The 72,089-nt window shown below is 40.2% G+C and overlaps 1 protein-coding gene across 1 annotated transcript; it reads left to right on the top strand.

The window, feature by feature from the left end:
• The first annotated feature begins 12,002 nt into the window (after window positions 1-12,002).
• Window positions 12,003-55,440, top strand: DBX2 (developing brain homeobox 2). Its single transcript, XM_067696280.1, has 4 exons — window positions 12,003-12,402; window positions 27,435-27,530; window positions 44,512-44,699; window positions 50,545-55,440. The coding sequence occupies exons 1-4, from the start codon at window positions 12,003-12,005 to the stop codon at window positions 50,875-50,877; spliced, it is 1,017 nt and encodes a 338-aa protein (XP_067552381.1). The 3' UTR covers window positions 50,878-55,440.
• The last annotated feature ends 16,649 nt before the right edge of the window (window positions 55,441-72,089 follow it).

Genomic DNA, 72,089 nt, shown 5'->3' with positions numbered 1-72,089 from the left:
CTAGAAGGTAAACTTGAAGGTAAAAAGTGAAAGACATGCTAGAGAAGAATCTCTGATGTTAAGAATGTGTTTTGCTTTGCCAGCTGGGAGAGACTTGAGCATGTTTAAATACAGATAGGGAAGACCCAAAGAGAGGGACATATTAATTGGATATCCAAGATGTCTCATTCACATGTTTATTGCCTTTATGTGTCTTAGTGTCTGTCTGTCTATCTCTGATACTCCCCCTGTCAGCCCCTCTCTCTTTAAGTGGCACCTCATTTTCCAGAGCCTCTTCATGTGGTTTGGGCTTGTCTCAGCATGATGGTCTTTGGATAGACGCACTTCTATGGTGACTTGCTTCCAAGAAGCAGGAAGCAGAAGTTTCCAGCCAGTTAAAGGCTACACTCAGCCCGACTGTCCATGAGCAACATCTGAGGTGATTGTTAAGGTTCTGATGCTAATTCTGAATCAGAAAGTGTTGAGTGGTGCCTGACATCTGATTTTCAGCAAGCTCTACACAGGTGACGCTTTTGCATATCCAGGCTTTGAAATTACAGGGTTAGGAAGCTACAGGAGAAACACTGATTGCTCCAGCTGGTTCATCAGCATCAACCCTCCCCTACCCTTCCTGGTCAAACCTCCCTTTCCTTTTAAAGATCACTCTCCTTCATTTTAGTGCCATATTTCTTAAAGGAGAAAAACCCCTTCCCGTCTGAGTGATTTAAAATCACCAAATCAAACTAATTCAAAGTTGAACGTGGATTTCACCTGTCAAGTATCCTCTTATTAAGGAGACTTTATTTATGAGAAGCATTTTTAAGTGGTCAACTTCTCCTCTGAATCTCAATTTTCTGTAAAGAAGCATCCCCTCTATTCTATTATTTCACCACTCTCTCACAATCAGACTGGCCCTGGTTTCACTTCTCTATGGACTCACCTTGATTCTATGGTTCATTTACTCCTTTTAAATACAGTCGTTGCCTCTACTCCTCCTCATTGTACATGTCAGCAAAACCGCAAACTACCCATTTTCTCCTATGCAAACTTGAGCAGCTGAAAGGTACTACAGAAAATCAAACCATCAGGATGACTGACATTAAAAACATGAACACAGAGCTCGATCACGCCAGGCAATCTTAAAATGTGTTCCCTGTAAGTTTACTTCCCTACTTTCCAAAAAATAGTGTCCTATTGCATATCTACACCTCCATCCTCAAATCTCCTATACCAGTCTGCACCATCTCATACTTTTCTGAATATATGAAGGCCATCCAGGAACTCCTTTATCTTTCCATCAACAAACTGCTCGCATTGATATCTCTTCCCATGTTCTTCTGTGCAGTTACAACAGAGGATGCCCTCCTCCTCCCATCAGAGAAACATCCTTGCACGAGTAATCTGGATTCCATCACTTCTGTTCTTAAGGACAGTCCTTCAGTTTTTCTTCCCCCTTGCATCAAGAATTTCTCTTTTTCTACTGAACTATTCCTATCGGTATACAAGCATGCTCAAGAATCGCCTACCTTCTTTTCTTTTCTTAGCCCCTCCTTACTTCATGTACCTTTCTAGCAACTACTTCATTTTTAGACTCCTTCTAGCAAAAATTCTTGAAAGTGGCCTTTATAAAGTCTCCACTTAACTCTCCTGCAATTCACTCTTCGTATCATCTCCTTACACTTAATACTTTTCCATTCTTATCTTTCTAACCCTTTAAGCAACATTGACTACAGTTGACCACTTCTGCATTCTGGAACCACTCTCCTTTCTCAGCCTCTGTGTGTAACACCACATTCTCCCAGCAGGGGGCAGCTTCTAAGATGACTCCCAATGATCCCCTCTCCTGGTAGTAATGCCCTTGTGTGATCCCCTCACCTTGAGCATGGGGTAAACCCAGCAACTTGCTTCTATATGAATAGAATATGGCAAAAGTGATGGGTGATACTTCTGAGATTGGATTACAAAAGACTCCGGCTTCCATCTTGCCCACTCCCCCTTGCTTGCTCTTTTTTATTTCGATGGAAACCAGCTACCATGTTGTGAACTTCCCTATGGAAAGGCCCACATGGTACAAAAACTAAAAGAGGTCTCTGGACAACAGGCAGGGAAGAACTGAATCCTGCCAGCTACCACCAGGTGAGCCTGGAAGCAGATCCTCCCCAGTGGAGCCTTGTGGTGACTTAGTCCCAGCCAACACCTCAATGGCAGCCTGTGAATGACCCTGGGCCAAGGACTCAGTTAAGCTGAGCCCAGATTCCTGATCCACTGACCCTATGAGAAAATAAATATTTGTTGTTTTAAGCTGCTAAATTTTAGGGTAACTTGTTACACAGTCATAGATAACTAATACACGGGAGTTTCCCTCAGAGGTCAGCAAACTACAGCAATGGGCCAAATCTAGCCCACTGCTTGCTTTTGTCCTGCCTGTGAGCTAAGGATTGTTCTCACCTTTTTAAATGGTTGAAAATGAATAAAAAGGATAATAAAATTTCATTAATATAAAAGTTATATGAAATTCCAGTGTGTCATAAATAAAGCTTTATTGGAACATAGCCACATACATTCCTTTCTGTATTGTCTATGGTTGCTTTTGTACTGCAACTGCAGAGTTAAGTAGTTGTGGCAGAGGCCTTATGACTTGCAAAGCCTAAACTATTTACTATCTGACCCTTTACAGAAGAAATTTTGCATTCTTTTTCCATCTTCTTTGCTGGCTCTGCCTCCTCTGTTCTATCTCTAGATGATGTAGTCTGTCTCCGTCTCTCTTTCTATACACACATATATATAAAACGTTATGCACGTTCTAACATATAATACCATTATGTACAATATTACACATATCAGATGTTATATAGGTTTCTTTCTATTTGATCTTTGTGCTTCTATATCTAATAAGCTTCTCAAACTTAACGTGTCAAACACAGAAGCCCTCTGCTGCCAGCTACCTCCAAAACCTGATTTTCCTCTATTCTTCCACATCTCAGCTGATGATACTATCATCTACCCAGGTGATCTACCCAGACATTGAGTGAGCCTGGATTTCTCCCTATTGCTCACCCCGTACAAACAATCCATCAGTAAGATCTATATATTCTATTTCCAAAATATACTATTTTGGAATATATTCATTCTGTCTCAATTCGTTCCCTAAACACAGCATCCATTTCATTTTTTCTTATCATTTATCAACAGCATATAATTATTTTACTTGCTTAATAATGTATTTTCTATCTCTTTAACTAGAGTTTAAACTCCCTGAGGAGAGACCATCTCTGTCTTACTTACTACAGTATCCCCAGTACCTTGCCCACTGTATGTACTAGAGCAGTTGATAAGTATTTTTGAATAAATAAACTGTGAGATGCTTGGTAGTAGCTATAGCTCAAAAGGGCATTAATTCACCTTTAAAAAGCTGTATTTATTTTTTGGTTAACTGTAACTACATTTAGTAGAAGCAAGCAAATATCTTCAACTCAAAAAAAAAAAGGGTGATGAGGGGAGAAGTTTGTTCCTCTATTTTTAACTGGAGTAGTTTACTAAACAACATATCTTTAGAGAATAAACAGTTATGTTATTTTAATGACTGAAGAAGACTATGGTTTATATAGAAACATTTAAGATACAGTTTAAAATGTCTAAAACTCTGATATCAGTGATCTGTACTATACAAAAATATCACTAGAAATTATTCAATGCTATCTCAAATTAATAGCTATATTAGGCAAAGTAAGAAAAAAATCCAGATAATTAATGGAAATAAATGAAGAAAAAAATTGCATAGGTATCTAACTAAATAATTTAATGGCATTACTGTGAGGCTTTGTTAGTACTCAGGCAAACCAAAGATAATTCCTTCTATGATCAAGCGAGTTTACTGTTTTCGATCATCGTATTTTCCTTTGATTTTATAACCCAGTAGTATTATATGTATGTTCTGATTTCTAATTAATGCAGAATATTATATGATTAGGATACTGTAGCGCACTTTATAACTGTTCACACATGCACAGTGTCCCTCCTTATGGGAAGATTTTATTCCTCACCCTATTGAACTCAAGCATGGCCACGTGACTTGCTTTGGCCAGTGAAATGTGAGCAGAAGTGACGTGTGCCCTCTTTGGGCAGAAATTTTAAGAGTTAGTATGTGCTTTGATATACTTTCTTTTCCTTCTACCAAAAGGCCAGAAATACTTCAGATAGAGGCTACTCCATCAGCTTGAAGCCAGGAATAAATTCTATGTGGAGGAGAGTTATGGCCCTCAGAGATGGACATAAACCTTTACTGCTTTAAGCCATTACAATTTTGGAGTCATGTGTTACCTATCTTTGAACATTACATACATTTGGAACGAGTAAACCCTTACATTGAGAGAGTGTTGCCTAGGAGAAGGCCATTTGAATTAGTAAGAAGTCAGAGTTGTAGAATATTTTAAAGAAATCAAAACTTATTACTTCCAAATCTAACAAGAACCTAATCAGAGTACTAATTAGTAGTTATGCTCTATTAAAAAGGTGAGACTTTGGCAGAATCTATCTAATTAAACAACGTAATCTGTAATGCAATATTGCAATGGAAGAAGAAATGAAAGATGCTGGTGTGTCATTCAGTTAAGTGGTGTGCTATTTCACAAGTTCATCGCTGAATGACTGGTCAAAGTGTGTAGGCTAAATGAAGAACGTGTAGCTAGAGCAGAAGTGTTGGATTGGGGCTTGGGGTGATTACTAGATGGAATGATGGAGAGAGTGAAATATATGTAGTAACTTGAAAAACAGGGAGGGTATTGGAATGCCACTGCAGAATTACACCCCATAATTTAAATGGTTGACTTTCAAGCAATGCTTACTTTAGAAGCTTTGTAATGTTATTCTAGTTTTCAAATAAATCAAAGCTGTGAAACTCAACAGAGGACTGGGGGACTAGAAAAAACTCTAGGGATTAATTTTTGTTTATTGGCCTAAAATACTTGTTGTATTTTACATGAAACAAAGTCTCACCAGAGAAAGGACACCCTGAAGCAAGGCGATTAACACATCTAAATTTGGTTAAGAGAGCCTGGATTCAGACCTTAGAGTGGAGCTTCACAAGGGATTAGCTTCTCCGTGTGTACTTCATAATTTTGGCAGTAAATGCAAACAACTTAATGTTCATCAGAAGGGACTACTTTGGTGTAAACATTGGGGAACATGACAAAATTCACGATGCAATGTGTATCCTTCCTTTTGTCCAAAGCGGTAATTCAGGGCCAACCAGAAAGCTTTGCAGGATTTCAATATGAATGAGAGGCACCTGTGACTCTGAGGACATTGAGCTAATGAGAAACGGCTGAAAAGGCTGCTGTTCAGCAGCACCCAGGGTAATTTCCTCAAAATCTTTCAGTGGTTCTCACATTTCACTTGGGGCCAAGCAGTACAAGGGGAGACGTGGTTAGAAATGATCAATGAGCAAGGAATGCCAGAGAAACTGAATGGCCTGGAAAGAAACTGGGAAGTCTCCCAGTTACAGAAGAAAGTCAGTAAAATAGAGCTTGAAGGTTGAATGCAGGGCACGGAGATGAACAATGCCCGAGGCATGGCAAAAGGATACACCAATGCCAACAGAGCCAGCCAGGAAAGACATGTGCAGGAAAAGTAGGACAATCGGAGCATGAGTCCTGCCAGGTCAACACTGAAAACATATTTCAGAGGTGAGCCAGAGTTTTAGAATGTATTTCAGAGACCCGAGAGTATATGGGATGAGATGGGGTCGAGGGAGTGGGAGAATGTTTGGGAAAGAAGAGAATTGTACAGAAATCAACTGAGTAATGGTTATTGACGTGGTTGAATATGCCTAACTCTTAACATATTCCTGTATTTTTTTTTTAATTTTTTTCCTCTAATTCAAGGATTAGGAATGTAATCTGCCTCAGGCTCTGAGTCGTGAGTGTGTGTTGGGCTATGGAGAGAATCTACACAGTTAGCAGTTAATGGGAAATATTTGTTTCTCCCTGAGTAACCCTGCACCAGCCAGACTTAAAGGTTACTAAAAGGGATACAAAAGGTTCCTGAATCTTCTCCTTTAAATTGAGGGCAGAGCCTAGCTCCTCACAATTGCGTCTCCTTTTAAAAGATGTCTGATTGTTGGAGCAGGTGCTCAGAGGCTGCCAACGAGAGGTCAGCAGTTCATCCTGGACTTCATCCAGTGTCTGTATTACCAGGGCTATGAGAAGGCTTCTCTCCCCACGAAGCACAGAGACTCTCCTGCTCAAAAGGAAGAATTCTGCTGATCATGGAGGGGTGGGAAGAGCTTCTTCAGACTCCATTACAGAGGTCCAGGTCTTAATGGAACTATTGTTAAGCATGCGAGTTTAAAATAAAAAAAGATATACTTTGTTGTATCTGTTTACCACTTAAAGGATTTGAGGAGACACACTAAATGGATACACATATAACAGAGACATTAAAATAAACATAAAAGATGTAAAGTGAGCTAAGGAGAGGATGGGGATGAGGGAAAGGCAGGCTAAGGGAGTTACTGCCATTGAACTCTAAAATTAGCTCAACTTCTTGGCATTCAAAACACATCAGGAAACACAATGGCTATATAGTTCTCACGGTCTGATAAAACTAAGCATACTGGTTCCTTACGGAGAGACAAGACTTCCTCAGACTCTAAATTCACAGATACCTTCTAGATAGCTCTCAAATTCTCCTGCTTCACCCCATCATCATTGCCACAAACCCAGCCCAAACTCCTGGGACCTCTTACCTGGATTACTTTAATGGTCTCCAATCCCAGTTTTCTCCAAATCTTAGCCTAGCCTCCGTACCACAGAAGTGGTCGTTTAAAATGCATATAGGAGATCGCATCTCAATGCAGAGACTTATTGAGATACAACTGACAGACATTATATTAGTTTTAGGTATGCAACACAACCATTTGATGTTGCAAAATGATGACCACAATAAGATTAGTTAACATCCATCAACACACATAGTTACAATTTTTTTTCTTATGCACATCTCATTGCTTTAATGACAAAGTCCAAAATCCTGAGTTCTGCATACAAGGCACAATCTGGCCCCAGCCTACTTCTCCAGCTTAATGACAATATAGGTCTCGGCCTACACTTTTCCCTACAGGCTCTCTCCCCTCCTCTCCTTCTCTCCCCCTCCCACCCTTCTTTACTAGCTAACTCGCACTCATTATTTTATACCGGGCTATCCCATAGGTTTTACCCATCTGACCCTGAAGTCATTTAAGTTTGTCATGATGCTTTTTTTTTTTTTGGACTGGATCTTAGCATAGGCCAAGGTGGTTCTTTAAGGAATGAAAACTCTATATAGCAAAATGGGCTGAGCCTCTTTCTGCATTCTCAACTATTAGGTTCTTTTTCATAAATATCAGTAGCTTCTAACAACTGGTTAAGCAAATTAAGGGATATAGAGCCATTCCCATAACCCCACTACCACTAGGTGTGGAAGCAAGTGTCAGACTGAATTCTATGATGCACTTAAACATTTATGTGCAAGTGGGTACAGAGACAGTCATATAATAGATTTTGGAAGCTCAATAATGTCCAGCTCTTGGCCCTTTCAAGGTCACATCCTCTAAGAGAGATCTGCTTGAGGAAATGTGACAGTGTTCTAGTCCTGGGATGCTGCTAACCCTAGTTGGGTTTAGGAAATGAGTTCTCTAAGTCAGTGGCTGAGCGCAGGCCTGGTTCAGAATTAAGCCTTGGGCTCCATTCTGGAGGTTAAAGGCTTTCACATAAAGGTGGAATGCTTCCCTCCATATCTTAAACACCACTTATTGATCTCCTGAAAAATAATTTGTAATGTTCATTGAACTAACTAAAGAAGTCTGGTGTTAACTGAAGATAAAGATAACTCTTGGGAAAGGCAGTCTTTATCATCCCCCACTTGGCTGCGTAAGAATGGGCCTGGGGCCTGGAACACTGCTTTACCAGGAAAGAAAGAGCCCACCCAGCCTGTGCTGGGCTCATCGCCTCTCTTGGTTCCATCAAACAGCCCCACCTCTTTTGAACCTTCAGCCTCCTGTCTGTAGCACCTCTTTTTTTCTCATCATATAGATATATTCATCTCTTCTTTTAACCCATGACTCCCTTTAGCTTTTCCCTCATGTTTCTTCAATCTCTACTTTCCTATCTTCTGTTGACCTTCAATCATCCACAGACTGATTTCTGCCTCTCTTGCTCCCCATGAAAAGCCTCTTGCCCTAGTCACTTAGAATCAAGTTATTTTTTTGGTCTGAAGCATTTACAGAGTTGCATATTAACTAAGGTAAGTGAGGATATGCTATGGAAATCAACTCTTTGAATTTTAATGGCATTAGCTCATAAAGGTTTACTTTTTGCTTATGTCATAATTTACTCATGGAAATATTCATGGTCACTGGCCTTCCAGGGTGATGCAGGGACTTAGGCTCCTTTCACCTTGTGGCTCCACCATGCCCTGCGGACCTCGGGTCCTCAGCTGGACCTCTGATCTGGCGGCTGAAGAGCAAAGAGTGCAGAGGGCTGTGTGGATTGTTAGCAGGGGACAGCCCTGGAGGAGAAATAGATCACTTCCCCTCTTACTCCATCGGCCATACACAGCCTGCAGGGGAGGCTGGGAGATGCACTGTGGCTTTTGTCCAGCTGGAAGAAGAAACTGCTGAGCATACAGCAGGTCTTCACCAAAGCTTGCCATTCACAGTTTTCTGAAACTGTCTCTCCCTTGTCTACCATTTTCTCCTGGTTTCTGTCTTCAAATCTTGACTGATTGTTTTTTCAGTGTCCTTCACAGCTCCTCTTTCTTTTTTCCATCCCTCCATGTCGGTATCCCCCAGCATCTATCTCCTGACTCACTTCCCTTTTCACTACATTATTCTCCCTCGAAGATTTCATAAACAACCAGAACATCTATCTCCATCCTTTTGTTCATACCCCCATGTAAAACTACTCCTCCTCTTACAAGTTCCCATCTTGATAAGTGGGCATCTGCTCAGTCACTGAACCAGAAAGCCAGAGAAGTGATATTCTTCTATATTCTTCCCTTATCCTCTATAGCTGAGGTTTCTCAGCCACCACACTACTGACATTTCAGGCTGGGAGCTGTCCTGTGCATTACAAGATGTTTAATCCAGCATCCCTGGATTCCAGCTACTAGGTGTTAGTAGCTAACCCCTGCCCCCCGCCAAGTTGTGACAACCAATAGTTGTGACATTCCCAAATGTCCCCTGGGGAGGGAGGGGGTCACCCTCCCACTGAGACCTGCATTATCCAGTCTTATTGATTCAATCATTACAATATTTATCTCGTCCATTCCATTTTCTTACCATTAACTTTATTAAATTCCACATCATCTTGTCTGGATTTCTCCAGTTGCCTCTTATCTGTCTGTGGCAAGTTGGCTGACCCAACAGTTTCTTTGCTCAAATCTTCACTGTCACCTTCCACTAAAAAAAAAGGAATACTTGTTTTTCAGCCCCTCTTCGGACGGCCAGGCAACACCATTTAGCCTGGCAAATCAGGTTTGTGGAGAGGGTGACAGTTGAACTTAAAGGTTCCAAGGCTTTGGAATCATCCAGTTTAAATTGTATCTCAGCCTTATCGCTCTGGTAGTTGTGCAGCTTTAGGAAAGTTACTTAAATTTCTCTGGGCCCCGTGGTAACACTGGGATAACAATAGCACCAACCTTATAAGATTATTGTGGAGACAAACAAGTTAAAATGTGTAAAGTGCTTAGTGCTATACCTGTCTAAATGTAAACACTGGATAAATGGTGGCTATGATACAGGAATGGCAGCGATGATGTAATCGCTCTATTCCTTGCTAATCTCAAAGGTTACTACTTCACATTCTATCCTCAACCACAGTCCACTTTTTAGGACTCAGTTTAGGGGAGGCTTCTGGAAGTTTTCTCACACTTTTCTCTCCAAATTACAAGATGTTACTTGTTTTTCTCCCTCACTAGGCTGTGAACTTCAAGGCAACGACAAGATCTTTCTTTATATATTCCCAGGACCACCACAAGTGCTCAATATACATGAAATGCTCTGTAAAGGCATGTTGATTAAATCAATAAGTGAATGAATATTAGTAACATGCACCAGCCTTGCCAGAAACTTCTCTCCCATTTGGCAGCAGCGGGAAAGGGTGGACCTTTAAAAATCTTTGGACATACCAAGTGTAAAGGAAACACAAATCAAGCAGGTGAATTTTCAAGAGGAAATTTATCTCACAAGCCTGGCAACTCCAGCCAGCTTTTAAGTAAATGGAAGCTAGGGGCAAAATTATTCTTAGGGTAAAGAGTAAAACTATACATGTGACCCCAAACTTTGCAGACATCCTTTAAAAACTGTACTCTAAATAAATGCATCGAAATTTGCACAGGAGAGTGGTAGTGGGAAGTGTGAACTGACAGAGAAGTCACAGTGTAAACACTCCATTGACATAGACAGTCATGAGCAAAATGAGGCTGCTGGGACTTCCCTGGTGGCACAGTGGTTAAGAATCTGCCTGCCAATGCAGGGGACACGGGTTCCAGCCCTGGTCCGCGAAGATCCCACATGCCCCGGAGCAACTAAGCCCACGCGCCACAACTACCGAGCCTGCCCTTTAGAACCTGTGAGCCACGACTACTGAGCCCGCGTCCCACAACTACTGAAGCCCACACGCCTAGAGCCTGTGCTCCACAACAAGAGAAGCCACCGCAATGAGAAGCCTGCGCACCACAATGAAGCACAGCCCCCGCTCACCACAACTAGAGAAAGCCCGCGCGGAGCAACCAAGACCCAACGCAGCCATAAATAAATAACTTTAAAATAAATAAATTTTAAAAGTGAGGTTGCCTTGTGGTTAACTAGAACTTTTAATGACACACATGCTTTTTTTCACCTGTCCAGTCTCTATTTGGCAGACTGTCAATAAATTGAAAATACCCACAATTCTAGGGAAAAAAAGAAAAAAGAGCAACTATAATTCTAAGGAGCTCAGTGTTCACACCCGGGTCTCTGAGGAGGCCCCAGCCACCTTTGGTTTGGTGGTGGCTTTCTTCCCGGGTTTTGGACTCAAGCATCTGTTGTTTGCCATTTAACCAACTCCAACCAAGATCCCCTTTTCTAGATCAAAATTTATTAGATCACCTCTTCTTGAGTCTTCCTAAGTCAAATCTTACTAAAAAGTCACTGGAAATGAATTGCTGGAACCTGAGAAATTTCTTAAAAGGTCTTCAAGAAAAACATTTCTTTTCCTCTTAAAAACAAACAGGGGCCACATTTAATACGCGAACAACCCCATTCTTGAAAAGGTACCTTTTCGTCTGTACCACCACAAGTCTCAGTAACACGTGTGGCTTTCTCTGATGACTACAGCCCTTCGAGACACTGGTGACTCCCATTCTCCTCCCCTGGATGCCCTGAAGTGACACCAACACGGGACAGCCAGGGGTCGCCCAACAGGTGGTCCGCCGAGCGCTCTCCAGGTGAGAGCGCCGCCCGCGCTCAGGGCGCACCGCGAGGGCGTCCACGCGTCCTGGCCCCCCGGGGCAGCGCTGGCTCCCTAGAGAGGGCCGGGGCCTGGCTGCTGGGAGGGGGCGAGCGCCCGGTTCCCGTCGCCTCCACTCCCGTCTCCTCCGGCTACGCGTCCCCTCCCCTTGCCAAAGCTCGGACTCTCGGGGTTGCCCTTATTGTTGGCCGCGTCTGTCACTTTGTGGGCCGGGTGACATGAATGGATGGGCTGGACACACCTTCCAGCCTTCTAGAAAAAAAAAAGTCTGAATCTGCATAGAGGGCGGGAGGGACTCCCCCGGCGCCCCCAGAGCCAACGCCGCGGGCAGGGGAAACGCACAGCTCCCCCCTCCCACACTCACTCCTCCCCTCCTTTAAAAAACCGCCCAGCCCAGAAAATAATATCTCTCCCTACCCGCCAGCGTCCGCGGTGCTCTCGCCTCCTTTCCCGGCTGAGCGCGCTCCAGCGTTGCGGGAGGCGGCGCGCGGGGCGCGGGTCCGGAAGCGGGCGCGCAGCGGTCCGGGGCGCCGCACCATGCTCCCGAGCGCCGTGGCGGCCCATGCCGGCGCCTACTGGGACGTGGTGGCTTCCTCCGCGCTGCTGAACTTCCCCGCCGCGCCGGGCTTCGGCAACCTGGGCAAGAGTTTCCTGATCGAGAACTTGCTGCGGGCTGGGGGCGCCCCGCCGCACAGGCTACCACCGCCCCCGCCCCACGGCCCGGCAGCAGCTCTCGCCGCGGGCGCTCAGGTCCGGCCCCTGCCCGCCAGCCCGGTTCCGCTCAAGCTGTGCCCCGCGGCAGAACCAGTCAGCCCCAGCGGGGCGCTCTACGGCACGCGGTGGGCGTTTCAAGTGCTCAGCCCCTCGGCGGACGGCGCCAGGCTGCCGAGCCGGGCTCCGGCGGACCGAGACTGTGCCTTCCAGCCATCAACCCCAGGTGAGTCCGCTCTCCCTCCCCAGCTGCGCGCGGCGCTTCTTGGCCTAAGGATCCCGAGACCTGGGCGCGCCTGCCCTAGTGCGCAGGAATCCGCCCGGGCCTAGACCTTTCGAGAGCATCTAGAGATTCAGTGGAGATGCCGCCTCGGGGGTGAGGAGGGTACCACCACTAACTGTGATTTTCCTCCCCTTCGCGTACCACCAGCTTCCTCTCCGTCCCATCTTTCTACAAGTGGTAGGGCTGCCTTGAATTTAAGGCCTTTTTTGAAGAAACTCTGGAGGCACCTCCTGGCATTAGCCGAAAGGGCAGCCCCGGTCCTGAGATCTCTGGGTTCGCAGGACCAGTTTCACGGGGTTTCCCAAGTTCAGCGTCTCCACCCGCCCGCTCCTGTCCCAGAGGCCGCGCGACACCCTTTCCCTGGAAAGTTCTTGGCTTGGAGAGCCTCGCTCGGCCCGCTTTGGGGGCTTTTGCCTCTTCAAACCGTTGCGACGGTCGAGGCGGTTGCAGAACGCGCGCAGAGATCTTTGGAAAAAGAGTTGCGCAAAGTTTTGGCTTTCTTCACTCTTACATTTTGGATCACTGAGACGCAAGAAAATCGAGGCTGGCTTTTTCTTAGTGCTGAGCTGGAACAGCGTAATTGGCACCTGGAGTAGGAAGTTCGCCAAAAAATGAGAATTTACCAAAAGAAGGGCAGTTTTGGTTTGCTTGTTTTAATTCCCGAATAAAACCTAAGTGTCGTGACTGGGAAGAGGATGCGGACAGTTTAGTCAATATATTAGCTAAAGCTCACGGGAGGGGCTGCCGAAATTGGCAGCGAGAAAGGGAAAGCCTCTTAGAGACTCAAAAACTGAGATCCAGTGGATTAATTTTTTTTTTTTTTTTGGCTTGCGTCCTTTGACGATCTTAACTCATTCTTTAAATCCCGGTGGGTTTGTCCAGAATGACTAATAGACGCTTTTTCAGCAGATTTCATTGTCCCACCAAACTGCCGAATCAAATTTATTGCTAATGGCTTTATAGAATTGAACATGTTTAGAACCTGTCCTGGTCTTTCAGTTTGAAATGGTTACTAACAGAATGGGACAAATATAATTATATTAGCACCGGTCTCATTCACATAGTGTAAAACCTAAATTCTAGGCAGCCTTTTCGCACCCTGGGAGAGGAACAAGTACAGTTAAGACAAAGTTTATGTGCCTTGGAAATTTGAGCCACTCTGTTCTTTTTGAAGTATTAGGAAAATTAGAAACGTGTAAAGCAGGTTCGTGTAGACAAGAGCTGGTAAATAATGACTCATTAAAATAACATTTTCAAGAAGATTTGGTGATTTGTATAACTTTTGGTGGTTTGCCATTGTGTTCATAGAAGCTGTTTTTCAAGAATTCTTAAGTTGCTCTTGATCATGACTGGCTCCTCAAAAAAGTTAATTTTAACCTTTGTAGATTTTACAGGTTAAATTTAAGTAAACCAAATGCGAATCAAATGCAGACATTTCAATAACTGAAAAATAATTTTGTATACCTATTCATTTTCATTCAAGATGTTACAATTATTGGGTAAAGGGTTTCCTAACTACGTTATTTTTATTTTCAAGAACATACTCATTCTTGTACACTTATTAAAGTATCAAAATGCAAAAATGCTTTTTGGAATAATTGAGAGTATAAGAAGTTAAATTTCACTTTGAAGTATTTTCATATAGCTTAAGCCTATATTTTTCCTAATTTTTTTTCAGTCCTTATTGAAGATTTGATGTTTTCCTAGGTTAATTTTTATTTGAACAAATAACTTTTTATTTCAAAAAACTCATTCTTGTGAAGAGTGCATTTAATTTTTGAAACTCAAAAAATATCTTAAGATTAGAACCCCATAAAATTGTGCCCACAAATATGCTGCTTAAAAACATTTTAAAAAAATTTTGACAGAGAATATAGCTTTCTGAACCGTGCTCCAGTTTTATTTAAATGACAGATTCTTGCCCTACCAAATGTGGAAATTCTTTTGTACTGTGTAGAATTATGAAGTTATAATGAGTGCTGACAATGTTAGCTATCACCTGAAAATTAGATGAGGATGAAATAGTGATTGATGTTCTGTAAAGAGTAGAAAGGAGATTTAGAAAAGCTACTGTTTTCAGAACGATAAAATACTTCTTTCTGAAACATCAGTGAACAACCAGTTCTCATCCTTTAGACACTAACTTAGGAGTGGATCACAAAATGTGATTTTTAATGATTTCGGTGTATTTGACTACTCATTTTTTTCTCAACTTAATTTGTTGAGTGCACCAGTCTAGATGTTGAATAAGAAAACCCCGGAGTTCTTTTTAAGGGCATTGGTGAAAGACAGCACCATTTAACTAGAGGATTTATGCCACTGCATGCATTTCGGCTTCATTATTTTTGTTACCCACTATTAATTATACCATATAGTTCATTCATTCAGCAAATGCTTACTGACTGTCTCCCATGTGTTCAGACTGTTCCAGGCCATTGGGATAATCAGTGAACAAAACAGATGACTGTCTCTGCCCCTGTGAAGCTTATAGTCCATGTTCTGTCCTACTTTATGGTTTACCAAGCATTTTCATAATTGTTAGCTGCTTTAATTCTCATAATAGGCCAATTTTTTCCTACAAAGATTATTCCACTTCCTAATTTTGTTTTTGTCTGAAGTATCAGTTTAAACATCTGTGGTCTTGTGAAAGAGAAGAAAATTGCCCCAAATCTCCATATTCCTTGGATTAGTCTTTCACTGGATGTGAGAAAACTAATGAGGGCTTATGGGATAACCAATTGCATGTATCACAATAATAAATCAGGCAGGGATCTTATATCTGAGCCCATAAGGAAAGAAATTGGCCTTCCCCTTCATCTTGTTACGTGTCTGAAAGGTGGTGACAGTAACACAGGTTTACAGATTATGGATGAAAGTTTAGCTTTTGACAGAGAATATAGCTTTTGACAGAGAATATAGTACTTCATCCCTGAAAACTGGCAAGCCTTTAAGTATTTAGAGCAAGCAAAGGAACATTCCATAGCTGTATGTTGTCAAGTTGTATATATAGAGTAGTTTAAAAACTTAAAAAATCAGAGGGCAGTCTTCGAAGTTTGAAAGGGGCATGTTTAGTGTAATAACAGGTAGTTGAGTAGATTCACCTCCAGGGGTTGTATGTGAAAAAAAGAATTTTGGATATTATAGTTTATTAATGAAACGAGGTTTTTCAAGTAAATCCTAATCATCAGAGATCCTCCCCCAGAAGTTCATTAATGTCATTACTTGGTGGCTATTGTGCTAGATTTAAATATCCATGTTTTTGTATATTAAAGAGGGTCCTGAAATGTAAAAAGCTGAAAATTTAAAATTTCTCTTAGTTATGTCACCAGTTTTCTTCAAAGTAAGTGGAACAAATAGCCTTGCTTTTCAGTAACATTTGTTAAGTTAAACATTTTAGAAAGTGTTTGAAATGAAGATAATATCCTGAATGTAATTTAGTGATTATTAAATCTACTCCTAGGGCTGCATATAAAAGGCTTAGAAAGCAAATGTTTATTCTGAAACGTTGAATTGAACTGTTCTTTTTTTAAAGTAATTTTGTCGAGTAGGTTGTACTATGTAGTACAGAAATGGAACCACATCCATAGTATTTTTTTCTGGTACCCCTGTAGGGCTGTTAATTAATGTGTCACGTGCACTCTGAGTGTCTTGTCCACCTCACAGTGCCAGTTACTCTTGACCTATTAATCCTTGACTCCGTCTTAAACTACTTGCACTTACGTTTTTTTTCCCAACTGGTAGCTTTATCCGCTTTCACTGAGATACCTGAAAGTGTGACATAAAATAGCTTCTCTTACATCTTAGGCACTTTGGAGAGGGAGAAGAAGATGAATCTGTGCTCCAGGTGGGGATTCCAGTCCAGCTGAAGACTGCGATTTGATTTATGAAGCCGGAGTTTGTCATTTATTTTTGCTGACGCTATGCTCTAGGTTTGTTTTGTCAAATTAAAGTCACAGGATCTTGACTATTGATGATACTGACCCAGAACCAGGACAAAGGGAATGGGGGATCCAGAAAAGGATAATGATGGGACCCATGCTGGTAGTTCCTTGCTCAGGCTATCGCCCCAAACATCCTTTGGTGGAATTTGTAGATAATACCAAACAATATTCTTACTACACCTGTACTTTTTTTTTTTTTTTTTTTTTTTTTGCTGTACGCGGGCCTCTCACTGTTGTGGCCTCTCCCGTTGCGGAGCACAGGCTCCGGACGCGCAGGCTCAGCGGCCGTGGCTCACGGGCCCAGCCGCTCCGGGGCATGTGGGATCTTCCCGGACTGGGGCATGAACCCGTGTCTCCTGCATCGGCAGGCGGACTCTCAACCACTGCGCCACCAGGGAAGCCCTACACCTGTACTTTTAAAAATAATCTGCTCAACATATCTTTGGATTTATATGAAGATATTAATAACTTTTACATAGTTCCTGAGGAATCAGCTCTGAACAAATTGTTATAGGGTCCCCAAGTTCATAAACTTCAGGTTCAGGAAGTTCTTGCAGTGACGAGAACCAGTAGGATTAAGAGACAGTCCTTTTACTTCTGGTTCAGATTGAGAAAACCACACTCCCTCCAAAATAATGTCTGAGTTGGAATTACAAAAGGGTAGCAATTTATGTGCATTTTACTTGCCTCTCACTTTAGCACCTATCCCTCTCCCAATCCCTAAAATATGCTTCTCTACTTTGCTTTAACAGCAAGAAATTTCAATCTGTTAACATGTATTGAAGCTTTATTGCTGAGGTTTAATAATCAAATAGGAGTAAATACAGTAGGCAAGTAGGAACATTTTAGAATTTCTCCCTTAACTCTTACTCACTTTAGGGATTTGAGGATTATTTTAAGAGGCACAGTGGTTTGAATGCCCAGAAAATTGCGTACGGATTTATGCAGAAGTAAATGTAGGTTCCAGAGGGTTCAGGGTCGTGTCAGGAAGCCAAAGGATGTCATATGTTGTGGGCAACTTAAAATAATTGGCAACGGTGATTTTTAGCTACTTTTGTTTGCCATCAATGTGGCTCAGTTGTGGGACCCAATGCTGTGCATTAGAGTCCGTTATATTCCTTTTGGAGTGTGCCTCCTCCATCCTGTTCTTGTGCCCACCAGAAAAAGTCTCTTTTTGCTATAAGAAAACATCTTACGGTTAGTTTTGCTGCTGAACAATGATAGAGATGGTATCAAGTTGAAAGTAAGGGAAGCAACATAAATAATAGCTGTGTTCATAAAATACTTTTAGCTTCATTGCTATGAAAGTTTTTACAGAAGCAAAAATGTTATCGTCTTTCAAATATTTAAACAAATGTGTGTTTGGTTTTTTTTTTTTGAGTCATAAATTTCTTAATTCTCAAACTCTAAGAGTTAACAAATCAGCCATTGGATCATGTTGTGAGACTGGTTTATAATGTGTCTGATTCCTGAGGCAGATCTTATTTGTTTGGTATCCTGCTTATTTCGATTTAGTTTTTAACTTCTATAATTTGAAGTCATAATGTAAGGTTTTTGTTGGATTCATAAAAAAAGTCACTGATAAGTTACCATTTATTTCATATCTCTATGTAACCTTGCTTTATAAGGTTTTTCTGAAGTCTTATAAGGCATTAATCAATAGGATTATCAAATATTTTGCATAAGAAATGTGTTTTTATGTTAGAGTTGGGGGGTAAATACCTTATTTTCTCCTCAACCTACTTTCCACCACACTATTTCTCTTGCTGACATCTCCCGTAATTTTAGAATCCATTTTATACCTTGTGGGAAGGCTTGATTTGTAGCTCTTAAAACAGTGTTTGTCCACTTAATCTTGGGTTAACAGAGGCCCTAAATAAAGTTTTTTACCTTAATTACTGTCATTTTTCTTTCCACAGTGAAGGTACACAATTTTTAAGTCAAATTAAAAATTAAAAACAATTTTTTAAAATTTAAAATTAAAAAAAAATTTTTTAATTAAAAACAATTTTTAATCACTTTGTTTTCATTCAAATGCACCTGGAGTCTGTCAGGAATAAAAAGGGAAACTGTAGAAAGAAACAATATGATTTTTATCCAGGAATGCTTGTTAGAATCCTTCTTTAAAGACTTCATTAGATCATGCTTCCATTTTAAACTTTCTTAGTAAGAATTTGGATTTTTGCCTTAACGTATAATATGCTTACCAGACCCTTGTATATTTTATTCCAAAAATATTTTATTTTACTTTCAGTAATGTTTCCACTTTTAATGAAATCTCTCCCTTTCATTCTTTTTAGCCTCCAGTCAATACTTGACTTGGCAATGCTGAGTGATTCATCACTTTATATAAAGTTACCATAACTGATTTTATCTTTAATAACGTTATTATTTTGTCAGCCAGCTATTAGTTGGGAGTATTTCAGGGGCACACTCTTTTTGTAAGTTATATGGACAGTAAACTTAAGGCACTAAAATTCTCTAAAGTCAAAGATCAGGAAGCCTCTATAAGTTTTTAGACTTTTGTTTCAGAATCAAACAAAGCATGGGGAAAAGGAAAGGAAAAAAACATCAGGTCTTTTTCTATATATTGCTGAATATTTAATTGCCTTCTTGTTTATAGGTATTCCAAAGATGAACTAGGTTTTTCCCTTTTCTTTCACGTGTTCAGGCACCACGCCTGCCATAACAGCCTTGATTTCATTAGTTCTAAGTGGCCGTCAGAAACAGAATATACAATATCTACCAGTTCTCTTGAGAAGTCTCAAAATTCCTTGTTCCTTAAAGATTTAAATCCCTAATACTTTCAAAATTAAAATATGTGGAGGAATTATTCTTTGAGAAGATTTATGTACGTTAAAAGAGAATAAAAACCGTGACTGCTGGTGAATTTTTTTAATAGACTAACCTAGGACTGGATTGAGTTTAGGTGTGTTGAACCTACCCTAGAGTTAGATTGGGTCTGAAACCAAAAGACAGATTCTTCAAAGCGGGAACAAAGTCATTTCTGTTTGTCTACGTATTTTCTATAGGTGCTTTCACACTGCACATTGAACAGCTGCAACAGAGACCACATGGCCTGCGAAGCCTAATGTATTTACTATCTGGGCCTTTACAGTAAAAGTTTGCCAAAACCTTTTCCAAAGCATAAATGGCAAATTGAGTCAATTTTAAAAGAATGTGTAGTTTTCTGAGCTGGTTTTAGCAGTAATTCTTTAATTTTAAAGTCTAGATTCACATCTAAGGTCTTTAAATTACTGATTATATAATCCCAAGCAATTCATGTAACTGCATTGAGCCTCATTTCAAAATGACCACAGATGTTAGGCTCACCATTTGACTTTCAACCACATACCTCAAGAGCCCATTGACAACATACAGGGAAAGATGTGAAAGACAGCTTTCCACCCTTCCACCATAAGTAAAATACATACTGGAAAAGGGGTATTGCTGCGAAGAAACCATCTCACAACTTAGAGGCTTAAAGGAACAATTTATTATTTTCTCTCACGGTTTCGTGGACCGGCAGGGCGCAGCTGGGTGGTTCTCACTTGGAATCTCATTGCAGTTAGAGGTCAGCTGGGGCTGCCATCATCTGAGGGCTCAGCTGGGCTGGATGTCCAAGATGGATGTCTATTGACTCACTTGGCTGACAGGGACGCTGGCTGATGGGGTGCTCAACTAGAGCTGTTCCGGCATTCACACTTGGATTTTCCAAGGGCCTGGAGCTTCTTATACCATGGCACCTGGGTTCTGAAAGGCAGAGTTCTAAGAGCAACATTCCCGGAAACCCAGGCAATAGCTGTAAGTCTTCTTACAACCTAGCCTTGGAAGTTCCAGAATGTCACTTCTTCCATATCCCTTGGTCAAGCAAGGCAGCAAGACTATCCCAAATACAAGAGAAGGGGAAATAGAGATGGCTGTCAATGGGAGGAGTGCCAAATAATTTGCAACCATTTAAAGTGTGCCAGGAATTAATCACATATGGTGGTAGAGCTGGGAACTCAAGGAGCCTTTATTGAGGATTTTAGAGGTTTGAGAGCTACAGGTACTGTTCTGCCATGGTATTCTCTTCTGTGACACTGACTTTATAATAAAAAGAGCAAGGGATTTCCTCAAATTTTGCTCATTTTTTGGAAGCTGTCTGATGAAGACTCCTTGAAGGGAGAGGCAGCTGTCTAATGAAGACTCCTTGAAGGGAAAGGCACTAATTTTGATAATTGCAATGAACTAGAACCCCACAGCTTGAGGAAAAGCCAGACCCCACCCCCTTGTTGGTGTCGTGAGGACAGAAGAGAAGATGCTAGTGGGAGTGTCCAAACAACTGGTCGTTACCTCTTGCCACGCAGCATGTGACCACAGTAGAATCCTTCCATTTAGCCCCTGTATATTCCACTACAGCCCATCCACTACTGCCAGGTGATTTTTTTTAATGTAGCTTTCATCATATCATCAAGCTATTTAGGAAAACCTTAATTATCCCCATTTGACTATCAGATCAAATAAAAATATTCAGTTTGTCCTTCAAGACCTTCATTCCATCAATTGCATTTAGCTCCTCCAGCCACCTTCTTTTTTTTCTCAGTTATATATATATTCTTTTTCAGATTCCTTTCCCTTATAGGTTATTGCAAAATACTGAGTATAGTTCCCTGTGCTATACCGTAGGTCTTTGTTGGTTATCTATTTTATATATAGTAGTGTGTATCTGTTAATCCTAGCCTTCTAATTTATCCTTCCCCACCGCTATCCCTTTTGGTAACCATAAGTTTGTTTTGTGTGTCTGTGAGTCTGTTTCTGTTTTGTAAGTAAGTTCGTTTGTATCTTATTTTTTTTAGATTCCACATATAAGTGGTATCATATGATACTTGTCTTTCTCTGTCTGGCTTATTTCACTTAGTATGATAATCTCTAGGTTCAGCCATGTTGCTGCGGATGGCATTATTTCATTCTTCGCTGAGTAATATTCCATCGTGTGTGTGTGTGTGTGTGTGTGTGTGTGTGTGTGTATACACACACACATATACGTATACACCACATCTTCTTTATCCATTCATCTGTCGATGGACATTTCGGTTGCTTCTGTGTCTTGGCTATTGTAAATAGTGCTGCTGTGAACATTGGGGTGTCCAACTACATTCTTTTTTTTTTAAACATCTTTATTGGGGTATGATTGCTTTACAATGGTGTGTTAGTTTCTGCTTTATAACAAAGTGAATCAGTTATACACATACATATGTTCCCATATGTCTTCCCGCTTGTGTCTTCCCTCCCACCCTCCCTATCCCACCCCTCCAGGCGGTCACAAAGCACCAAGCCGATCTCCCTGTGCCATGCGGCTGCTTCCCAACTACATTCTTAATGTTCACATCTTTGGCCTTGGGCCAGCAGTCAGGCTGGTCTCCTTAACCTGCCCTGGGTGTCACCATCATCCTTGCCTTCTTTCCTTTTGTTCATGCCACCTTTCCTTCCTGGAATGCCTTTCTCTTCTTTTGCCATTCAAATACTTTCCAAATCAAGTTTCCAGATCAAGATGCTTTTCCTGCTTAAAGCCTTCTTTGACAAAGCCTTCCTAACAATAATAACTCTTTTCTTTGTTCTTGATAGTATATTTTAGTGGAAATGTGGACCATGCTGCTTCTTTTTATATGCTGTCTTACAATCGATCCCAAATTATATAATAATGGTAGGAATAAAGGCTAACATTTATTGAGTGCCTGCTGCACGTCAGGCATTTTTTTGTGTTCTTTTCAGTGGCCTCATCCTGATTATACATTATAATCACGAGTGCAACTTTTGAAAAATAATGGTATACTAGGGGGCCCACTCCTCGCCAGCATGATTTAACCCAATTGGTGTGGGGCCTGGGCATCTGTATCTTTGAAAAGCACTCCAGATAATTCTGAGGTGTATTCAGGGTTGAGAAACATTGGCTAGGGGAACACACAGTACTATGTTTTTTAGATCTCATGGCCTTGGAAAATGCCTCAGATTTTATAGGACAAAACTGAATTTGGGGCTTCCCTGGTGGTGCAGTGGTTGAGAGTCCGCCTGCCGATGCAGGGGACACGGGTTCGTGCCCCGGTCCGGGAAGATCCCACATGCTGCGGAGCGGCTGGGCCCGTGAGCCATGGCTGCTAAGCCTGCGCATCCGGAGCCTGTGCTCCGCAGCGGGAGAGGCCACAGCAGTGAGAGGCCCGCGTACCAAAAAAAAAAAAAAAAAAAAAACTGAATTTGGCATATGAAGATATTTGTATTTCATTTATTTGATTAGCAGATTCAGACCTGTAAGGTACGGAACATTTAAAGGTAGAAATTCTTCCAGGGAGGGAAGCCATCCTTTTTTAATCTGTGTCATCCCAGCACACGGTGCATAATGTGGCCCTTGATAGATATGCAATAAGTATTATTTGCGTGGAATTAAAAGGACAGAATCAAACAAGTAGACTCTGCATTTGCTTTATCTTCTCGTGAACTGTACTAGAACATTAAGACCTTTGTTTTGCTGTCTCTGAAATACTCAAGGCAAAAATAAATGCAGACTTCTCTTGTTTTCTGATGAGCAGAAAGGTAAAGGATGACTTAACTTGCTTAGCCTTGTGATGGAAGGCAAGTTTGCACGTGAATCACATAAATGAATTCCGTCCAGGTTGGGTGATAAAATAAATCACACCTTATTCATAAGTGTTATTTCTTAGGTCTTACTACTCAAGACAGATGGTTGTCATTCTTTAGAGTCTTTTGCGGGGGGTGGGGTGGGTCCACTCTATTCTTTATAGTCAGTTCAATTGTGTAGTATTTCAAGGTCAGGGGTTTAGATTTCTTTATTCCCGGTGCCATGTGCCCAGCACTTGAAGGAGGTCATTAAAACCATCCTTTTGAAATTATTTAATTCTCTGTTATTCTTTCCCAGAGGTATTTTTTGACCTTTTGGTTGCCTTTGTAAGACACCTTGGAACGTTTTCTCATTTCTCCTTGTCCTTCTAAAATATGCTGCCCAGTCGGCATAGCATCGCGGTAGCTCCTGAAATTTATTTGAAGGTTTTATCAGTGGTCTTTAGGATCTGTCCTTTGAAACGTCAGCACAGATCAGTCAATACCACAGTTTGCTATGACAATAAAAAGAATGTGGTTTCACCCCATGTAGATACACTCTGTTCTCCATGGGTAAAGAAAAATGAAAATAATAAAAAACAATTTAAAATGTTTTGCTTGCTTTCTAGACAACAGAATTTTGAAAATAATTTTTCTGTATCTAGGCTTGTAACCACCCTTGACTGTGGGATGCTTTTGTCAGAGAACCGTGTAGTTAAGTTAAAAAGAAAACAAACCAGGCCAGTTCACCATTAAGTTGCCTCTAAGTTCCCATCTTAATTAAACATTCAAAATAATTAATAGGTAGTTTGATTCTGTGTCTTCAAATAAGTCAGAACATCTGATTAAGAAATGAAAAGTTCATGAAGTTTTCTGTGAATAAGTGATTTTAGCCATTTGGATTCAGACAGTCTTGTTCCGGAAATTTTAAGTCATTTGTTTGTAAGAGATTCCCACAGAACCCAGAAGGCAGATTTGTTGGCAGGATACAAAATTTGGAGTATCCTGAAGTGTTGTGCTGAGGGAACCTAACATCACGCTATAGAACCTGACAGTGTGCATTTTTGCCATAGGGAAAGCCATTCGTTTTTCTCTTATGGAAAGCTGGGGAGATGTGGAGATGTCCATTTTCTGGGTTCCATCTCTTACTGGATAACTGGCAGTCTGTGTGCATGACATCCTTATCCCTCATGGCTAATAACTACATACTGTGCTAAAATATCTGTGTTTCCCTGGTCTTTTAAAAAATGTGCTGAGACCAGTCATCATCACATTCCAGATGCTTGCCCATTTGAGGTTGAATATTAATGAATGAAATAGCAAGTGTTAAATGCATAGCCAGTCCAGTGCCTGTGTATAGGAGGTATTCCGTAAATAGTATGATCATAAATATTGTTCAGTACGCCTAAAATGAATTGTTTCTCTCATGATAAATGATAAAGTGACTGCATCTAAATGATACTGATTGGCTTTGAAATGCATATCATCTGCTTGAAATTGCCTTGTTTTCTGCCCTTTTCAGAGCTTCTTCAAGGTAGTTCTTAAGTGGTTTACAAAAGTTTTAATGCATCTGTTAACTCGTCCCTTTGTTTTTATCACACTTGAGTTTCTGTTTTTGCTCACCACTTTAAAAACCATGTGGTTTACAAACACTTAAAAGTGTTACACATGGTTTTAACGCACTACATTGTTTTAAATGGCTATTTCCTCACACCATTCAACATCCCTGCAGTCACATGCTCAGCTGGATTAGCATTTGACTTATGTCCAAGTAGGAGCAATAAAAAAATGGAGCACTTAATTGGAATTTCACAGTGATTTCTACATAAACCAGCTTCAACAAGGTGTATTATGTATGGAAATTAGGAATTGACTAATCTGTGTAAATATATGTGTGTCAGTGAGGTGATTTTAAAAGGTGAAGAAATGCTACACGGTGGAACTTTAAGCCTGGTCATGTCACATGTAGTTCTTTAGCCACTAGAGTAGCTACTGTAGACAGACTGTCATTTTGATTACAGCTTTACTATATTCAGATAGGATAATATAGAGCACTGTAACAAACTGTTCTATTAAAACCTTTTCTGGTTAAATTTACCACTAAGGTCCTATGTCTCAGAACCTCATTTATCATCACAAATGAATTTAATTGAACACTTGTCTCAAATGAACCATCCATTTTTTAAAAAATTCTTTATTTTTTCATTTTAGGGCCATAGGGTTAGACTGAGAAACGTTTTGGCTAGACGAGTACAATTTGTAATTTGTCCACGTCCTGCATTGTTATTTTTATAGTATCACTAATGTGCTTATTTTCTACACGAGATATTGAGCAAAAACATTTCTTTTGTGTGTATATTTCCAACTGTCATGATAAATGCTTCCACACATGTATGTAAAGGCAACATGGCTCAGCCTTTTTCTTTTACCTCAGTTTCAAAAATGCCAAACAGCACAATAGCCATAACTTAATTATCTACAGTGTTTAGTTTGGAGGTGAAATAAGTTAGTTAACAGAAATACTTGAGAATAGACATAATGAGGTAACTTTTATACAGGGAAATGTATTTCCACATTTCAAAGTGCTTCATAAACTCATAGAAACATTAGAAAATGTAACTCTGCCTAAATAATGCCGTACTCTTATAATTTAAGATGTCAAATTCAAATAAAGTGATTTATCATTTCTATGATGGTTTTTCAGTCAGTATTAGAACAACTTATGATAACAATGAAAATTTTTTTAAAGTTTCATAGAACTTACTGAGCACCAAAGTGGGTCTCCTTTTCATACTTTGCTTAGTTGCCATATTTTCAAGGTAGCATTAAGACATTTTATTATTTGAAAATCCAGATGTTTAAAAACTAAAAACACTGACATTGACAACTTTCCATCATATTATAGAAAAGACCCTGCATTATGATTAATTTGCAATTCAAAGACATTAAGGACCATGGGACCATAAAATTCTTATATATACTTATTTTGAAATATCCTTCAAAGATACTGGTAAAATAAACACATACTTATCATTTGGTTAAAATATGAGTCTGAAATTACTGTGTTCTTGAAAAAGACATGTATTTGTAGCAAAATAATATTCACTGTATATGATTAAGAAAAGAAAAAAGTTTCCATTGAAAATGAAGGGAGAGTAGTAAAAATATTTATTTTCAAGTCATGTTCTAGATTTCAAGGTCATCTGTTGTGGAAGATAACTATGTTTCAGGGTGTGTCAGGGGAGCAGGGAAGAGGTTAATTCCTGATTTCCTATTTCTTAGTTTTAAGATCATTCATTTATTGAACATTTTTTGACTATTTAGAATGTGCCATGCACTCTGCTGGGTATGTGATGGTAAAAGCAAGTTGCCCACCTAAAGAAATATCACCCATATTTATATTGTATTAAACCCCACTGTACTAAAGGACATGTTGTATCTAAGGTACTAAACCAAAGCCTGGCATATAGTAAGTGCTCAATAAAGAAGAGCCATTAATATTCTGTGACATCCTTTATAGCTATTTTTCATCTACTGAGGAACAGAGTGTAAAATTTCTTTATTTACAAAAGTAATGATAACTATTCCGTGTATATGAATTAAAAATGTTCTGAATAGAATAGTTTAATAAAATGAGAAGAGCAGAATTATATGGCAACTCCCTATACTATAAACACAAATGCTTTCAGGTTGATATCTCTTGAGAGTAAATGTTGTTACTATTCTCAAATACTTTGAGTCATGTAAAAGTGATCAGAAAGACCACTTTTTGTTATGGAATTGCTCAGTAAATTAACTGTTATCAACTTTGGAATCTAGCTATCTATATATTTCAAAGAACCTTCTGAAAATAAGCAGTAGAGTAATACCATCTCTTAAAAGAGTAAACTGGAGTGTGTAACATCCAGATTGTTTCTTGGTAAGTATTATATCCAGAGCCGTGCTGTTCAATGTGAAAGCCTCTAGACACATGAGTCTATTTAAATTTAAAAAGAACTTAAAGTAAGAATTCAGTTACACAGACATACTAGCCACATTTCAAGTGCTTAGTGGCATATGTGACAAGTGGATACATATTGGACAGTGCAAGTAGAGGACATGTCCATCATCACAGAGAGTTCTCCTGGGCAGTGTTGCTCGAGGTTGTATTAGATAAAGGACTATTTGATATTTACTACTTATAACCACACAGAAAACGAATGACTCTAAGTTTGGTTTTGATAATTTGATTGTTTACACCACAGCTTCCAAATCTTGATTAAATTATTTAGCAAGCTCTTTGACAGGTAAAGCCTGCTTTAAAATGACTTTAATTCCAGTAAAAGTTTAACGAAAGCCTCAGAAGATGTAGTGCTTTACTCCATGACTTCGGGGAAATTGGAATTTTGAATACTGTCTAAGAGATATGGCTAATCAGTGTGATCAACGCTTTCTCTGCAGCGCCTTCCAAGCCTTTTTTTCTGAGCGCCCCGCCGTTCTACTCGTCGTGCTGCGGTGGGTCCTGTCGGCGCCCTGCCTCCCCCACTGCTTTTCCAAGTAAGTTTTTATACTTCATCAGCAATGCCTCAGTTACTCTGTAAACCAAAGCAGCAGGATTTAATGTGCTCTGGAAAACTAATTGGTAATGCAATGGCAAGGAGATAATTCCTCACTAAAAATCACAGCGATCCTATTCAGGAGGTTTCCAGAGATTTATCGGACCTCAGCACACTGAGCGATTGTGAGTGGCTTCTAATGGCATTGAAACCCAGGGCTGACACACCAAGGAAAACAACTTATTTTCCATTTGATGTAAAAGATCTCAGAGGGACCCATTTGGCTCTTTCTGAAACGTGTAGCAATGCTCATTTAAAGAAGAAGAAAGGAAGGAAAGAAAGCTAAGAAATTGTGTAAAATTACCATTCAACTGAAAATGTGACACAGAAAGTCACTAGGTATCCATGGAAAATAATAAAAAATTGTCAAGATTGTAGAAGGAGATAAATACCTTGTCTTAAGATCTTTGAGAAAACCAACCAGGGTTGTAGGAAACGTTTTCAAGAGAACTTTTCAAACATTACACAATTGTAATAGTGTGCAGGGTAGAGGGAGAATGACAACTTTCAAAAACTTGAAGAGCACACACACACACTCACACGCACAAAGAAAAAAATGTCTAACTGAAAATAAAAAGAAATAAAATTCACCTGATCTTGAGATTTCTAGGTCAGCTAAGAATCTGTAGACAGAGGATTTGAGTTTATGATAAAGAAGTCCAGAGGAGGGGTGCATTTATCTCAGCTGCCCAAGAGAAAACATTGATTCAGATTAACAGCTCTGTCAGGTGAAAAGTGAAATAGGGTTAGAGTCAGGTGGAAGTCCAGAGCTGTATCACGGTTGAATTCAGATTCCCTGTTGCCTCTCTGCATGTGTTTTATGAATGTTTCAGGAGAGCAGTTGCTCAACAGAATGATTCCTGACAAGTGAGGCAGCAAATGCTGGCCGTTTAATGAGCTGCAAGCTTCTGAGCATCTCTTTAGGGGGCTGATATTTTCCCACAGAGCACTTTACATGGCCGGGACCCGGCCACAATGGGTGACAGACCCGTGACCAATCGTCACTTTCACTTGACTCATCCACACGCGACCTCACCACGATTTTTCACTGTGCAGATGAACTTTCGGAACCATTTCACAGGGAAAAGGCTCGGGCAAGGGTCAGTTGCCCTTTTGTATGGTCATAAAACAAGGCTCTGTGTGTCAGTCTTTTCTCCTGTCTCACATTCCAAGTGAATTTCTGGACACCATTTAAAGCACTTGGCTGAAAAATAAAGCGGTGAATGAAACTGACTTTTATAGACTCATTCTAGCTCATCTTCCCATATAACCCTGTCCACCTGAAAAAGGATTTAGTGGATGAGCTGAGTGTATACAGGACTTGCTGAATACATAGGGCCCATTGTCCACTGTGGGGATTGTTTATTAACCAGGACTGATACACTATTTTGGAAGTGACCTATTAATTGTCCATTTAACTAGAAGGTATTGATTCAAATAGAAAAATAGAAACCATGACTAAACCTTTTTCTCGCTCCTTCAAGGTGGTCTCCTGTGAGGATAATTGAAAACTGTTGTACAGATTAAGGAGACATTTATCACCATATATTAGAGTATCAGGAAAGGATGCCTGGAGTAGAGACTTAAACCCCAAATATCTGATACCACAGCATGGTGGCATCTCTGTGGAATTAAATCTTCAGTGTGGTATTCCAGGGGTGGTGATTGAAAGAGGTCCAACCCCTAGTTTCAGTGTTTTCACCCTGGTATAATACTGGTCTTCTACTTTAGAAACTCTCTGGAAATATAGACAGGTAAGGGGCAATGTACCAAAATATTGCATGTAACAGGTGGACATTCATGTATGCGTGAATGTGTGTGTGTATTCATTTTATAGTACTGTTTTAATGAGTTCCTAAGCCATAAAAGCATACTAATGCCCAGGCCAGTTTACTAAATAGAGCACATAAAAGTAGGTCCAAAGTCATTTTCTAGATAACCTCATCTTCCTGACTGCTTGAAAAAAATCACCCTAAGCATGTCTCATTTTTCTCCATCTGCTTCTCAGCCCTTCCCACTTTATGCCTTTGTGTAGCTGTTGTAAATTGTGGTGTCTATCTCTGGAGGCTTACAAAGCCCTGTGTTTATCTTTTTCATTTAATAAAACGTACAAGGGGAAAATCAGCACAGTTCAGACTGAGGATGAGAATGCACTTGGTTTGTCTCCATTTCTAAGTTGGCATTTTAAAACAGCATAGAAGGGTGGAGTCAACATGGCGTACTAGGAGGATGCGGAATTCGCGTCTCGGCACAACTAGGGCACCTACCAGGCACCGGTGGGGAACCTCGGAAACCTAAGGGAATGGGAGGAGGCCCCAGTGACCGGGTAGGACATGGGTCATTGGGGGAAGGAAGGGGGAGGAAAAGTGGAGGCGGGATGGGACTGGCACCCCTGAGGGGCGGCTGGGTGAGGGGAAGGGATCCCACACCCGAAGGGGGAAATTGGGGAACCATTGGGAGGGCAGAGGATCAAAAGGGAGTATGGCCAGGTTTCTCCTGCCCACTTGGGCCCCCAGGAACCTGCTGAGATCCCGGGCCTGATCCTCTGCCCACCAAGGCCCCCTCCAGCCGTGCAGGTCCTGAGGGAGCGGGAGGGAGGGAAGGGGGAGCAAAAGTAAAGGCCAGACCTCCAGGACCAGCACCCCGAGGGGTGGCTGGGGGAGGGGAGGAGTGCCTAAACCCAGTGGGACTGACCCACGGTTACGGGTCCAGCAGTGGTGACAGGGGAGAACCTGGGGGAGATGGGGGTGGGGGGCGTGGAGGAACGCAGCCAGTGCTTTCCCTGTCCACTTAGGCACCGGAAAGCCTGTTGGGCTCCCGGGCCTAATCCTCTGCCCTTGGACCCTCGCTCCTGCCATGCAGAACCCAAGCCCCACCCATACACCCTCACTCAGGGCGCTACTTCCAAACTCCAGAACTACACACTCCAGAGTCCCTCCGTTTGACGTGCTCCCTCTCCTATTCCACGCAGGTCCTAAGCAGAGGCCCCACCCCATGCTCAAACGTAGCCCCCCCACCCACCTAGGTCCCGTCCCACCCTAAACCCCGCCCCTGCCTAAGTTCCACCCCTGCCTAAATTCTGCCCCCATAGTCAAGGCTAATTTTTTTTTTCTTTTTTCCTCTTTTAGATTGGGATTGTTTTACCTTATTGATTCATTGTGGTTGATTCTTTTATATTTTTATTTTTTCAATTCTTTTATTTTTCCAATTTTATTTTATTCTTTATACTTTGTTATTGTTCTCTCCTTTTGGCTTGTTTCCCCTCCCCCCCTTTTTTTTCCTTTTCTTTTTTCTGGTGTGGTTTTATTTTACTTTGTTGCAGTTGTTCCAATTATAGTTTTATTTTTCCTAATGTATTTTTTATCATTCTAATTTTATTTTGTTTTTTATTCTTTGATATTGTACTGCTCTTTCCTTTCTTTCTTTCTTTCTTTTTTTTTTTTTTACTGCACTATGAAGCTTGTGGGATCTTGGTTCCCAGACCAGAGGTTGGGCCCGAGCTCCTGTGCAGGGAGCTCAGAGTCCAAACTGCTGGACTAACAGAGAACCTCAGACCCCAGGGAATATTAATCGGAGTGAGGACTCCCGGAGGTCCTCATCTAAGCTCCAAAACCCAGCTCTATCCAACTGCCTGCAAACTCCATTGCTGGATGTCTCAGTCCAAACAACCAGTAAGACAGGAATACAGTACCATCCATCAAAAAAAAAAAAAAAAAAGAAACAACAAAAAATTACATTACAGACGAAGGAGCAAGGTAAAAACCTACAAGACCAAATAAATGAAGATGAAATAGGCAACCTACCTGAGAAAGAATTCAGAGTAATGATAGTAAAGATGATCCAAAATCTCAGAAACAGAATGGAGAAAATACAAAAAAACATTTAACAAAGATCTAGAAGACCTAAAGAGCAAACAAACAGTTATGACTAACACAATTACTGAAATTAAAAATACTTTAGAAGGAATCAATAGCAGAATAACTGAGGCAGAAGAACAGATAAATAAGCTGGAAGATAAAATGGTGGAAATAACTGTCAGGGAGCAGAATAAAGAAAAAATAATGAAAAGAATTGAGGGTCGTCTCATAGACCTCTGGGACAACATTAAACGCATGAACATTCAAATTATAGGGGTCCCAGAAGAAGAGAAAAAGAAAGGGTCTGAGAAAATATTTGAAGAGATATAGTCGAAAACAACCCTAACATGGGAAAGGAACTAGTCAATCAAGTCCAGGAAGTGCAGAGAGTACCATACAGGATAAACCCAAAGAGAAACACACCAAGACACATATTATTCAAACTATCAAAAATTAAATACAAAGAAAAAATATTAAAAGCAACAAATAACATACAAGGGAATCCCCATAAGGTTAACAGCTGATCTTTCAGCAGAAACTGTAAGCCAGAAGGGAGTGGCAGGACATATTTAAAGTGATGAAAGGGAAAAACCTACAACCAAGATTACTCTACCCAGCAAGGATCTCATTCAGATTTGATGGAGAAATTAAAACCTCTACAGACAAGCAAAAATTAAGAGAATTCAGCACCACCAAACCAGCTTTACAACAAATGCAAAGGAACTTCTCTAGGCAGGAAACACGAGAGAAGTAAAAGACCTACAAAAACAAACCCAAAGTAATTAAGAAAATGGTAATAGGAGCATATATACGATAATTACCTTAAATGTAAATGGATTAAATGCTCCAACTAAAAGACATAGACTGGCTGAATGGATACAAAAACAAGATGCATATATATGCTGTCTAGAAGAGACCCACTTCAGACCTAGGGACATATACAGATGGAAAGTGAGGGGATGGAAAAAGATATTCCATGCAAATGGAAATCAAAAGAAAGCTGGAGTAGCAATACTCATATCAGACAAAATAGACTTTAAAATAAAGACTATTACAAGAGACAAAGAAGGACACTACATAATGATCAAGGGATCAATCCAAGAAGATATAACAATTGTAAATATTTATGCACCCAATATAGGAGCACCTCAATACATAAGACTAATTCTAACAGGCATAAAAGGGGAAATTGGCAGTAACACAGTCATAGCAGGGGACTTTAACACCCCAATGGACAGATCATCCAAAGTGAAAATAAATAAGGAAAAACAAGCTTTAAATGACACATTAAACAAGATGGATTTAATTGATATTTATAGGACATTCCATCCAAAAACAACAGAATACACTTTCTTCTCAAGTGCTCATGGAACACTCTCCAGGATAGACCATATCTTGGGTCACAAATCAAGCCTTGGTAAATTTAAGAAAATTGAAATCATATCAAGTATCTTTTCCAACCACAACACTATGAGACTAAATATCAGTTACAGGAAAGAAACTAAAAAATACAAACACATGGAGGCTAAACAATATGCTACTAAATAACGAAGTGATCACTGAAGAAATCAAACAGGAAATCAAAAAATACCTAGAAACAAATGACAGTGAAAACACGATGACCCAAAACCTATAGGATGCAACAAAAGCAGTTCTAAGAGGGAAGTTTATAGCAATACAATCCTACTTCAGGAAACAAGAAAAATTTCAAATGAACAAACTAACCTTACATCTAAAGCAATTAAAGAAAGAAGAACAAAAAAAACCCAAAGTTAGCAGAAGGAAAGAAATCCTAAAGATCAGATCAGAAATAAATGAAAAAGAAATACAAAAGATCAATAAAACTGAAAGCTGGTTCTTTGAGAAGATAAACAAAATTGATAAACCATTAGCCAGACTCATCAAGAAAAAAAAAGAAGACTCAAATCAGCAGAATTAGAAATGAAAAAGAAGTAACAGCTGACACTGCAGAAATACAAATGATCATGAGAGATTACTAGAAGCTACTATATGCCAGTAAAATGCACAACCTGGAAGAAATGGACAAATTCGTAGAAAAGCACAACCTTCCGAAACTGAACCAGAAAGAAATAGAAAATATAAACAGACCAATCACAAGCACTGAAATTGAGACTGTGATTAAAAATCTTCCAAAAAACAAAAGCCCAGGACCAGATGGATTCACAGGTGAATTCTATCAAACATTTAGAGAAGAGTTAACACCTATCCTTCTCAAACTCTTCCAAAATATAGCAGAGGGAGGAACACTCCCAGACTCATTCTATGAGGCCACCATCACCCTGAGACCAAAACCAGACAAAGATGTCACAAACAAAGAAAACTATAGGCCAATATCTCTGATGAGCATAGATGCAAAAATCCTCAACAAAATGCTAACGAACAGAATCCAACAGCACATTAAAGGATCATACACCATGATCAAGTGGGCTTTATTCCAGAGATGCAAGGATTCTTCAATATATGCAAATCAGTCAATGTGATACACCATATTAACAAATTGAACAATAAAAATCATATGATAATCTCAATAGATGCAGAAGAGGCTTTCGACAAAATTCAACACCCATTTATGATAACCCTCCAGAAAGCAGGCATAGAGGGAACCTACCTCAACATAATAAAGGCCATATATGACAAACACACAGCCAACATTGTTCTCAATGGTGAAAAACTGAAACCATTTCCTCTAAGATCAGGAACAAGACAAGGTTGCCCACTTTCATCAGTATTATTCAACATAGTTTTGGAAGTTTTAGCCACTGCAATCAAAGAAGAAGAAAAAATATAAGGAATCCAAATGAGAAAAGAAGAAGTAAACCTGTCACTGTTTGTAGATGACATGATACTATACATAGAGAATCCTAAAGATACTACCAGAAAACTACGAGAGCTAATCAATGAATGTGGGAGAGTAGCAGGATACAAAATTAAAGCAGAGAAATCTCTTGCATTCCTGTACACTAATGATGAAAAATCTGATAGAGAAATTAAGGAAACACTCCGATTTACCATTGCAACAAAAAGAATAAAATACCTAGGAATAAACCTACCTAGGGAGAGAAAAGACCTGTATGCAGAAAACTATAAGACACTAATGGAAGGAATTAAAGATTATACAAACAGATGGAGAGATATACCATGTTCTGGGATTGGAAGAATCAACATTGTGAAAATGACTATACTACCCAAAGCAATCCACAGATTCAGTGCAATCCTTATCAAACTACCAAGGCAGTTTTCACAGAACTAGAACAAAAAATTATACAATTTGTATGGAAACACAAAAGGCCCCGAATAGCCAAAGCAATCTTGAGAAAGAAAAATGGAGCTGGAGGAATCAGGCTCCTGGACTTCAGACTATACTACAAAGCTACAGTAATCTAGACAGTGTGGTACTAGCACAAAAACAGAAATATAGATCAATGGAACAGGGTAGATAGCCCAGAGATAAACCCACACACATATGGTCACTTTATCTTTGATAAAGGAGGCAAAAGTATACAATGGAGAAAAGATCGCCTCTTCAATAAGTGGTGCAGGGGAAACTGGACACCTACATGTAAAAGAGTGAAATTAGAACACTTCCTAACACCATACACAAAAGTAAACTCAAAATGGATTAAAGACCTAAATGTAAGGCAGACACGATAAAACTCTTAGAGGAAATCATAGGCAGAGCACTCTATGACATAAATCACAGCAAGATCCTTTTTGACCCACCTGCTAGAGAAATGGAAATAAAAACAAAAATAAACGGGATTTAATGAAACGTAAAAGCTTTTGCATAGCAAAGGTAATCATAAACAACATGAAAAGACACCCCTCAGAATGGTAGAAAATACTTGCAAGCGAAGCAACCGACAAAGGATTAATCTCCAAAATATACAAGCAGCTCAACATCAAAAAAACAAACAACCCAATCCAAAAATGGGCAGAAGACCTAAATAGACACTTCTCCAAAGAAGATATACAGATTGCCAACAAACACATGAAAAGCTGCTCAACATCACAAGTCATTAGAGGAATGCAAAGCAAAACTACAATGAGGTATCACTTCACACTGTCAGAATGGCCATCATCAAAAAACCTACAAACAATACTGGAGAGGGTGTGGAGAAAAGGGAACCCTCTTGTACTGTTGGTGGGAATGTAAATTGATACAGCCACTATGGAGAACAGTATGGAGGTTCCTTAAAAAACTAAAAATAGAATTACCCTACAACACAGCAATCCCACTACTGGGCATATGCCCTGAGAAAACCGTAATTCAGAAAGAGTCATGTACCACAATGTTCATTGCATCACTATTTACAATAGCCAGGACATGGAAGTAACCTAAGTGTCCATCAACAGATGAATGGATAATGAAGATGTGGCACATATATACAGTGGAATATTATTCAGCCATAAAAAGAAACAAAATTGAGTTATTTGTAGTGAGGTGGATGGACCTAGAGTCTGTCATACAGAGTGGAGTAAGTCAGAAAGAGAAAAATACTGTATATTAACACATATATATGGAATCTAAAGAAAATAAAAATGTTCTGATGAACCTAGGGGCAGGACAGGAAGAAAGACCCAGACATAGAGAATGGACTTGAGGACATGCAGAGGGGGAAGAGTAAGCTGGGACGAAGTGAGAGAGTAACATTGACATACATACACTACCAAATGTAAAATAGATAGTTAGTGGGAAGCAGCCGCATAGCACAGGGAGATCAGCTCGGTGCTTTGTGACCACCTAGAGGGGTGGGATAGGGAGGGTGGGAGGGAGACGCAAGAGGGAGGGGATATAGGGATATACGTATGCATATAGCTGATTCACTTTGTTATACAGCAGAAACTAGCGCAACATTGTATAGCAATTATACTCCAATAAAGATGTTTAAAAAAAAAGAAAGAACACTAGAAAAAATAAATAAATAAATAAAATAAAACAGCATAGAGATGCCACAAGTGTTCTTAATAAACATTGGTGTCTCATTGGTGATAAATCTGAAATGAATTTCTTATTTTCTTATTTATGATGTTCACTGTATTGGCAGCAAATAATAATGAAATGGTGGATTTAGGCTTTCAATTAAGAATATTAACATAAATAATAATGATACCAAGGAACAGTTAATAAGACTTACAACTGCCCGGTAAGCTTTTTAATTTAAGGCATTTACTAGATTTTCTTTTCTTCTTCTTTTTTTAATAGGAAGAATGATTTTATGCCCAAGCATTTAAGTTTTTTTCCATTTGTACGAAAGAAGGAAAATGAACTGTTGAAGTAATTTTGTATTATTTTGTATTTCAGTTCGGATAGCCAAAATTATGGTTTACACTAAAAATTTTACTAAGAGATGAAATCAGTGGCCCTCATCATTGTTTCACAATATTGACTTCACTCTTTCTAAAAGGTGTAGGATTAGAGCAACACATCCTCAGCTAGCAAGTGAAATACCATTTTGACTGTTAACATGATTCACTTGTTTAAAATTGATTTAGTTTCTCTTGTTAACCTTTTAGATTTATGATTGACTTGTGGCACTGTGGAAACAATCATTCATCTAGTGCCCTTCTCACATATAATAAATAATTTAATAGGGTATTTAAGCACAATCCTTACAGTGGGGAAAAATTTAAAGGCAGTGGTAAAAGTTCTCCTCTCCCCCAAAGCAGTGTAAGGAAAATCTTTGATAGTATATCCATAAGGTTCTTTTCAAAATAACATACTTCATAAAATGAGATGGAAAGTTGTAGAAGTTATGCAGAGAATGACCTTAAGGAAAAGACTACATGAAATGTATAGGAGTCTTAATTTTGTAGAATAGCTAATTGAATTAATGAGATAATGATTTCGTTTTGTCTTTGAGTACCCAACTTGAATTTGACCTTTCAAGAATTTTATGCATTAAAAGACAAAGTTTAAATTTGCAGCAGCATTATAAAAATATGAGTGAGGAAATATTCTTCTGGGATAAATTGCTGTCCCTTTTTCTTGGGAGGTGAACTTAGATTCTGCGTTTTGAGATCATTTTACTATCTTCCCTTTCTCATTAAAACTTAAAAGAACATAGAATACTCTCCAAAGTTGAATTTAGGATTTTGTTGAAGGCAGCAGGGAAAGGACCTTATTTTTATTACTGTAGGTTCGTCCTATGAGTGACACTGTCAAAGGTGGCAGTGCTCTGATGGGTCTTCTTACCACCTGACCTGGATGTTTCCTGCTCTCAGCTGGAGCAGTGAGTGGGCTTGGGGAACTGATCAAGACCTATGGAAATCCATAAAAGGCTGCCTGAGAGCTTCTTTTATAAGGATTTATCTTTAGAACTCTAAGATTTTCAGAGGGATGCAGCATTTTGTGCTAACAGAGAAAGAAGCCTAATTATTGTGGTGAAAACATAATTGTGTATGTGTGATAAGTTGAACATAGGTTTTGACTTCTCAATAGTGAAGGGAGATAAATGACACTTGGTCAACTAGGAAGAAAGTTTAAAGGAGTCAGAGACTCGAAGACAATAGATTTTCCAAGTTGATGGCTCTATTCAGCAGTTCCACAGTGGCAGTGAAAGTATTCGAGGGTCGTTCCTGGAATGGGGTTCCCTTTCTCCCCAAATGTTCATAAGTAGTAGTAGTAGCCTACCTTGGGGTAGACAGAGGCCTATCTACTGCTGTGTTTCTCTATTGCTCTTCGCTGCCCCCCACCCCGTACTGTATCATTCACACACAGCACACCTCTGTTCAAAATGCCCTTCACAAGGCACTGCACACAGGGATTCCCAGGGGGGTGTGGTACATGGGGGCTGTCTCAGGATGCAGGGAATTAGGGCTTTCTAAACTTTTCTATACTAGGTCATTCTGCCATTTTAATGACTCTCCCTACCTCCCGACCTCTTTCCCGGCACATTGGTAATTTTCACAATCTTCGGTATAATTTTAAAGAGCATTGATTGGCCTCACTCTGCTTGGGTGTATGACCTCAATTGCACAACTTATCTTTCCAGAGCCTCAGTTTCTTCCTGTGGAAAATGGGGATGATAATATGTACCTCTGGGGATTGTGGTAAAGATTTCATGCCATGCTGCCTGTCGTTGCCACATACATCAGCGCATGTTGAGCCCCAAATATATATGGAAGCCACATTATAAAATAATAATAATGATATTCGCAAATTAGCAGAGCCTATAGCACCTTCAATTGGCGGCCCTGTCTTTTCTACTGCATGCCTTAAACTCTGTCCCTTTTCATTGTTATTTTTATTTTATTTATTTTATTTATTTATTTACTTATTTATTTTATTTATTTATTTATTTATTTATTTATGTCACCTGTAAGTTTCCATATAAATCAGACTTTTGTCATGAATTTAGGAATAATCAGAGGTGTTTGTTGCTTATAACTTTTCAGTAGCTTCTGAGAGATTTTTGAATTACCAACAAGTTCTTGAAGTCACTATGTTTCGCAGGTGTAATTGAGCCCATATTCCTAGATTTAGAAGGTAGGAAGATGGTATAGGGTAGTTTATGGTTAGATCCAGAGACAGCCCACAAAAGACTCATGGGGGAGACAAGGAGAAGAGCATCAGTGGTAGAAGTAGCATCTTGTCACATGCTTCTTGTAGGAAACTGAGCCACCTCCGTTTATGAAAACAAGCGCAATTTGTGTATTGAGAGGAATGCGAAGAGAAACCAGGCAACTAGCAAAGAAAGGAAAAACGGAATCTTCTTTATCTTTGCCATGGTTTTTGCTTGTTCAGTGGTTGTATTCGTGTTTCTTATAGGGCACCGAATCCCAAAGACCAGACCCAGGAGTTAACCCTCTGACCTTCACAACCACTCCAGCTCTGTCTTTCAGAGACTGAGGTCTGCTTTGTGTGCACGACCCTTCAACGTTAGCTTTTACCACGTTGGTGAGAATAATTTATCTGTAGATCCCCTTGACGGGACTCTTCTTTCTCTTCACTTAAACATAACTCAATAGGAAAACCTGTAGGTTCCTATTAAAAGTCGTAGGGGCATTTAAATATGTTACCCCATTGTTTTATGTAAACATGTAAATCTTGGTGAAGAAGGGGTGAAAATGAGTAAAATCATGATCCCTATGTATAAAACCTCAGCTTAGAAAAAAATGTAGGCAGATTTTTTTTTTAAACTAGCTTTATTGGTCCAAAAACTTGTTTGTATTTCTATACAGATTTAAAAAGTTGTATTATAAAATAGATAACCCACAAGGACCTACTGTATAGCACAGGGAAATATATATACTCAGTAGTTTGTAATAACCTATAAGGGAAAAGAATCTGAAAAAGACTATATGTATAAAACTGAATCACTGTGCTGTACACCTGAAACTAACACAACATTGTAAATCAACTATACTTCAATAAGAACAAAATAAAATTATTTAAAAAAGTAAAAGGTTGTATTAGCTCAAAAAGTATTGGCCTTTCTAAAATACTAAGTTGGGCAAGTCCTTGGAAGGCTTTCCTCTGTGGCAAATTATCCCTTAGATTTGTTTCAGTCACCCCTGGCCCTCATCTACCTCCCAGCTAATGTCCTGTGTTCTTCCCGCTCATCCCCTGCAGTCTGGAAGTTCCAAGCCGTGTGAGATTCCTAGATTCACCACGTTTCACACTCGTCCTCACCCCACTCATGCGTCTGCAAATGTCAGTCCCTCTCTCTGCCCACCTTTGTCAAGATGGCCAGCAAGAGGAATTGCTAGTCTTCTGGCAGCTCTTCTCTCTCAGGACTCACTCTCTTGGCCTCCAAGACTAAGTGGCTTCTTATCTGGTGCTTAAAAGCTTCCTATGTGGTGGTCTGCGGGTGTTTATCTCACTTGTACCTTGGCTGTCTCTGTTCTTCTCGGACCTCTCCTTATCAACTGTGAGCATCTGTGAAGGATGGAGTGGATTCATTTTCAGGTGTCACTCAGCGACGACTCAATCACTTGGCCAGATTACTCCCCAAAAGGTTACTACAACGTTTGCTTGTTTTCCTTAGAAAACTGAGCCAGACTTAAAATGTAGAGTGGAGGTGAATTATTTGTCCATAACTCTACAACAGTATCCTATCTTAGTGGGGTAGTTTTGCCTTTCAGTCTTTTTTCTCTGCATTTTTACTTAGCTTTGAGCAGATAATGTTTTTTGTTTGTTTGTTTGTTTTGCTGCTGTCTCATCTTCCTAGTCATCATCTTTAGTGGTTCTTTACAATTTCACCTAGTAGATATAGCATAATGTGCTTATGCATTTCTTTAACTTTGGATATTTAAGTTTCTTTCCTAATTTTTAGTACATATGGCTTTAATAATGGTAGATTGTATACAGTTACAAATTAAGAATTCCAGATCAAAATAGGAAGTGAGAAGGGGATGCTGGAATCTGAGGACACTGTTGCCAGGTTGTATAGGAGATGCTATATGGTCCAGGCTCACAGACTGACCCAGGACAGGGAGCAGAAGCCCATAGACACAGACAGGAACTCTGGCTATGTTTATAAATGTTTCTTTCTTCCCATTCTTGACCCATCAAGAAAGAGTGTGGGGAAGCATAGAAAGGAGCCAAGAATTTGAATTTAGAAGGTCTTGCTACCACTGAGATCTGTGTCCTTTGTGCTGCTTTGGAACTTAACTGCTCTGAACACTTCTTCATCCGTACAGAGGATGTCTGTGGCATATGATTCTTATAAGAATAAAATGAAATTCAACAGGGGCAAGTGAAATAGATTTGAGGGATCCTTATTGTGGGCTAGGCACTGGAAATGTTTTGTGCTATTTCATCAAATCCTTAAAGAAACTCCGTAAAATAAACTGAAAGAGTAACTCACTCCAAGTGCTGAGATCCAAACCCAGTTCTTCCATCCTCCAGAGACTTCTGTCCTGAGGCTTCCTAGAGAGACACCGTCTCACGAGATGAATCTGTGATCTGAAATAGTGCAGAAGGGCCAATTCCATGGTGTCTATACAAAGGATAGTTCAGAGAAGAAAAGTATTTAGGAAGATATGAACATATTGAGATGTTTATACTATTTTTATTACTGACAAATATTGCATAAAACGATTCAAATCTCTTAAGAAATAGTGAATCCAGGTGCCAAAGCCTGACTTCCAGCTATGACCTCGGTGTGAGAGAGGCAAAAATAATTGGTTCTGTAGCTGGAGAATTAACCAAGATCCCATGAGAGGATGAATGGGAAGGGCATCAGTAAAAGTAGACTTTTGTAAAGAACTGGGCTTGATTACATCCCAGGGGCTCTGGCATTTCTACGGAGATGCAGGTGTTACAGACCTGGAAGAAAGAGGGAGAGGCCAGTAGTTCTGGGAATGTCAGGATGAATCAGAATGAGGCACAACCCAGAGCTGAGAGACTAGCTGGGAGATATTTACAATCTTTTAAACAAATAGGAAGGGAAGCTATTATATTACAGAGGTAAAATTGATGAGATTTATCCACTTATTGACATTTTTCTTCTAAAATACAAGTCAGATTGTGTCAGTCCACTGTAGGGTTAAGAGCATTTGTTTTGGAATCAGTATTCCTGGGTTTGAAGCCCTAGCCATGTGACCTTGGACAAAGTTCCGTAAGCTACCTAAGCTTCTTTTTATTCATCTGTGAAATGGGAAGAATAATAGTAGCATTCATGGCATAGGTAGGTTGGGAGGATTAAATGAAATAATGCATGTCAGCGACTTAACATAGTAAGTATGAGTACAGAGGAAGTGCTCAGTGTAGGTTTATTATTATCATGTCACACCCTGCTTAAACATATTCTATTGGTCTTCACTAACTATTGGGTAATGTTCCAAACCCTTGTAGTTCTCTATGGTCTGGCTCGATTCCACTCCATAATCTCTGTGCCAGAGGTCTAGATGTCTTCAACAGCCTGTCAGATAAGAAGCAAGTTAGGGCTTCCCTGGTGGTGCAGTAGTTGGGAGTCTACCTGCCGATGCAGGAGACATGGGTTCGTGCTCCGGTCCGGGAGGATCCCACAGGCCGCAGAGCGGCTGGGCCCGTGAGCCATGGCCACTGAGCCTGCACGTCCGGAGCCTGTGCTCCGCAATGGGAGAGGCCACAACAGTGAGAGGCCTGTCTACCGCAAAAAAAAAAAAAAAAAAAGCAAGTTAGGTGAGGCTATGGCAAACTGGGGACCACATGCTCCATCTAAAGAGGGCACCTGCCACTCACTATGGTAGATCTCTGCTTTATGGGAAGGTGAGCCTAGTGTGGTTACCTTTGAAGAGATGTTGGAAACCTGGACTTCACATGAAACCTCCCAGTTATTAAATGTGAACGACTAACTCAGAATTTTTAACCAACACGCTAAACAAAGCCCGTCTGCAGGCTGGATCCGGTTGCCAGCTTGCACCCTCTGTTTCATGCCCTTCCAAGGCCTTGCAGACTGCTTACTTTTCCTTGGAGAGACTTTATTCCTTTGTGCTTTGGTGCTTTGAGACATGCTAGTCACTCTGCCTGGATTGGCCTTGGTTCTTTCTCTCTGGAACTGAATTGTCCTTTTAGACTTGACTCAACCTAACTATTTTCTCGAACTCATCACTTCCTTTTTTGTGATGCCAGAGCACTGTAGGGATCATTCTATTTCAGTACTTAAGACATGCATTTGCTTTTTTATTTAGAAATAATTATCAAACACCCAAATGCATACCGGATACAGTCGTACACTGGAGTCCCTGCTCCTCTGGTGCCTGTATTCTGGAGTGACGTTCATGTATTGGTCCTCCCATGAGAAGGTGAACTCCTTGAGGGTGGGGACCATGTGCCGTTTGTCTGGTTTCCTCAGCAGATACCCAGTGTATTAGTGTCCTCTTGCTGCTGTAACAAATGTCCACAAACCTCATGTCTTAATACAAGCTTATTATCGTACAGTTATAGAGGTCAGAAGCCTGAAATGGGTCTCAGTGAACTAAAATCAGTGTGTCAGCAGGACTACATTTCTTCCGGAGGCTCTAGGGGAGAATCTGTTTCCTCGCCTTTCCAGTTTCTAGTGCATTTCTTGGTTCATGGCCCCTTCCTCCATCTTCAAAGGAAGAAGTGTAGCATCTTCAAAACTATCACTATGACTTCCTTTCTTGGTCTCCCTCTTCCACTTATAAGGACCCTTGTGATTACATTGGGCCTACGTGGATACTCCAGGATACTCTCCTAACCTCAAGTTCAGCTGATTAGCAACTGTAATTCCATTTGCGACCTTAATTACCGCTTGCCATATAATGTAATATGTTCACAGGTTCTGGGGATTAGGACATGGGCATCTTTGGAAAGGACATTATTCCTCCTACCACAGCTTGGAAGCTGAATAAATGAATAGTGAATGATGAATGAAACTCACAGAGGGTGGGAACCAGTGTTGTGCTAGCTGCAGAAAGGCAGAAAAAGTAGTAAATGTCTCTTCCCTGAAGGAGTTGATGATCAACTGAATCAGGGAGGGGGTGATTGGAGGTCTTCCAAACCTTCCTTCTCAGTTTAAACATCTCTGACTCTTGCAAGCTTTCCCTGACATCCCAGATGAAGATTAAGCCCATTGTTTTGTGCTCCCAGTGCACCCTCTTCTTAGGAATACTTCGTCACACTTGTGATGCTGGTTCAATAAATGCCTCCCACTTGATTTTATAGGTAATGAGTACGATAAAACATACGTCTTATTTCTCAGTGTGTAGTATTGAGAGGAGTGCCTGGCATATGGTAAGTGTTCAACAGTTTGAGACAATGAATGAATGAATAAATAAATGAAGAATTAGAGGAAAATTAAGTATTTAAACCACCTACTAGTTCTGCATTGGAGCTTTGTAACCTGGGACCATGGACTTTCTGACATGGGAAGGCAAGCATATGTACTTTTTTTTCCCAATGGGGAGCAAAGAGCATTTATCAGATTCTCAGTGGAGTCCACGACCAAAAAAAGGTTAAGAAGCTCTCTACATGTGCAGAGTTCAGAGATGAGATAATTGGGCCATGGTACAGAGAAGGAGGGTATTGTCGTGGAAAAGACAGGTGGAATTCTCCCTACAGCTAATGGGGCTTTTTGTATCTTTTCTCCCCTCTAGGAGAAGAGAGTGTGCTGCCTCTTCTGACACAGGAATCTAATTCCAAAGCTCGGAGGGGTATTTTAAGAAGAGCTGTCTTTTCTGAGGACCAGAGAAAGGCTCTGGAGAAAATGTTTCAGAAGCAGAAATATATCAGCAAAACAGACCGAAAGAAACTTGCCGTCAACTTGGGACTAAAGGAATCACAGGTACTAATGAGCAGGAAGATATCTACTGCTCCTGATTTCTGAAGGAATCCAATGGTATCCATTCATTTGGTAACTATTTGTTGTAGTAGGCATAGCACTGGACCCTGAAGCATTATTGAAACGACTTGCATAATTTTTTAGTGGGTGGAAATATATGTCACAATTCCTATTTGGAAATCGGTCCCTTTGCTGAAGAGGTCTAGGTTTTCGCCTGATTAATTCTTCCCAAATGAAGAGAAAAGCGAAGGCTTGTGGCATTTACATCATTACATTGTTTGCTCTGTTTTCAGAGAAACAGGTTACATAATTGCCTTCAAAAGCAGGAACCAATTTTCCTGTCTTTTTCTTCATTTCCAGTCCCAAATCAAGGCATGAATGAGTGACTCATAAATACCTCTTAATAGATTTCATTATTTTGCACTGTGGGCTTATGTCAAGTACAGTCAAGTAGTTTCACATTTGCAACCTTTACAAACCTTTCTTGTACAATGATATTTCATATAACTTTGAAAGAGACTTTCTAGCCTTTTGGGAAGTGCAGCATACTCCATTTAAAGATTGGCCTACTTATAAATAGTTAACAGTATAAGGCACTAGCATTTTCCTATTTAATCCCTATTATAATCACCATATGAAATATCCCCATTTTCTAGATGAGGAAATGTAGAGAGGTAAACAGAGGTCCAGTGTCACAAAGTGGAGCTGCTTTGGAACTGGGCTCCCACTCCAGGCAATCTGACTCTGGAGTTTGCATTCTCTTTAACCTGGAGCCACCATGTACAGTTGTGCAGGATGTTCACTGCACAAGGCCATTTGGCTAAGAGGGATGGCAGCAACTGAAATGCAGCAGGTACTCTGCTTGTCAAACTGACTTTCCAGGTGCAAGGCTCCTTCCACCTGGAATCTTTGAATCAGCATAAAGGCCCTGAAGGGCTAGCAGAGGCTCTGTGTTAACCACCATGCTCTACTGTACTTCCCTCAATACAAATGACCTGGTTTCTAACTTTGGATGTTATTAAACTAGTTATTTTTGGATGAAACCCGTCTTAACCTTGCTTCCTTTCCCTAGGGAAGTGATCTGTCCCCCTGTCCCCCGACTTTTTATAGTCGTAGGAAGCAGTACGAGGTGTGGTAGAGGATAATTGACCTAGATCAGCCAGTCTGTGTTTTCCTCGTGTGTGGGACTAATGAGCCCATAACCTTAATTGACTGCTCTGTGCCTCAGTTTCTCACTTTAAAAACAGGGACAAATATAGGAGTTCTGTCTATGTCACAGAGCAATTTTGTGTCTGTGACAGACAAATCAATAGATATATCTTGGTGGTCTATTGTGCGTAAGACACTGTGCTAGGTAAGAGGGAATATTGATAAATACTGATTAAGATAACACTCCTTGGACCCCAGGAATTTATACAACCAACTGGGAAAACAAAGCAGAACCTCATGAACGGTTAGATAACAATATAAGACATTAATATAGGAAACAGCCCCTGGTAGGTTAGATATACTGCCAAATAATGGAGCTAGATCAGTGGTTCTCCTAGAACTTATGTATCTCTCTGGAGCCTTACACTAATCCCCATCTCTGGAAAGGATGGTCATAGGACTGGTTCCTATACCCCTAGGGAGTCTAGTGATGGGAATTACCTGATCCTCAGAGGAATTGCTGGGCCTGAGAGAGGATCACGTGGGGGGCTCAGTGGGCCTGGCCTGCATGGCATTAGTATGGATAAGACACAGCAGAGTCAGAGGGGAGAAAGTGTGCAGGTTTGGGAGGCTGGGGGATTCTGGTTGAGTTGGAACTTGAGGTAGGTGTTAAAAGATCAAAAGTGGCTGGGATTGATCTGACAGTGCTCTGGGAAAGTGTGAAAATCCGTGATAGTACATAGCATCTTCTTTAAAAGGAACTGTTGAAAAGGGAATGCAGCAAGCCTATTAAGGACTATTTATGAGGCCATGACCATAATATTTCCACTCTGAGATAACGAACTGTTTCCATATTTGTATGTTATCTCCCAGTTGTTATCCACAGGCACATAGTTTTACATAGTCGATTATATAGTTTTTAAAATTCAAGTGCCTCAGGAATGCACGCTTTTTGCCTTATTGAATTTGGCGAACAGCTCGGAAGTAATTTAACGTTGTCTTATTTGCATGTACACTATATCTAATTACACAGTGACTACATGGTATTTATTACGGTAAATTCAAACAAAAGGGAGATTGGTAAAGTTAAAAATGAAAACATATCTGTTCCCTTTCCAATCCAACTCCCTGGTTACTACTGTCATTTATGTATGGCTCTTGTTTGAGTTTATTGGCATATCATGTATTATTTTTAAAATAAACTTATATGTGTGTCATATATGCACAAACATAAAAACACAGATACTTTCATAATGACTACTATGTGCCCTTACATTTGATGTTATTTGCAGATAATAAAAGTAGCTACTTTTGCTATTTCTGTTTTACAAATGAAGAAGCTGAGACCTAGAATCGTGTATATAATTTTAAATAAAAATGGCATCACACTCTGCATCTATTTTAACATCTTCTGAAGGATAATACAAATCACTTGTGTCACCAGCACACAGCTCAAGAGGTAGAACATTACCACCGGGCCAGGAGCCCCCTGCCTGCCCCCTCCCGGTCACTACCTTCTCCTTCGGAACTTTGAACAGCATAGATTAGTTTTGCCTGTTTTTGTGCTTTATACAGATAGGATCACTCAGTACATCTTCTTTGGTATATGGCTTCTTTCACTTACCATGTGTTTGCGAGATTCATCCACGTGGCTGTGTTGTAGCAGTAGCTCGTTTACATTCATTGCTGTGTGTATTACATGGTATACCAGGGTTTATCCATTCTAATGGTGGGTGTTTGGATTGTTCCCATTTTGGGGCTATTAGGATTAATGCTGCTGGCAGTGAGTATTGTTTTGCCCTTTGCTTTTTCTTCCCCCACTCAAATGGCATGGGATACATCCTTCCATGTCTGCATACACATTTACTTCATTCTTTTTTAGTGAGTGTCTCAGAGCAGACCATGACATGGATATACTGTAATTCACTTAGCCATCCTCAGCTTTAAGTTACTTCCTAGTTTTTACTGTTGCATATCTTTATGCACTTTAAAAATATTTCTGTAAGATAGGGAACTAGGAGTCGGATTTATAAGTTAAAGTGTATGTACATTTTAAGTTGTGATCAATTTAAAAATTCCTTTCCAAATATTGTATCAAGATATTGAATTATATCAAATTTTACTCTTACTAATAAGTAGTCCTTTTTTTGCAATCCCTCCACTATTTAAATTTTTGAAAATGTTGCCAACCTCATGGGCAGTTGTATCTGTTATTTTTTTCCTAATTATCAGAACTCGGGAATCTTTTAATCACTTTACTGGTCATTTTTCATCTGAATTTAACCTTTTCATGGCTGCACCATTTTTTTTTCTATTGTCTTTTTGTTGATAGATATGCAGCAATTACTTTGGCTGTTAATCAAAATATTTGGAATATTATGGTTTGTAACATTTTCCTGTTAACAGCTGCCACAAAAATCCCCTCCAAGTTTGTGGCTTTTTTTTATTGTGGTGAAATACACATAACATAAAACTTACCATTTTAACCTTTTTGAAGTGTACGATTCAGTGGCATTAAGTACATTCACCTTGTTATGCAGCTGTCACCACCATCCCTCTCCAGAACATTTTTCATTTCTCGAAACTGAAACTCTGCACCCGTTAAACAATGACTCCCCATTCCTCCCTCCCCGCAGGCATCAGGCAACCACCATTCTACTTTCTGTCTCTGTGAATTTGACTACTCCAGGCACCTCATACAAGTGGAATCATACTGTATTTGTCCTTCTGTGACTGGAATATCTCACGAGGCATAATGTCTTCAAGTTTCATCCATGGTGTAGCATGTGTCAGAATTTCCTTCCTTTTTGAGACTGAATAATATTCAGTTGTATGTATATACCACATTTTGTTTATTCATTCATCCATCAGTGGTCACTTGGGTTGCTTCCACCTTTTGACTAATATGAATAATGCTACTGTGAGCATTGTGTGTACAAATATCTCCTTGAGTCCCTGCTTTTAATTCTTTTGGGTAGTTTGTGGCTTTTTCATATGCTTGTGGCATCTTTATTTGTACAAAAACTTCTCTTTTTTTAATGTAGTCAGATCTAGTTTTCCCTTTGTAGCCTTATTTTTTTATGTCATGCTTAAGAAAACATTCATCTCCCCAAGACTGTAATGATCATCTCTATATTTTCTTCTAGAATTTTTGTAGTTTTGTATTTATGGTTAGCTGTTTAATCCATCTGGAATTTGTTTTTGTATTTGTTGAGAGGTAGAAATTTTATTTTATGATTTTTCCCAAATATGTACATTTGTCCCAATGCCACTGATTATGAAGAAACTCTTTTCATGATTTTTTTAAATTGAGATATTACTCAAAAAATTTCTGGATATACAGAAAAGCTAAGAGGAGAAGAAAATAATTAATGTGATGAGAAAGACAAAAATCACTAATGGCAACAAATAACTGTCTTGGTGAAAACCCATTAGAAATAGTTGGCAGGCATTCTGGGAGTAAATGCCTACTGCAAATAGTAAATGAGTTTGTGAACAGAAGCAAATGCTCTGCTATGTATGCATTAGGACTGGTTTCTTGTGAAAAGCCTGAATCACAGGATTACAACTGAGATGGCAGTCTTTCGGACTCAGCTGCCTGTGGTAGGTTTCTTTTGTAGCCATTTTGGACATTGCCCATCACATTGAAAGAATGAAAGAATTGTTTTGCCAATCTGGAAAGACCATCTCAGGTAGAATTTTTTACTTCATTGGGAGAAATATCTGGTTGGTACACTTTAATAATTACTTCTTTAGGTAAAAATTTTCCAGTTTTTGTTCTAAAACTAGAAAGCTACTAAAAAAGGGTGCAGTGTAATGCACAGGAAAGCAATGTGATTGGCTATCAGAAAACCAGTTGTGAAGTTTCCTGCTCAGGCACAGTTGACAACACAGTCAGAGGGAGGTTAGTAGTAAAGAGAGACTCAAGTGGGGTGGGGGAAGTTATGGCTCAAATTAGAAACTATCATCATAAGCACTTTTAGGTTAATTACAATCAATTGTTATTTATTGAGCCTAATTCTTCGAGTTTGATAAATCCTGGAAGTACTCGAACTTAAAAATTGTATAAAGCCTGCAATTTATCCAAGCATTATAAAATGTAATCTTAATTGAGTCTCCAGAAGTTTCTGATGAGGTCTGAATGTTTATAAGATCCTCAGCGCTGGAGTGGGACTGTCACGGATTCTAGTCTAAATGCTTCTGTTTTACTAGCTATGTGACCTTGAACTGGTTCATTGCGTTGAATCCTCAGTTTTCTTATGTGTGAAATAAGGACTTCTTGCAGTCATTGTGAGAATCAAATTGTATAATCCACGATGAGCGCCTGGCCTGACACCTGGCACAAAATAAACACTCAGATGCTATTACTAGTCAATAACATTTCCTTTGGATAAATAATTTAGCACAGACTAAATGAGATTTTAAAATATCGAAGAGAGTTAAATCAGTCTTGAAAGATGTCTGACTTTCAGGATGTCAGCAGCTTACCACAGTTGTTTTGTTTCATAAGTGTGTGGAGATGCTGTACTAAAGTAATTTCTCAGATACTTCTGAAGTAAAAAGCCACAAGGACTTTGCTAGGCTGGCTCTCAGGATAAGGTATTCTATGGAAGGCACAGTGGAAGAAATTACAGTTTAAAATGCTGAAGTGAAGTAACGTGATGTAAGTGATCATTTTGTCCAATTACTTTATCAATAGGTGAAAATCTGGTTTCAGAACAGAAGGATGAAATGGCGGAATTCCAAAGAAAAGGAAGTGCTTTCCAACAGGTGTATCCAAGAAGTAGTCCTTCAAGAGGACCCCCTCTCAAGATCTGCTCTGGGTTTCCCTTCTCCATGTCCTTCACTCTGGGAAATCTCCCAACAGCACTCGAGTCCAAGATGGAGGGAGAATTCACCAGAACCATCAGAGAGACTAATCCTGGAGAGTCCAGGGGCATTGGCCCCAGAAGCAAAGTCACTGCAAGGTGCCTTATATTTGTGTTCTGAAGAGGATGCCAGAGACAAGGGTGTACTTACTGGCTCAGTGTGAATGGAAGCATTCTGCCACGTTAACGTAAAAACAGTTAACTATTAACGTTTGGACTCTTAAGCCTGCTAGCTTGTGTCTCATCAGTGCCTAAAACCTAACACCTTTGGAGTGAAGCATGGACTAATGTTTTAGGAAACCTCTCCAGTGTTCTCTTATTTGGGTCCTAGACTCAGACTTAATTTGTAAGTGGAACAGAATCTCCCAGAAAGTACGATGGAACTGAAAAGAACGAGAATAATGGTCAGCTCAGTCCTTACTCTGAATATGTGTATATATGCGTGTGTCTCTATGTGTATATATATAAATATTCATTAAAATACATTAGTAGAAATTAGTTTCTCTCTAAATAGTGCATTGAGCGAATTCACTTCCTTTTATATGAAGAAAAACCAACGATGACTGAATGTTTTTAATTTTTTGAAAATTATGTGAAATTTGGACTTCAGTACAAATTTTCATATCAAAAGAACATTTTTAAAAAAACTCTCTACTTTCTGGTTTCTTTCAGTATCCAGATGTAAGTGATTTTTAACAGCTCAGCTCAGAGATCCTAATCAAATGAGCCACTATTAGATACACGCACTGAAAGTATGTATTTACAATTAATCCAACAAGCAACTAGAAGAATTTCTGAATGTAACTGTTAGTACCTTTAATTTCCAAGGCTCTGAACTTTATCAGGCTATCAGTGCGGGAGGGACCCATTTAACTAATGATTATCATTTGATCTCTTTTCTGTAAGGATGGGTCTTAATCAGGGTCTGCCAAATAAAATGCCTTTAAGGGCCTGTCAGGTAAATAGAGGGCATGACTCACCTAAAGATATTTGAGTTTAATAATTTTGAAATACTGTGTTGGCCAAAGAAAACATCTGTGCCAAGCAGTTTGTGACCTCCAACCAAGACTTAAAGAAGTGTCACAGTTCTTAAAATGTTCCCAACTGGGCTTCAAAACCCGATACTGATGGGATCTATAGTGATTTCTGTTTGCACTTTTAGTTATAGACTCAATTTTCCATCTAGGTGGTATGCAGTATATATTAGGTTATTTTTATGTATTAACAAAAACATCACCACAGATGTTTTATGTTTCTTGAGTACTCTGAAATAGTATTATTATAAAATTGCATTTCTGGTAACGATTTGCTTAGTTCATCTAGAATTTTTTATTCCAGGTCCAAGAAAAAATTATGTTTCACTTTGAAGGAAATGAGGCAGAAAAAGGAAATGATGTGGTTTTGAACTAGGTTGTTATTAATCTGTGGACAAGAAACATTAGTAGAAGTTCATGATGTGGAATTTTGTTAGTGAGAAAGCTGCATAAGGAGAGTAGCTTCTAATTTGCTTACGTTCTTAGCTATAGACTTCGAGGGTTTAGAGTTTTAGCAAAGGTAATATTTCAGATGATAATGTTTTCTGTCAACACCAGGGAATTGTTTTGTATGAATGGAACTTGATTGGGTGTATGCTAGCTTATGTCTTTATCAGAAGATCAAAAATCATCTCAGAAGAAGATTGTCTCAGTCCCTCTTTGTGGGAAGCAGAGGCAGGGATCTGCTGACAGCAATTTAAATTTTAAAACCTGTCTTAAAATGATTTATAATACGGTTTCTTTTCTTTGTATAATGTTAACCTCATTTACATTTATCAGGTCCTTTCTGTGTGCTGGAGACTGCTAATAAGCCTTTAATGTGGATTAACTCATTTAATCCTCGTGACAATAACCCTATGAAGTGTAGGGACTCTATTACTATTAGGATTCTTGTTACTCAGACAAGGGACCCAGACCAGTATGGTCAGGGTGATTTGCCCAAGGTACTGAGGGTAATAAATGGGATTTGACCCCTGGCAGTCAAGTTTCAGCTCTTGAAATCTAACCAACCATGCGGGGGTGTCTACCACTGTGAATGTATTCACCCAGCTCTCAGATGCATTGTAAGACATACATTTTGAGGATTGCAGAGAAATTTATTAAAGAAATTCAGAAGCACGTTGTACTTTATAATCTCTTACTTGGGGAATGATTTTCTCTTCAGTATCTTCTCTATTAATTTTGAAGTTTGGGGAAAGTAAAGAATCACAAAAGTCTTCAACTTTGAAGTCTCTGTAGAGAAGAGTCACTCAGGAGTGTTTATGAAATGGAAGTGTATTTTTCTATCACTTGTTGCTAGAAATCATAGAGTGCTTATCTATGGTCGATGTTTCTTGAGAATAATTTAAAAATCAAATGAGAGAAACATGCGTCTTGGCCATCCGATTACCCAGGTTTTAGAAGTGAGCTACTTGGTGCTTAAATGATCTTCCCCCAGGGTTTCATCTCGAGCTCTGAGACCCAGCGGAGGCTTCTCTCTGTATGATTGGCCTGATAATCGTATACACAGATACTTTTTTTTTTTTTTTGCGGTATGCGGGCCTCTCCCTGTTGTGGCCTTTCTCGTTGCGGGGCACAGGCTCCGGACGCGGAGGCTCAGCGGCCATGGCTCACGGACCCAGCCGCTCCGCGGCATGTGGGATCTTCCCGGACCGAGGCACGAACCCGTGTGCCCCGCATCGGCAGGCGGACTCGCAACCACCGCGCCACCAGGGAAGCCCACAGATAACATTTTTTAATTGGTTTCTACCTCAGCGTGTGTTAAAGGCTTAGGAAAAGTACATCTTGGATGAATATATTAGGGGTACTTAGGAAACACACACAAACACGCACATGGTCCACAGGCATATGCTTGCTGTGCCTTGATTTTGCCTTCATTTACCCAGATTGTTGGAGGGAAGTGCTGAGCTTCATATTCTAATTGACAAGGGTCTCCTTTCCCCTTTGACTTGTGCTTTACCAACGCCGCCTCCACCTACAGTGTTCTTACACGTGTATTTCCCTCTGTTTTCTAAATGCAGACTCCTTTGCTCCGAGGGATCACATAGGAGTATGTTTTCTGTCTGCTTTCCAGACCAACACTACTCTAGAAAGCACCAGGACCATATAAGCCTGCAGGCAAAAGTGTTTAAAATTTTTTAAAAGACATTGTCTAATTAATCTTAGGTGGAAGAGAAGGGAAAAAATGGTGAACACCATCCTTCAGCGTTTATACAGGAAAATATTTTATAACGCTAAGTATGAAGGGTTGGAAGTATATAACCAGGTTTGGAATGGTCACTGGATCTGGAGACAGTGAGGCCATGATCACCGATGTTTAAAAGGCAACTCTGTTTTCTTAGTAATGAAGTGGTTTGAATGGGGAACCTAATTATTCAGTCTGGTGGTTCACAGCCTTTAAAAATCCATACCCTTGAACATGCCATACCTTCCAACCAGTTTTGGGTATGTGCACAGATTTGGCATATACCTCATAATACTCTTCAGCACCCACACCTCCCACTCCACCCCCTTAGAATCATACATATACTTCTTTTCACTTTTCAAATATAAAAGCATAATTAAATATAAACCACACGTGTTCTTTCTGGCTCCCTTCATTCCCCATTCTGATGCATCTTTTGCAAAGGTACATACTCCCCAGCTTGCTCCACCACCGATCCCTTGATGACCAGTGATTTCGTCAGGTTCCGCTGGCCTTTAATAAAACAAAGCTCATTCCGCTGCGCTCGTGAGCTTGTTAGACACTGCCTCTGCACTCTTTTGAAATCCACAAAAATATTTTTTCTTTCTGGATCTCAACACTTCTTAAGCATTATATGTCAGGCACTGTCCTAGGCTCTACGTAAACAAATATGAGGGAGAGCATGGTCCGTGCCCTTAAGGAACTTATGATCTGGTCTTCTTGCCAAACTATTTCTGAAATATTCCGTGCTACCAGTGACTGGATCCAGTAAATTTGGGGTAAAAAATAATCTAACATCCTCCAAAACCCTATCTATCCATTTGCAGTGGTGGTGGTGGATTGGGGGGGGTGATTATTGAGTGCTCCATTTTTCAGAAAAATACAAGCTATTTGGCATTGCTGATTTTCTGTGCTCTCTCCCCTCCATTTAGGCCACAATTGGTCCCAAGAGGAGTCAGAAAGAGTCTAAGGAAAGAATATAGTGACTTTTTTGTTCATAGTGCACCCTACCCTCTACTTTCGTCTTTCTACCTTCCCAGCCTCAGATCAACTTGCAACCATGGTGAGTGGTAAGAGCGAAGAAAAAGCAAATAACACAAGTGGGAGGAAATCAGGATGATGAGTATTCTTGATTATATAGGGGAAATCTTGGAGAATTAATTTATATCCTTTATAAACCAGTTCTTAAATAAGCAAATACCTTAAGGACAACGTACTAGCCCCCCCCCCAAAGATGGTTCTTAGCTTCCAGCTGTTAGTTGGGTTCCATTACATTAGTATTTTTGGTTATAAAAGCTATACATGCTCATTATTAAGAAACACTTGAAAATGTAGCTAACAAAGAAAAATTCATGTGTAATTCTGCCACCTGGAGATAGCCAGTTTAGCTCTTGTGAAAATTTTTCACTTTTGAATGTATGTAAATGTGTATGTCTAAACAAATTTGGATCCTAGTGTATATCTAGTTTATCCTCTGTTTTTTTTTACTCAACTTTATAGAGAATATTTTCCCATGCCATTAAAAATTCTTTAAACTGGTTATGACAGCTGCATAATATTATTTCTTTGTAACTCCTTCATTTCTTGAGGTGGACCAGGGGATGGGGCCAGGAGATGGTAGGTCATGGGAAGAATGATCTTGGGCTCCTGTACCAAAAATTTACTTAAGAAAAACAATCTGATGCTTGTTATTTCTTTTAACTAAATGAAAGCCCAGCAAACACTAGATGTAGAATGAAAATTGAGGAAGTTTGGGCTTATACTTTCAGTGGTGTTGAATATCAAGGAATAGCAAATATACTAACTGGAGAGCCTCTTCCAAAAATCCACCATGAAATTTATCAAAACATCCCCCATCCATTCAAAATCCAAGGGAGTGTATACACATGGATTTCAGTACGTAGCCAGCAGCAAACATAACTAGTGTAGGGTAATAGTCTACCTCTCTTTAATTGTGCTTTATGGTCACATTGATACATTAGTTAGCTTTTTCAGGTACATATTTTTGTTCACAATGTGGGCAGAGGTCCAGTAAGCTAATGGGTATCTGACGTGTGTCACCATTTTGAAGGTTTCTTTGATAAGGCTGTTTTGCCTGTCCAGTCTAGAATTCCCCAGCTCTCACAACTCTATGGATATTCTCTCAAATGTGCTTGAACAACAGAAATTATGGAGAGAATCTTTTGGGATCAGAACATTCCAAGGTTAAAAGAGAGCCTTGAATGTTATCTAAACCCAAAATAGAACCATTAAGTGCTTGATGCTAATCAAAAGTCAAAATATCAAGCATGTTAAATTTGAAAAAAGTGCGTGTCATAACCAATTCATAATGTAAATCTAATCCTATTACAATGAATTTCCATGGTGGTTGTCTAGGGCTACCATAACAAATTACCATAAACTGTGTGGCTTAAAATAACAAGTTTATTCTCTTAGAGTTGTGGAGGCTAAAAATTTAAAATTAAGACGTCAGCAGGGCCTTGGTCTCTCAGAAGGTTTTAGGAAGCCCCCTCTTCAGCTTCTGGTGGTGCCTCTAGATATTCTTGGTTTGGGCTGTGTGACTCCAGTCTCTACTTCTGACTTCTTATGTTTTTCTCTCCTATGTGTTTATGTCACAAACTTCCCTCTGCCTTTCTTTTATTTCTTTTTTTCTTCTTTTCTTTCTTTCTTTTATCCAGGACACCTGTCACTGGATTTAGAGCTGAAGTCCAGGAATATCACATCTAAAGATCCTTAATTGTATCTGCAAAGGCCCTTTTTTCCCAAATAAGTTCATAGTCACAGGTTTTAGGAGTTAGGACATAGACGTATCTTTTTTGGGAACCACTATTCAATCCACTACAACTGTGTTCCTCAGTATCACAGCATAAGATCTAAAATAAATGAAAACAGAAGACTTAGACTCCTATGGCATTCCCTGTAATGGAACTTGACTATATTGCTTTGACTTAGGCTTTTGTACCAACCAAGCAATGCACTACTTGCAAGGATATTTGGAGCAGGGAAATTTTTGTAAAAATTGCCTCCATTTTGGATTTCTTTCTACAATGGGACAATTTAAGAAAATGTAGCACTAATTTTTTAAAGCCCTCACATGGATTCCAGATGTTGACCATTTAATCCAAGGTGTTTCCTTATTATACAAATGTGGTGCACATCAAAAAATTGGCATTGTTTAATTTATGACTCACACGTGAACCATTGTTTTTTGTGATGTAGTTATTTTAAGTGATTCATAAATGAAACAATGCCAATATTTAGGACACATACCATGTTTGTATAATGAGGAAACACCTTCTTGCATTAAATGGTCAACATCTGGGATCCATGTGGGAATTTCTTTATTTTAAATAAAGACAAATTAGCATGGCATACATTTTCTCAGAGATGCAGCTAGCTGGTAGTCAAAAAACAGAGTGAACTTGGTACTATATTGTGGTTAAGAAAATGGGGATTTTTTGATGGAGATATCCAATAATGTTTCGATAGCATTATTTTGAGGATGGGGTAAATGGAGGTGTGGAGTGAAATATGATATGGACAGTGTTGAGTCAGGGATGAGAAATCAACTCAAGTGTACTCTCTTAGGGGTGTAACTTACCATAAACTTTCTGGAGGGGTATTCGGTAACACAAACAAGTTGTTAAATGAGCATACCTTTTGAGCAGACAATTCCACTTACTGGAATTTATCTTAAGGAAATAGTCAGGAATATGCAAACAGAGTTACATACAAGGATGCTCATCATAATACACTTGACTATTTTTTCGAGCAGTTTTGGGTTCACAGCACAGTTGAGCAGAAGGTACAGAGAGTTCCCATATGCCTCCCGCCTCCACATGTACACGACCTCCCTTCCTATCAACATCTCACACAAAAATGGTACGTTTGTTACAATGCAAGAATCTACAGTGACACACCATTATCACCTAAAATCCATAGTTTACATCAGAGCTCACTCTCGGTGTTGTGCATTCTATGTGTTTTGAAAAACGTATAATGATATTTAACTGCAGAATAGTTTCACTGCCCTAAAAGTCCTCTCGTTATATATTTTGATGACAAAAGGGGTTTGATGACAATAGGGGACTGCTAAAATCAGTCGTAGCAAATTTATATAATAAAATCCTATGCAGCCGTTGAAAGTATTGTAGAAGAATGATGATTGATAAAAATGGCCATGATTCATTGTTAAAGGGAAAAACAGATTACAAAACAATATTTTAATCACCTAATATTGCTTGTGTGTGTGTGTGTGTGTGTGTGTGTGTGTATACAGGTTTAAAGAAAAGACTATACACCCATGTATTAACTGTAACTGTCTCTGAGTAGTGGGGTTAAAGATGATGTTTGCTTTCTTTTTTCCCTCCATTTTCCAAATAATCTACTACAAATCATGTTACTTTTAAAATTAGAAAACACACATTGACTTGGATGTCTCACAGACATCTCAAATTCAAATGAGTTCTTTCGCCTCAAATCTTTAGCAGTATTTCCTTCTTTGGGTAATAGTAAAATAGGACAAACAGTTGCTGAAGTCAGCAACATGGGAGTCAGCTTGACTCTTTCTTCCCTGCTCCCCTCATATATAATTAATTACTGAGTCTTGTCTATGCATTCTCCTAAACATCTCTTCAACCTGGCCCCTTCTAACCATCCCCACAGCCGCTAATGCATTCCAGATCACCAGTCCCTCTGGTTTGCAACCCCTTCTTGTTTCCTAGAAGTCTCTTTGCATTCTTCCTTCTAGCTTCCTTCCAACTCCTTCTCCAGGCTGTAGTCAGAAGGATCCTTTTTAAATGCAAATTTGATCAGACCATTCTTCTGATTAAAATCTTTTTGTGGTTCTTCCCTAAGCTAAGATCAAGACCAACCTCCCTCATACAGTTTACAATGTCCTCTGAGATCAGATATCTGCACATCTCGTCTCATCTCTCCCTACTTTCCTTCTTGTTTTTTAAATATACAAGTATTTAAAATATTCTTTTGTATTAGTTTCCTATGGCTGCTATAATAACAAATTACTGCAAACTGGTGTCCTAAAACAACAGAAATGTATTCTTTCATAGTTCTGGAGGCAAGAAGTCCAAAATCAATATTAATGGGCTGAAATGAAGGTGTTGGCAAGGCTAGCTTCTTCTGGAGCTTCTAGAGGAGAATCTATTCCTTTCCCCTTCCAGCTTTTGCTGGCTGCCAGCATTCCTTGGCTTGCGGGTGTATCACTCCAATCCGTCTCCATAGTCACATGGCCTCCTCTTCTGTCTGTTTTCTCTACTTCTGCCTGTATCAAATCTCCCTCTGCCTCCCTCTTATAAGATTACATGTGATTGCATTTAGAGTCCACGCAGATAATCCAGAATAATCTCCCCATCTCAAGACCCTTAACTTAATCGCATCTGCAAAGACCCTTTTTCCAGATAAGGTAAAATTTACAGGTGCCAGGGATTAGGATCTGATATCTTTGGAAGGAAGATATCTCAGCCTACCACAACCAGTATTTTATTTTATTTATTTATTTGTTTGTTTTTAAATTTCTTTATTTTAATTTAAAATTAAAAAATTTAAATTTAATTTAAATTTAATTTAATTAATTTAAAATTAAAAATTCTTTATTTAAATTTCTTTATTTTAATAAATTTTGCAAATTTATTAATTTATTTTTGGCTGCCTTGGGTCTTAGTTGTGACACACGGATCTTCGTTGAGGCATACGGGATCTTTCCTTGCAGTGTGCGGGCTCTTCCTTGTGGTGCGCGGGCTTCTCTCTAGTTGTAGCGTGCAGGTTTTCTCTCATTGTGGCGCACGGGTTCCAGAGCGTGTGGGCTCTGTAGTTTGCAGCACATGGGCTCTAGTTGAGGTGCATGAGCTCAGTAGTTGTGGCGCAGGCTTAGTTGCCCTGTAGCATGTGGGATCTTAGTTCCCTGACCAGGAATCGAACCTGTCTCCTGCATTGTAAGGCAGATTCTTTACCACTGTGCCACCAGGAAAGTCCCACAACCAGTATTTTAAAATATTGTAGTCTTTTACAATGAAGCCTTGATCTTAAAGTATAATTTCTTTCAGTCAAAAGTATATTTTTATGTTGTGGTTCCATAAACATATATAAATCTTCTTTATGATGAAGAACTTCAAGTTATAAAGGTCAGAAATAAAATCAGAAGCCTTAACACCATTGTTTTTAAAGGGGATACATATAGAAAAGATCTTTTCTATATATATTATAAAACTTTTAAATTCCTTTCACATGAGTAATCCAAACTGGCCATTTATTGCTCACTTGTGCTAAAAGGGATTATACATCAGTTTAAAGGTTTCCTACTCTCATTATCATCTTATTGTAAATTCAGTTTCTGCTTTATTGTATGCTCTCAATGATTTCTCTAGATATTTTGAATCACTGCATTTCTGAAGTTTTTATTCCTTTTTACCTTATTTCATGTTATTCTCTTTTCTTTCCTTTTGTGAAATATCTCTAGTAATTGTACTGTATGCTATTTATTCATACCATATTGTTTTCACCTTTATAAGATTTGTCTTGATTTATCTCTGAGAATTTATATCTTGGATTTTTTTTTTTTTTTTACTTCAGCGATGGAATTTGTTAGGTTCGAATTGTGAGTTCCCCAACAATTTATTAACTTCACGTTTCATTCAAGACTGATTTCATCTTCCTCTCCAAGTGAGCTCAGCTTCCTATATCTTCAGACTTAATGAATGCACTGCTTTTATCTAGACATCTAAACAAGAAACTTGTGGGTAATCCTGGATATCTTTGTCTGTCTGTCTGTCTGTCTGACTCTCTCTCTCCTCCAATGGTTATTTACAAAGTATAGTCAGCTCTAAACATTTACCCTATATCCAAACTTCTCTCCTTACCACATACTTTTTTCTATTATAGGACATCCTCTCTTACCTGGAACGACCTTCTAATTGGTCTCTCCACTGCCAACTGAGGAAGAGATTAGCAATAATGTATTCTTTAAATTTTACCTTGATCTCTCTAAAGCAGGTCTCTTAACCTTGACACTGTGGGCCTTTGGGGCCAGATCATTCTTTGTTGTGTAGGGCTGTCCTGTGCCTTACAGGATGCTTATCAGCAACCCTAGCCTCTACTCACTAGCAAGTCCTCCTTCACTCCAGTCATGACAATACAAAACATCCAGACATCCCTGGGGGAGAGGGAGGATTGCCTCCAGTTAAGAGCCACTGCCCTAAAACATGGATTTGATCATGTCACTTCCCTCCAGGTATGTCATTGATTTGGTACTTAATTCATTCAAGAAATACGTGTTTGAGGGGCTTCCCTGGTGGTGCAGTGATTGAGAGTCCGCCTGCTGATGCAGGGGACACGGGTTCGTGCCCCGGTCTGGGAAGATCCCATGTGCTGCGGAGCGGCTGGGCCCATGAGCCATGGCCACTGAGCCTGCGCGTCCGGAGCCTGTGCTCCGCAACGGGAAAGGCCGCAACAGTGAGAGGCCCACATACCGCAAAAAAAAAAAAAAAAAAGAAAAAAAAGAAAGAAATACGTGTTTGCAAGGCTCTGTCCTAGACTATAGGAATATCATGGTGAACAAGTTCAATGTGGTCATTGCCCACACAGCTTATATTCAGTTTCACTGAAGAGACAATCTAAGTCAATAAAAAAGTGTAAACTATAATAAGTTCTAGAAAAGAAACAAGGTAGATATGAGGCAAACTTTACCCTGGGTGGTAACATTTCAGGCACATTGTGAAGGATGGGAAGAAGCTGGATGTGCAGGAGTGGCGGGAGGAAGGTTCCCAGCAGAAGAAAGATCATGTGCAGATGCTTTGAGACTGGAAAACATGCTATGTCTGTGGAACTGGGGCAGAATCTATGGGGATAAGCATTGTTCAGCAAAGGGGAAGGGGCTGTAGCGTTGGGCAGGGACTAGATGAAGCCCAGTCATATAAAACATGGTAAGTGGTTTGGATTTTATTATAAGTGCAATAGAACCCAGGGAAGGGTGAGGGAGTAATCTTCTTATTTTTTAAAATCACTTTCTTGTTGCGGGGAATGGGGTAGGAAGGGATAGGCAAGAGATTACAAAGTAGGCAGAAAGAGAAAGGAAGGAAGGAGAAAGAGAGAGAGAAAGAGAAGGAAGGGAAACCAAGTCCCCCTAAAACTGAGATCCCTTGCTGAGTTTATGATTAATCTCTCTATCCAAAACTTTATTCCCTTTCTTGTCCTGCCCCTGTTCCTCTCAGGATTGAGGAGTATCAATGAAAAGGGGAGACTGAAACCAAGCAGGACCCTGGGGGTCCTTCCCAGGTAAAAACCCCTCTGTTCTCTGTTTCTTGTTTGTAGAGAAAAGGGCTTTAGTCTCCTAGGCCTTCCCTACGTTCCAGAGAGCAGGCTCAGGCAGTTAATGGTTAGGACAATAGGGTCACAGGACTCCTAAATCCTCCTGAAGGGATAAATATAACAACCTGATGCATATCTTTGAATCGTTCTGTAGAAACTAAGACGCCCCCTCCCCCAACTGGGTGGAGGACGATGACACTTTTTGACCACAAGATGTAGACCCCAGACTGGTTGGAACCAGAAGGTTGAGATTCCTGAAACATTACCCTGTTACTTCACCTCTAACCAATCAGAAGAAAGTCCAAGAGGTGATCACGCATTCTATGAACCTCTTCCCAATACTGTCTTTAAACACCCTTGCCTGAAAGCCATTGGGAATTTGAGTCTTTTGAGCATGAGCTGCCCATTCTCCTTGCTTGACTTCCTGCAAATAAATTCTTACTTTGCTGCAAACACCTGCTGTCAGAGTTTGGCTTTCTGCACTGGGGGCACATTGCTCTGTAATAGGAAGAAGGAAAGAGGGAAGGAAGGAAAGAAGGAAGGAAGGAAGGAAGGGAGGGAGGGAGGGAGGGAAAGACTATTCAGTAGACTAGAGGGGAAATGAGGAAATGATGGTGGCATGGACAAAGTTGATGGCAGTTAAAGAAATGGGTATATTTGAGATAGGCTGTAAAGCTAGAATCATTGGGGCTTTCTGATGGATTAAATGTGATGAATGACAGAAATGAAGGGATCACAAAGATTCTGAGGCTTTTGGGTTGAGCAGTGAGATGAGCAAAGAAGACATTTACTAAGACAGTGAAGGTATGGGGAACGAGTTTGAACTGGAAATTCAATTTTGGGTTCATGAAGCTGTTGAGTCATTCAATGGACATTGGTTAAAGTTGGTTATGAGTACCTGGGGTTGAGAGGAGACATCCATACTGGAGATACCAATTTGGGAATCATCAAAGTATAGGTGGTATTTAAAACTATTGGGTGGGATCATGGAAGAAAAGGTGTAGAGAGAAAACAGAAGAAGAGGACCCTGGAATGACTCTGAGGGACACCAGCAAAGAGAGTTTGTGAAGGAGACACCGTCTCTGAGAAGGAGGAGGCAGTGAGGTGAGAGGAAAAGCAAGAATGCATTGTGTCAGGAAGCCAAGAGAAGATTATAACAAGAAAAGGCTAACCTCCTCCTGGAATGCTGCTGAGAGGTAAGATAAGGACAGAGAAAAGCTCTTTGAATTTGACAACAGAGAGAATGAAAATGACATTGACAAAAATAGTCTTAAATGTAAGTGAAAGCCAGATTGGAGCCCACTGAAGATGTTGCCAAACCCAGGTTCGTGTGCACAGTGAGGCCAAACAAACTTTAACGTTGGAGTTTGGAGCAAAGAAAGGTTTATTGCAAGCGCCACACAAGGAGAATGAGTGGCTCAAAACCCCAAACTCCCTGATGGTTTTGGGGGAGAAGTTTTATAGGCAAAATTGGGGAAGAGGGCTGCAGGGTATGTGACTTTCTTTTGATTTGTTGGTGGGGAGGTGACAGGGTGGTGCTCCAGGAATCTCAGTCACCAGCCCTCTGGTTGCAACCAGTCTGGGGTCCACATACTTGTGCTCAGCCTGAAGTTACCGTCCGTCCTCTAACTGGGTGGAGCTCAGGAGTTCTTCCCTGCTCCTGTGGAAGAACTCAGTATCTCATTGCTGCACATCCCCTGAGGAGGAACGAGGATCCTACCCCATTGCTATACGATCCCGAATTAGTAACTGAGTCTTCCCTTTTGAACTCAGAGAAGGTCTGGAAGGCTGAAGCCCTTTTCCTACAAACAAGAAACGGGGAGCACAGAAAGCCTTTTGTACCTGTGAGGGCCCCACAGGGTCCTGCTCAGTTTCAGAGAGATGAGGAAAAGTGAGAAAGCAGACAGGGTTGAGTATAGAAAAAGGTTGAAGCAGTTTTGCTGTGAAGTGGGGTGGAAAGGTAGTGTGGAATGTAGAGGGATGTCTACAGTGAAGTGAGGTCCTTTTCTTTGAAGTCAAAGCTACTCGAGAATGTCGGGGAAGCAATGGAATGCTTTAGTTGAGAGGGGATGTCAACAATGTAGGAACGAGAGAGAAGGAGACAGTCTTGATGACAGCAGGAGGGATTGAATAAAGGACCATGTGTGGAAGAGGGGCCTTCCTTCAGCAGGGGAGAGCATTTTCTCCTCTGGACTCACAGAAAAGAGCAGTGCAGAGGCACATCTCTGTGTAGGTATGTTGCCAGAATGGGGTCCCCTTCCAGGGCCCAAGAGGGGGCTCTTGTCTAACACTCGGAAATGAATTGTCCGAGGACACAAATCCTGATAAAGCAAAAGACTTTATTGGGAAGGGGCATCCTGGCAGAGAGCAGCAGGGGAACTGCGCTGCCACGTGACTCACAGTCTCAGGTTTTACGGTAATGGGGTTAGTTTCTGGGTTGTCCCTGGCCAATCATCTTTCTTGGTTCATATTTGGTCTGACTCAGGGTCCTGCCTGATGGTGCACGCATGTCTCAGCCAAGATGGATTCCAGCGTGAGGGTTTCTGGGAGGTTGGCAGATGTCTACTCCCTCCTTGTGGCCCCTCCAGAATTCTCTCAGTTAGTTCTCAGCAGAAGCACGGTGTTCCTCATTGGGACCTTGTGTTGTGAGACAACTCATGCAAGCAGTTATCATCATGTCTGGCCAAGGATGGTGGTTTTGGTCAATGGTTCCCTAGCAAAGTCTTCAGCTGAGAGTGAAGGTGAAGACTGAGGAGGGGTGTGGAAGGTTAGAGGAAAAAGGACATAAAATAAAAGAGGGTGTGGGAAAGTGAATCTACCAGAAAAACAGAGTAGTGAGGGTTTCTGGGTCTTTCTGTGTACTTGTTACCGAACCCAGTTTTATGTGCCTGCAGCACAGAAAGGCAAAACAAACTGAAAAGTTGGAGTCTGGAGCAGAGAAGGGTTTATTGCAGGCCCAAGCAAGTAGAATGAGTGACTCAATACCCCCAAACTCCCTGACTGTTTTGGGGGAGAAGTTTTGTCAGCAAAATTGGGTATGAGGGCTGCGGGGAGTGTGATTTCTTCTGAGTGGTTAGTGGTGAGGTAACAGGGCTGCACTCCAGCAATATTGTGCTCAGCCTGAAGTTACCATCCTCCACCTGGGTGGGGCCTTAGTTCCTGCAGAAGAACTCAAAGATTTTGTTATGTATATCTCGAGGAGGAAGGAGAGCTTGCTTTAAGAGCTGCACTATTGTTTCTTGAGTTCTCCTCCTTTGTTTCTGCATTCCCTCACTTCCCTGAGTAGTACCAGTTTGATTCTGCCTTTTAGTATTCAGGAAGGTCTAGGAGGCTGAATAAAGCCCATTTCCTTTTAAAAAGAAACATGGAAAGGATTTGTACCTGGGAGGACCCCACAGGGTCCCGCTTGCTTTCAGTCTGTGATACTAATTTAAAGCTAAACAAGTTTTACATTCATGATTTTTCTTTACCAATTTTCAGATACCAGTGCATATATGAAGAAGGCAGATTAACAATCAGGGTTTTGACAAGAGCGTAGTATGGAGGGATAAAAGGATAAGAGAGCTCAGGGTCTTTGGAAAGAGTGTGATTATGATAGTGTACCATGATCTAGGCTAGTTGAGGGAAGGGCTGAAGGTTTGTAGCTGTGGGAATACATGAACAAGAGATCTGGTGGCTGAAACGTGTGGTATTGTACTATTGTAAAATTAAGAGTTTAGAAGTAATGCAGTTTCTAGTAGTGATGAGGTCTAGGATAGGACCATGGGGATGAGTGGCTGATAGGATGGAGAGAAAGGTCATTGCTGATAAAGAAGTGAAGGAACCAGAAGATTCCCATTGCTTTTAGGATAAAGCTTAAATTCTTTAATAGGACACACACAGATGTTTGTGAAATGATCCCTGCTTAATTCTCAATCCAACCATCTCCTAACTCCAGACATTTTTCAGTGTATCTCCCTCTTCATACTCTCACTATTGCCGTCAGGTCTTTGCTCGTGTTCCTTCATTCTGTCTAGAGCACCCTAATCTCATTGTACTCTGCATCTCATCCTCAGCTATGCACATCTTTAAAATTTCCATCATATTATTTTTTCCATTAATATATACCTGAACATAGAATTCTGGGTGAGACATTCCTGTTTTTGCTTTCAGACAGACTCTGTACTTCCTCTTTTATAATTGCAAGTATGTTTCCACACTTGTCTGTATGATAGGGACTGCTAATATTTGTTTAGACTTGCTTATAGCATAGTACATGCTCAAAATTTGCAATTATTCCATTTGTATTTTGACGAAATGTTGGATGCAGATTTCTATGCATTCATTCATTTATTCATTTGTTCAGTCATTCATTTCTTTCATTTAACAAATTTCTACTAACCACGTACAAAGAGAGGAATGTGCGCCAGGAACTCTTTGAAGTGCCTGAGATATATCAGTGAACAAAACAGACAGAAATCTTTGCCCTTAAGAGCTTACATTCTAGTGGAGGAAGACAGATAACAAATCATGAGTGTAGTGTGTAAGTAAATTAGAAGAGTGTAAGAATCTGATAAAGGCTGTGGGGAGAATGTAATACAGGAGGACTGGAGGTGGTTTTTGCTATTATAAATAAAGAGGTCATGGAAGGCTTCACTAAAAAGATGGCATCTCGGGCTTCCCTGGTGGCACAGTGGTTGAGAGTCCGCCTGCCGATGCAGGGGACGTGGGTTCGTGCCCAGGTCTGGGAAGATCCCACATGCCGCGGAGCGGCTAGGCCCGTGAGCCATGGCCTCTGAGCCTGCGCGTCTGGAGCCTGTGCTCCGCAACGGGAGAGGCCACAACAGTGAGAGGCCTGCGTACCCAAAAAAAAAAAAAAAAAAAAGATGACATCTGAGCAAAGATCTGAAGAAGGTGAGGAAATTAGTCATATGGGTATCTGTGGGGAGAGCATTTTAGGCTGCTGGAAAAGGGAATGCAAAGGATCTAAGCAGGAAGACAGAGCACATAGATGGAGATACTGGTAAGTGGGAACTTGAGTGGTATGTTCAAAGGACAGCAAGGAGGCAGTGTGACCGGAGGGGTGTAAACAGAATAGTGAGAGAAGAGGTCAGATAATGAGGTGTATTTCACTGTAAGGTCTTTGGTGTTTACTCTGAGTGACAGGGGGAACAGGGAAGTGATATAATATGATTTACACTGTCAAAGGGTCATTGTGGCCACTGTGTTGAGAATAGACTAAAGGGGAAGGATAGAAGCAGGAAAGTCCAGAGGATAGTGTAACAGTCCTTGGAGGAGATAATGGTGGCTTGGCCCATGGTAGTAGCATGGTGGTAAAGACAAGTGGTTGAATTCTGGATATCTTTTAAAGATAGAGCCAAATGGATTTCCTGACAGAATAAAGGTGATATGAGGCAGAGGGAATAAGGATGACTCCAAGGTTTTTGCCTGGGCTTGCGGAGGGATGGGATCATCATTAACTGAGGTCGGAAGTCTGTGGGTGAGTTAGGTTCTTGGGGGAAGATCAGACGCTAAATTTTAAACATCTTGAGTTCGTGATGTGAATGAGATCTTCAAGTGGAGAGCTTGTAATTGGATGAACAAACTTAGATTTCAGGAGCTAAGCTTGGGCTGGAGATGTACATTTGGGATGTACCTTAGTATATAGACAGTACTTAAACCCTGACTGGATGACGTTGCCAAGGGAGTGAGTAGGGAAGAGGACAGGACCAAAGAGACTGGGCCCTGAGACTCTCCGATGTTAAGATATCTGAGAGAAGATGAGGAACCAGTAAAAGAGACTGAGAAGGACCAAACTCTGAAGTGGGAGGAAAGCCAAGCGGATGGGTGTCCTAGAAGCTAATGAAGAAAGGGAATAAAGAAGGGGAGAGTCGATCAATGCTGACAATAGCATAATAAGATGGGAACTCAGAAAAGACCACTATTTAACATTGGAAAGCTTGACAGGAACAGTTTCAGTGGAGCGATGGGTGTGAAAGATGGACTAGAGTAGATTTGAGAGTATCAGAGGAGAGGGTTAGGAGACAGTAGTTACTAGCAAATGGGAGCAGAGCAGTATTTCCAGGAGGTAGGATTATGCTAATGGGAATGCTAATAGGAATGATCCAAAAGAATGAAACAGGAGGGAAAGGAGGACAGTTGGAGGAAGGAGGCTAGAAGGGATGGGGTCTAAAGCACAAGGGCAGGGGCTGGCTTTTACATAGGAGCACAGATACTACATCTGTAGCAAATGTGAGAAGGTAGAGTAAAGGGGAAAATACTGCTAAGTGGGCAGATGTGGTAGAGGCAGAAATTCTTACTGCTTAAAATTTCTCAAAGCAGCAAAGAACTCAGCCGAGAGAGGATAGGAAGGAGATAGTATAGGTTTATGTAGAGAAATTGTATGAAATATTTTATTAGAGAGTGCATTACATGGACAAGGTTTGAAATACATATGTATATTAGATCAATCTTATAGCAGTATTGCCAAATATTTATATACTTATTAATTTAGGGTTTGTTTGATCTAATCACTGAGAAAGTTAATATTAAAATCTCATTGTAATAGAGGATTTCTCAAGTTGCTCAGGTAGGTCTGTCAAATTCTGCTTCACATAGTTTGAAGTTATTTTCTAAGTTTAGATTTATATTCTCAGTGAATCAAACCTTTTGTCATGCAGCAAACCTCTTTAACTTTGGCGATGTTCTTATACTTGGAGTTTCTTTGGCTACGTTAGCTTTCTTTTGGGTGGTATTTCACACTTGTAGTTTTAGCCTTTTTATGTCCTTATGTTTCGGGTGTTTGAAACGGTATGTAGCTGAATTTGGTTTTGTTTAATACAATCTGTGTGAGGTAGACAAGAAAGTTGTGGGGGAAGGGAGGAGTGCTAGAGACATCGTATTCTACTTCAGAATTGGATTTGGAAAAGAACATCAAGAACAGTGAAGGGGTGGTAGCAATCTGAAAGAGAAAAGGAAAGCAGGTTAAAATCCACGTGCTTGTTGGCCAAAGGAAAGCAGAGCATGAGAGCTATCCTGTACCCTACGAGGGTCCCAGTAGAGATGAGAAGGATGCTTTGAATATTAGATGCCTGCAGGGATACCTGTGAGCTGCACATGGGGCCAAACCTATGTAGAGCAGAGAGTCCACCTCCAGCGGGTCCAGGTTAATGGTGTGGAATGGGCTCACTGGGCTCTGTTCTCCATGGAGAGGATCTCTGAGGCAACAGGTTTACAGTCAGCAGGCAGAGAAACTCAGAACCTTGGGAGGAAGTGACTCCAGAACTACCTTGTACTATGGGTCTTTTAATTAAGAATAGGCTTTAATAGATGCCATGGCTTTTATAATGCAATTGTCCAATCATTAACCAACTATGTATCTATTACATGAGTCAGGCACTGGGTTGTGTGGTGGGGAATCAAAACAAGGTGAGCAACAAACCTCAACAAACCCATGAGGTTTATGACTTGAAACATAATCGTTAGATTTTCTTCGTTTTGTTTTTCATAAATTTATTTCATTTATTTATTTTTGGTTGTGTTGGGTCTTCATTGCTGCACGCGGGCTTTCTTAGTTGCGGTGAGTGGGGGCTATTCTTCGTTGAGGTGTCCAGGCTTCTTATTGCCGTGGCTTCTCCTGTTGCGGAGCACGGGCTCTAGGCATGCAGGCTTCAGTAGTTGTGGCACGTGGACTCAGTAGTTGTGGCTGGCAGGCTCCAGAGTGCAGGCTCAATAGTTGTGGTGCATGGGCTTCATTGCTCCATGGCATGTGGCATATTCCTGGACCAGGGCTCGAACCCATGTCCAATGCATTGGCAGATGGATTCTTTTTTTTTTTTTTTTACATCTTTATTGGAGTATAATTGCTTTACAATGGTGTGTTAGTTTCTGCTCCATAACAAAGTGAATCAGCCATACATATACACATGTTCCCATATCTCTTCCCTCTTGTGTCTCCCTCCCTCCCACCCTCCCTATCCCACCCCTCCAGGTGGTCACAAAGCACCGAGCTGATCTCCCTGTGCTATGTGGCTGCTTCCCACTAGCTATCTATTTTACGTTTGGTAGTGTATATATGTCCATGCCACTCTCTCGCTTTGACACAGGTTATCCTTCCCCCTCCCCATATCCTCAAGTCCGTTCTCCAGTAGGTCTGTGTCTTTATTCCTGTCTTACCCCTAGGTTCTTCATGACATTTTCCCCCTTAAATTCCATATATATGTGTTAGCATACAGTATTTGTCTTTCTCTTTCGGACATACTTCACTCTGTATGACAGACTCTAGGTCTATCCACCTCATTACAAATAGCTCAGTTTCATTTCTTTTTATGGCTGAGTAATATTCCATTGTATATATGGGCCACATCTTCTTTATCCATTCATCCGATGATGGGCACTTAGGTTGTTTCCATCTCCGGGCTATTGTAAATAGAGCTGCAATGAATATTTTGGTGCATGATTCTTTTTGAATTATGGTTTTCTCAGGGTATATGCCCACTAGTGGGATTGCTGGGTCATATGGTAGTTCCATTTGTAGTTTTTTAAGGAACCTCCATACTGTTCTCCACAGTGGCTGTATCAATTTACACTCCCACCAACAGTGCAAGAGGGTTCCCTTTTCTCCACACCCTCTCCAGCATTTACTGTTTCTAGATTTTTTGATAATAGCCATTCTGACTGGTGTGAGCTGATATCTCATTGTAGTTTTCATTTACTTTCTCTAATGATTAGTGATGTTGAGCATTCTTTCATGTGTTTGTTGGCAGTCTGGATATCTTCTTTGGAGAAATGTCTATTTAGGTCTTCTGCCCATTTTTGGATTGGGTTGTTTGCTTTTTTGTTATTGAGCTGCATAAGCTGCTTATAAATTTTGGAGATTAATCCTTTGTCAGTTGCTTCATTTGCAAATATTTTCTCCCATTCTGAGGGTTGTCTTTTGGTCTTGTTTATGGTTTCCTTTGCTGTGCAAAAGCTTTGAAGTTTCATTAGGTCTCATTTGTTTATTTTTGTTTTTATTTCCATTTCTGTAGGATGTGGGTCAAAAAGGATCTTGCTGTCATTTATGTCATAGAGTGTTCTGCCTATGTTTTCCTCTAAGAGTTTGATAGTTTCTGGCCTTACATTTAGATCTTTAATCCACTTTCAGCTAATTTTTGTGTATGGTGTTAGGGAGTGATCTAATCTCATACTTTTACATGTACCTGTCCAGTTTCCCCAGCACCACTTATTGAAGAGGCTGTCCTTTCTCCACTGTACATTCCTGCCTCCTTTATCAAAGATAAGGTGACCATATGTGCGTGGGTTTATCTCTGGGCTTTCTATCCTGTTCCATTGATCTATCTTTCTCTTTCTGTGCCAGTACCATACTGTCTTGATTACTGTAGCTTTGTAGTATCATCTGAAGTCAGGGAGCCTGATTCCTCCAGCTCCATTTTTCGTTCTCAAGATTGCTTTGGCTATTCGGGGTCTTTTGTGTTTCCATACAAATTGTGAAAGTTTTTGTTCTAGTTCTGTGAAAAATGCCAGTGGTAGTTTGATAGGGATTGCATTGAAACAGTAGATTGCTTTGGGTAGTAGAGTCACTTTCACAATGTTGATTCTTCCAATCCAAGAACATGGTATATCTCTCCATCTATTTGTATCATCTTTAATTTCTTTCATCAGTGTCTTATAATTTTCTGCATACAGGTCTTTTGTCTCCTTAGGTTTATTCCTAGATATTTTATTCTTTTTGTTGCAATGGTAAATGGGACTGTTTTCTTGATTTCACTTTCAGATTTTTCATCATTAGTGTATAGGCATGCCAGAGATTTCCATGCATTAATTTTGTATCCTGCTACTTTACCAGATTCATTGA

Source organism: Pseudorca crassidens, chromosome 11 (assembly GCF_039906515.1).
Source record: "Pseudorca crassidens isolate mPseCra1 chromosome 11, mPseCra1.hap1, whole genome shotgun sequence".
Taxonomy (NCBI): Eukaryota; Metazoa; Chordata; class Mammalia; order Artiodactyla; family Delphinidae; genus Pseudorca; species Pseudorca crassidens.
Note: the sequence above shows the minus strand (reverse complement) of the source record. Positions and strands in the feature narration are given on the sequence as shown.

Bases quoted from the DNA above. Each gene is read 5' to 3' on its own strand.
- DBX2 (XM_067696280.1), top strand. From the start codon at position 12,003: ATGCTCCCGAGCGCCGTGGCGGCCCATGCCGGCGCCTACTGGGACGTG. The intron at 27,531-44,511 runs GTAAGTTTTTAT...TCTCCCCTCTAG, and splicing joins CTCCCCCACTGCTTTTCCAA to GAGAAGAGAGTGTGCTGCCT. The intron at 44,700-50,544 runs GTACTAATGAGC...CTTTATCAATAG, and splicing joins TGGGACTAAAGGAATCACAG to GTGAAAATCTGGTTTCAGAA.